Source organism: Magnolia sinica, chromosome 9 (genome assembly GCF_029962835.1).
Source record: "Magnolia sinica isolate HGM2019 chromosome 9, MsV1, whole genome shotgun sequence".
NCBI classification, from domain to species: Eukaryota; Viridiplantae; Streptophyta; class Magnoliopsida; order Magnoliales; family Magnoliaceae; genus Magnolia; species Magnolia sinica.
Genome location: NC_080581.1, coordinates 66,811,678 through 66,883,766, shown reverse-complemented (window position 1 = coordinate 66,883,766; position 72,089 = coordinate 66,811,678). Strand labels below are relative to the sequence as shown.

The following is a 72,089-nucleotide window of genomic DNA, read 5'->3' as shown; positions in this document are numbered from 1 at the left end:
TACCAGTCATTTCCCTCTTTCACCTCCTATGCGGATAGTATCCTGAAAGGATCCATCTATAGAGGAAATGGTATCGGAGAAGTAGCAAAAGCTATTACTTGCTCGGGTTCGGGAACCGCCCTAGGGGTTGTATCGAATGCAGACAGGGACAAGTACAGAGAAATCTTGTAATATGATGGCTTCGGTATCCTTTTGGTTCTCTTTTCATAAACGAGATGAGAAGTGGATGCATTCAATATTTTACCTTTGGCATTACTATACGATTACACATCCAGATCCCTATGTCCAGGTTCTTTATGTGGGCTATCATTTACTTCCCCTCTTTTCCTCAACTCCTCACCCTCCTCCTCCATCACAAAACATCCCCTCTGTGTACGACTACCTTCCTTCTCCTTATTAAACTCCTCCCTCTCATTCGCTAACTTTTCCTTGTCCTCAAAAAATAAATCCTTCTCCCTCCTCAATTGTTCTTTCTCTTTCAGTAACGTCTCTCTCTCATCAAACATTGCTTCTTTCCTTCTCATCTTTTCCCTCTCTTTTCTCAATTCGTCCCTCTCCTTCTTCAACTCTTCCATCTCAATCCGAAATTCCTCCATAAAAATAACATTCTTCATAACACCCCCCCTTGGTATACCCCCCCTCGTTCTCTCTCCCTCCACGCCTTTCTCATCGTTATCATCTGACTTGTCATCCTCCTCATGATCAATCTCATTACCCTCCTCATCATCTTCCTGAGTTTTAGTGAGCTACAAAATGTATAGATGGATATGTAAGAGTAAGGATAACTTTACAATGGCATAAAAAATATAGTTCATTTTTCATAACATCTCACCTGGAAACTGTCACGCACCGAGCGAACGACATCCGTTTCCCATTCTAATAGCGTTGTTTCTAATTTCATCACTACTGATGTCTGCAAAAGAATAAAGAGTAATGTTAAATAAAAAATCGATAAGGTTGTCAACTTAAGCAAAGTAAATGCTGGAGTTATATATAAACTTACAGCTTTACTCTCGAAAATAGCATGTATTCTGTTGTACCTCTAACACTTCCAGCATCGATAATGAATGAAGCATGGAATTTTATAGGGAACATACGAAACCACACACTCTTGTAAGGCCGATAATATCTCTACTGCCCATACCTATTAGAATGAAATTGCACTAAGTTAAAAATCTGAAATTGACTATAGATGGAAAACATATAGAAAAAAAAAAGGTGTTCTTACTTGTGGAGGAAAGTCGCAACCATATACAGTGTACCGAGGAAAACTTGATGCGGCAACGGCAGATTCGATTCCTTGCGACATTGTATAGTATCCCAAACTACCCCAAGGATACATATAGAAATCATCTAACGAGTTATAACACCCCGTACTTTCCAGTACTCAAGTGTTACAATGTAGATAAATTTAATATAAATACAAATAAATATATATAAATAGTGCAACGTAAATATATACACTGAGATGAATAAACTTTATGAAGATTTAAAATTTCATGCTAAAATGATATATATGTATTTAATGTATATATGACATTACGAAAATAATATTATATTAAATAACATAAAGAAAAATAATTTCACAACATAAAATCAAATTTTAAATAATAAGATAACATTGAATCTTATACACACACACACACACACACACACACACACGTATGTATACAAAAGTCATTAGATAATTTAATAGAATTGTATATTATTTAACAATATTATCAAATACAAATATAATTTTAATTAAATATACTATTGTATAAACTTCAATTCATTTCTATATATAATATGATATTGTATATTATGAATTATGTATATTAATGAATGTGTGTACAATAGTATGTAATTAGTAATATGTTAATGTTAAAATTTTAATTATATATATATATATGAATGAGATTTTAAATATTACAATTATAAGTAATATACAAAAATAATAAAAATTGTATTAATATTAGTCTTTGGGTAATCACTCATTACAAAAGACATACGAACAGCCAATACGACCCTTTTAACCGTTGACGTTCGATCTCGGGAAGATCCGGCCATCGGATCGTCACTAGAGACACTTATAAATCCTTGTTCAATTAATACGACCCACCTAAGCATTGGACCTATCTCATATCCAGTCTAAATGGCCCAATTAAGCCATAACACATAATAGGCGGAGTGGATCTATCTCATACATCATGGTGGACCCTACACTCGGTGCGAGTGCACCTAGTGCACCCGAACCCGCCGTGCACTAGGCGTGCCAGCTCGGTCAGTAGCCGCTGACCCGAAATTTTCATAAAAGAGAGACCTCTCCCTCTCTCTCTCACTCCTTTTGATTTCAACAGTGGACGGACGTACGTCCGTTCTTTGATCAGCGGCCCACCTACACTGTCCATATGGAAGATCCAAACTGTCCAACGTGTGCGTCCCTCCTCCCTGACAAAAATCCTAAAACCTCCACCTGCTAGGTGCACCTACATGCACTCGTGAGCTGGCGCAACATGGACCTGGAAACACGACGTTTCCAAAAATGGAAACTGTTTACACTCCACGTCACCGATCCATGTGAAGGGTCTCTAGCAGATCTCAGTCATCCGTTTAAGAGGGTCTTAGCCGTCCGATGTTTGTGGTTCAGGTCTTCCAAGCAAAACCACAACGGATTTCATCCTACCCACAGGATTTGAAAGCAGTTTCAGTTAGAACAAATCCAAAGCATCTATTTCCCATCCAACGGATTGGAAATGTTAGGGCAGACCACAAAACGGTATTTTTGAGCTAAGGGCTCTCCACTACTAGCAACAGTTCGAGATGAAAGAAATGACCGTTTTCTTCATTCCTCTGAAACCACCATGAAAACCTCCCTGGAGCTTCACTCCAACCATTCTCCAAGCTCCTGTGAGCTCATACACACCACCTACAACAATCACTTCGAAGAAATAAACCCCTGTTTGCAAGTTGCCATTATCAGAGCTCTTCTTCCTCGCTGAAATACACCAGTCGTTGAGCCCAATCTGATCATCAGTCGCACATCCATTTTCGTAGCTCATTCAATGATATTCGATCCCTGTTAATTCCATCATGATCAGGTCAGCCTGTTGGAGACAACGACTTCCTCAAAAATACTCCGAAACAGATCAAGTCAGGTCTCGTCCAAGTTCAAGTAGGACAATAACCTCTCTATGCTCGAGGACAGGGATTTTCTCCTGTAGGCGTTGGATGAGGTGGTTAGATTCATGCAATAGGTGAGATTTTTGTTCGGTGGTCCCTGAAGTGTGGGGTGGGCCTGATGACCGGCTCAGATTAACCGGTTTGACCGTCCCTGTCAAACATAGCTACCTTTGGGACCAACATCTTGGAAGGAAACGCATTTAGGTCCAGATGTTGTGGACTGTGTGGCAGCAAGATAGAAAGAAGAGGAGGAAAGGAAAGAGAGAAGGGAAACTAGAGAAGGAGAGGGACGTTGTCCTCTCCATGGAGCTCCTGTCGAGTCAACCCGCTGACTCAGTTGAGTCCATTGAGTTGGGCCATCCCTGATTCGAGTTCAGCCACCTCTGGACTTCCCAAAAATAGAAAAGAAAAAGGAAGAAGGGGAAGATAGGATGGAGAGAAGAAGGAAAACAAGAGAGAAAGAGAAGAAGATGGGTTTGGTGGCTGCTAAGTGAATAAGGTGAGAATTTTCGTTCCTCTTCATCAATTAGATTCGTTATTAGTTGTTTTTATTATCAATAATACTGTTATTATTTTCTATCTATTATAATAATTAACATTATTTTAAGGCTATTAACTAGAAATTATAATTAACATTTTAATGTGACGGTTGGTGTGTTGCCAGTTAGCCATTACTAGGTTATCATTATTTGTAACATCAGTAAATATTGTTGTTTAACTATTGTTAGGAATTATCATTAGATACCATTAATTGAACTACTTGATTGTCGGTATTAGATATTAACACCAATGTTATTCTTATTTTGTCATTATAGATTATTAATTATAAGATCGGTATTTTTAAAGAATAACTAACGATTATTACTTGTTATTACGTCACATCTAATATTATTTTAAATTAATTTGATTTCAAACTCTATAACAAGCCAAGGACTAAATTAGTGGATAAAACCCTAATTCTACACTAAAACCCTAAAGATAAATAACTTAAACCCTAGGTAGTGTGTAGAACTTGAATCTAATTGTACAAGTTCCTGGTTTATGATAGGGATTGGTTCTAATGAAACATGCATTCTCTGGTGACACTGGTAGGCAATTCAAAGTATAAGGCGATGATTCTTCCCCTTGACCTTTTTATTTTCCCCATTAGCTGAAGTTATAATTTTTATTTAAATTCATAATTGATGCCTCCATTTTATAACCATATATGTTAACTGTTGGGATCGAATTGCTATATTACATGCTTAATGTTTATCCTGCATATTTATTTCATGCCTGTGGACTATTTGTGGATTGCTTATGGAACTTAAACTGGTACATTAGTGAAAAATTCTCACATATAAATGTACACCCATACTTGGGATGTAACTGGATTGGTTGTGACCGTAATGGACCTTCGACTTGGTGGTTATTGAGTGGTGGTTTAAATTAATCATTGATGTGGGCCTACCATCAAGGGTTGTTGTGTCCAATGGTTTTCAAGGATAGTCTTTTATCGCATGGTTTTGATACTCGCCCTACATGATTTTGTTTTGATATTTTTCTTATATGGGTTCGATGTTTTATACTGTGCAACCATGTGATGGTAAGCCCCATATATTATAATATGATTGGTCACTAGTCAATGAGTTTCCATTAAACATCCTAAGGTGGTAGTCTCATAGGCCGGAGATGGTAGTAATGGGACACTATGCCCGAGCTGTCGGCCTACACTGGGTCATGTGCTCCCTGTAGTGACCGTGAGCTTATTTAAATTGACTAGTTGTAATTGGATTAATAATGGATTGGCTAATCATGCATATATAGCATAGACCAGCATTTATTGTTATCGTACGTGATGTACGTATTGTTTCAACTGGATGATGTTTCCCAGGTTCGATGATTCCGACTGGATGATGTTTTTCAAGTTCGATGATTGCATGAGTGACGGCCCACTGTCTGCATGGATGAGTATCCCGGGGCGATGATTGCATTCACGCATCCATGTATCTAATAAGACCTGCATCATGTATTGTTTTGTATGCTTTGTTTTATAACTATGCTTACCTAATGCGGCGATGTGTAATCTTGAGGGGAGTTCACACTGAATTAGCCACTCATCCATCAAATAAATATAACCGTACAAGTAGCACAGGTAGCTTAAGTGATTTTCAGGTTCGGGCTAATGAGGACCCGGGTTCAAGTGCTAGAGTTGCATGACTGTATCGACCTTGAGAAGCTGAGGGGTCTTTCAGCTCAAATTTTCTACTATTTCTCATATATTGTATCATGTAATTCTTAAATTTGTTAATTTTAGAGACATTGGTTTGTATAAGTCATTATGGGCAACCACTTGTATATTGTAAATGAAATTTAAAATTTTCCTTTATGCTTACTTGTCCATTCTACGCTCATCTACTTACTCTGACTCTGATAAAAGAAAAATATATACTCGACTTTGACCATCTTTTAAGGTTAACACTCGGGTCCTGAAGATTCAGGGTGTTATAGTTAGTATCAGAGCATAGTTTGGATAAACTTGGCCTTGGAAAATGATCTTATACAAACCTCAAATGTCTCAAGTTAAGGTGTTTAGAATTAGGAATTTGAACTTAGGTGAATTTCCCTTATACTTAGAAGAATGATTGAGAATGTAAGAACGCAAACTTAGGTTCCCTTATGAATTACTAAGATAGTCATTTGCATTGATGTGGAATCCCTTATAAGTAAGGGACATTGAGAACATAGGTACTTCAACTTTAGGTTCCCTTGAAAGTTTTAAGATAAACTCTTGGACCTTAGACTCATATGAAATTCCCTTAGAATTAGGAAAATTTTGGGAACATGGATATCCAAAACCTTAACCCTTTGAAAATTTTTGGATGAGTCATTTGAACTCAAGGATAAGGACCTTGATTTCCATGAAAATTGTCAAAAAACTGTTGAACTAAAAAACAATAACTCTAGTTCCCTTGTAAACTGCAACATGGTTGTTTGAACTTAGAAATTAATTATGTGAATATCTGCTATGATGTACGTAAGGCTAAACAAGGACATTCCTTGTACTTAAACTTCCAAATGAAAATTTTCTAGAAATTCAGGACATGAATTTTCCTAAGGTTTCATGGTTAGGGATATCGCTATCGTAATAATCAATCGAATGGATCAAACTTAGACTTCGTAGGATCCACCACGTTGTACTTTAGGTTGAACATAAGCACTTCCTAAATCTAAGGGAATCTTTCAATACATCTTTCACTTGAAAATAACATTTTATTCAAATTTCAACACTTAAGAATTAATTAGAGGAGAAGTTATATGATCTTAGGTAAAAATTTCAACCCTAGGCTAAGCATATTAAAATTAGATTGGAAATCTTAAATGGTCATGAAACTTTTAGGTAGTGCACTAGGTGACCAAAGTGCGCACTGGAAGCGTGATGGTCGTTCGCGTCTATTCACATAAATTTATTTGTTATGAAAATAGAAGAATTCATGATATCCTCTAGGAGTCTAGAATAATCGAGGTCACGAGTCGATGGAACCACACTTAAACAGAGTTTACATGGTTTGGCTCAAAGTTTAAGTCCTAGCAAATCTCAATGATCTCAATGCCCTGATCAAGCAAAGGATCGAGATCTGACAGGATTATGAATTGATACCGGGAAATCCTCTGCTATACGTAGGTAGACGATCGAAGTATCGGGCTCAAACCCACTACGACCATTGATCCGTGACAGCTCGAACACTGGAAAATCGTGTTGTACTTTAGGTAGTGGGGAACTATTAATAGAGGTAAATGAGAATAAAAGGAAAGATAAGATATGGATATTGGCCAGCAAAATGAATTTATAATCTTAGTAAGCGCTATTAGGAATCTCATTGTTGACGAGAATTAGAATAATTCCCTAGCTCTAGTTAATACGTAAATGATTTACGACCTTTAGTAGAACCTAAACACACAGTTGATCTACTAGATTATAGGCATAAGGGTCGTGAAAACTTTTGACGTAGCTTGTTGAGAATATATGTAACATGATTTCACACTTATACATATGCGAGATAGGATACACCATTAGGATAGCCCTTCTACTTATACCGTTAACGATTAGGGCAAGTATTATCAAATCTCGCGGGTAAAACCTTCTTTAAGGGGGGTAGATGGAACGATTCATGTTCTAGTGGTAAGTCATAGGCGCTTGCGCACACAAATAAACCTAGTGGGCAAACTATTAGACACCGTAAAATAAATTACCGCTAACAATCATAGTTGAAGTAATGAATTTCGGGACGAAATTCTCTTTAAGGGGGGTAGATTGTAACACCCCATACTTTCCAGTACTTGAGTGTTACCATGTAAGTAAATTTAATTTAAATACAAATAAATATATATAAATAGTGTAACCTAAATATATACACTATGAGATGAATATACTTTGTGAAGATTTAAAATTTCATGCTAAAATGATACATATGTATTTAATGTATATAAGACATTATGAAAATAATATTATATTAAATAAACATAATGAAAAATAATTTCACAACATAAAAATCAAATTTTAAATAATAAGGTAGCATTGAATATTTTTTTAATATACGTATGTATACAAAAGTCATTAGATAATTTAATGGAATTGTATATTATTTAACAATATTATCAAATACAAATATAATTTTAATTAAATATAATATTGTATAATCTTCAATTCATTTCTACATATAATATGATGTTGTATATAATGAATTATGTATATTAATGAATGTGTGCACAATAGTATGTAATTAGTAATATGTTAATGTTAAAATTTCAATTATATATATATATATATATATATATATATATATATATATATATATGAATGAGATTTTAAATATTGTAATTATAAGTAATATAACAAAATAATAAAAATTGTATTAATATTAGTCTCTGGGTAGTCACTCATTATAAAAGACATAAGAACAGCCAATAGGACCCTTTTAACCGTTGACGTTCGATCTCGGGAAGATCCGGCCATCGAATTGTCAATAGAGACACTAATAAATCCTTGTTCAATTAATACGGCCCACCTAAGCATTGGACCTATCTCATCTCCGGTCTAAATGGCCCAATTAATTCATAAAACATAATGGGCAGAGTGGATCTATCTCATACCTCACGGTGGACCCTACACTCGTTGCGAGTGCACCTAGTGCACCCAAACTCATCGTGCACTAGGCATGCCAGCTCGGTCAACAGCCGTTGACCTGAAATTTCCATAAAAGAGAGACCTCTCTCTCTCTCTCTCACTTTGATTTCAACAGCGGACGGACGTACGTCCGTTCTTTGATCAGCGGCCCACCTACACTGTCCATATGGACGATCCGAACCGTCCATCGTGTGCGTCACTCAACCCTGACCAAAACCCTAAAACCTCCACCTGCTGGGTGCACCTACATGCACTCGTGAGCTGGTGCAACATGGACCCGGAAACACAACATTTCCAAAAATGGAAACTGTTTCCACTCCACGTCGGCGATCCATGTGAAGGGTCTCTAGCAGATCTCAGTCGTCCGTTTAAGAGGCTCTTAGCCGTCCGATGTTTGTGGTTCAGGTCTTCCAAGCAAAACCACAACGGATTTCATCCTACCCACAGGATTTGAAAGCAGTTTTAGTTAGAACAAATCCAAACCATCTATTTCCCATCCAACGAACTGGAAATGTTAGGGCAGACCACAAAACGGTATTTTCGAGCTAAGGGCTCTCCACTACTAGCAACAGTTCGAGATGAGAGAAATGACCGTTTTCTTCATTCCTTTAAAACCACCATGAAAACCTCCCTGGAGCTTCACTCCAACCATTGTCCAAGCTCCTGTGAGCTCATACACACAACCTACAACAATCACTTCGAAGAAATAAACCCCCGTTTGCAAGCTGTCATTATCAGAGCTCTTCTTCCTCGCTGAAATACACCAGTCGTTGAGCCCAATCCGATCACCAGTCGCACATCCAAGACGTCCATTTCGTAGCTCATTCGATGGTATTCGATCCCTCTTAATTCCATCATGATCAGGTCAGCCTGTTGGAGACAATGACTTCCTCAAAAATACTCCGAAACAGATCGAGTCGGGTCTCGTCCTAGTTCGAGTCAGACAACAACCTCTCTATGCTCGAGGACAGGGATTTTCTCCTGTAGGCGTTGGATGAGGTGGTTAGAATCTTGCAATAGGTGAGATTTTTGTTCGGTGGTCCCTGAAGTGTGGGGTGGGCCTGATGAACGGCTCAGATTAACCGGTTTGACCATCCCTGTCAAACATAGCTACCTTTGGGACCAACATCTTGGAAGGAAACGCATTTGGGTCCAGATGTTGTGGACTGTGTGGCAACAAGATAGAAAGAAGAGGAGGAAAGGAAAGAGAGAAGGGAAACTAGAGAAGGAGAGGGACGTTGTCCTCTCCATGGAGCTCCTGTCGAGTCAACCCGCTGACTCAGTTGAGTCCACTGAGTTGGGCCATCCCTGATTCGAGTCTAACCACCTCTGGACTTCCCAAAAACAGAAAAGAAAAAGGAAGAAGGGGAAGATAGGATGGAGAGAAGAAGGAAAACAAGAGAGAAAGAGAAGAAGATGGGTTTGGTGGCTGCCGAGTCAACTCGGTTCGAACCGAGTTAATAAGGTGAGAATTTTCATTCCTCTTCATCGATCAAATTCGTCATTAGTTGTTTTTGTTATCAATAATACTGTTATTATTTTCTATCTGTTATAGCAATTAACATTATTTTAAGGCTATTAACTAGAAATTATAATTAACATTTTAATGTGACGGTTGGTGTGTTGTCAGTTAGCCATTACTAGGTTATCATTATTTCTAACATCAGTAAATATTGTTGTTTAACTATTGTTAGGAATTATCATTAGATACCATTAATTGAACTACTTGATTGTCGGTATTAGATATTAACACCTATCGTTATCAATGTTATTCTTATTTTGTCATTATAGATTATTAATTATAAGATCGGTATTTTTAAAGAATAACTTACAGTTATTACTTGTTATTACGTCACATCTAATATTATTATAAATTAATTTGATTTCAAACTCTATAACAAGACAAGGACTAAATTAGTGAATAAAACCCTAATTCTACACTAAAACCCTAAAGATAAATAACTTAAACACTAGGTAGTGTGTAGAACTTGGATGTAATTGTACAAGTTCTTGGTTTATGATAGGGATTAGTTTTATGGAAACACGCATTCTCTAGTTTCACTGGTAGGCAATTCAAAGTATAAGGTGATGATTCTTCCCCTTGACCTTTCCATTTTCCCCATTAGTTTAAGTTATAGTTTTTATTTAAATTCATAATTGATGTTTCCATTTTATAACCACATATATTAAATGTTGGAATCGAATTGTCATATTACATGCTTAATGTTTATCCTGCATATTTATTTCATGCCTGTGGACTATTTGTGGATTGCTTATAGAACTTAAACTGATACATTAGTAGAAAATGCCACATATAAATGTACACCCATACTTGGGATGTAACTGGACTGGTTGTGACCGTAATAGACCTTCGACTTGGTGGTTATTGAGTGGTGGTTTAAATTAATCATTGATGTGGGCCTACCGTCAATGGTTGTTGTGTCCAATGGTTTTCAAGGATGGTCTTTTATCGCATGGTTTTGATACTCACCTTACGTGGTTTTGTTTTGATATTTTTCTTATATGGGTTCGATGTTTTATATTATACAACCATGCGATGGTAAGCCCCATATATTGTAATATAATTGGTCACTAGTCGATGGGTTTTCATTAAACATCCTAAGATGGTTGTCTCATGGGCCGGGGATAGTGGTAATGGGACACTATGCCTGAGCCGTCGGCCTACGCTGGGCCATGTGCTCCCCGTAGTGACCGTGAGCTTATTTAAATTGGTTGGTTGTAATTGGATTAATAATGGATTGGCTAATCATGCATACATGGTACAGACAAGCATCTATTGCTATTGTACTTGATGTACGTATTGTTCCGACTAAATGATGTTTTCTAGGTTCGATGATTCCGACTGGATGATGTTTCCTAGGTTTAATGATTGCATGGGTGATGGCCCACTGTCTGTACGGATGAGCATCCCCAGAGCGATGATTGCATTCACGCATCCATGCATCTAATAAGACCTACATCATGTATTGTTTTGTATGTTTTATTTTATAACTATGGGTACCTAATGTGGCGGTGTGTAATCTTCAGAGGAGTTCACACTGAATTGGCCACTCATCCATCAAATAAATATAACCGTACAGGTAGCACAGTTGGCTTAAGTAATTTTTAGGTTCAGGTTGATGAGGAGCTAGGTTCAAGTGCCAGAGTTGTATGATTGTATATACCTTGAGAAGCTGAGGGGTCTTGCGGCTCAAATTTACTTGCATTCTACTATTTCTCATGTATTGTATCATGTAATTCTTGTATTTGTTAATTTTGGAGACATTGGTTCGTATAAGTCATTATGGGCAACCACTTGTATATTGTAAATGAAATTTGAAGTTTCCCTTTATGCCTACTTGTCCATTCTACGCTCATCTGCTTACTCTGACTCTGATAAAAGAAAAATATATACTCGACTTTGACCATCCTTTAAGGTTAACACTCGGATTTTTGGGAAATGAGTCGTGTACTCAGGTCTTGAAGATTCGAGGCGTTACACGAGTCATTATGGACAAGTAAGTATAAAGTTTCCCTTTATGCTTACTTGTCCATTTTACGCTCATCTGCTTACTCTGACTCTGATAAAAGAAAAATATATACTCGACTTTGACCATTCTTTAGGGTTAACACTCGGATTTTTGGGAAACGAGTCGTGTATTCGGGTCCTGAAGATTCGAGGTGTTACATGAGTCCACCAGGTGAATATAATCCATTTTGCACATGGTTTTCGATTCGGTTCCCCTAAGAAAGCACTCCACAACTAGAAGTAGGGCAACTTTCACGACGTCCTCATGCTTATTGGTGTCAACTACTCTCTCAAACATGTCCATTAGGTGTTTCTTTAATATTGGATATTCTTTGAAGTATTTGTCTCTTAGTGTACTCGAAGTGCAACGATTCTTCGGTACAGTAAGATCTCCAGTCTTAAGACCGGTAATGAGGGCGAAGTCCATCTCGAAAAACTGCAATCGCCTCCCCCTGATCTCAAATATTGAATTAGCTTTGTATCTTACTAAAAGAAGGTGAAATAGAGCCCCTATAAATCTATAAGATGTAACATGTAATAGAAACGCGAAAGGGGATTGCCTAAACAGATTTAGCCGACTATCATGCTTCTCCACTCCACCCTTCACCTTGTCAAACCACCATGTCAGTGTACACCTAGATGTTGGTTTGGAGATTACGGCAGAATATTCGTTGCCTGCAGAGATGAATTGAAAAACATATTAAACATAAAATTCACAAGATAAACATAGTCTACAAAATCAGACATAATTGAAAATAATGTAGTATTTCATTAATTTGAACAAGCTTCATATGAAATAGAAATTGAGCGGAGAAATACCGAAAATTGTGCAAGACAAACTATCAACATAAGCGAGACAAACTACCATTGCCTATTATCACTAAGAATCTGAAACAAACCTCAGAATCGGAAGAAAGGTAGGAAAGTACGGAAGAAACAGACGTAAAAATAGAAACGACTTCCGAAATGATAGGGCCTAAACAAGAACAAGAGGCATCCACAAAAGAGGTTTCTATCCTTTGTTCAAAAGAAAATAAGGATCCAGACAAACTAAATTCCATCAAGGGTTTCAAGAAAATTGGAAGTTGGAAATACTTAATAAGGATAGAGATGGATTGGAAAACCTCTTCTGACTCTTCTTTTCAACTATAAATGATGGAATTCTCCATTGCGATATATATAAAAAATAATCGCTTTGAGAAAACATTGAGCAGGGCAAACTAGAAAATTGATCGAAGAAAATATGAAATTTAGCAGGGAAAACATAAAATTTAGCAGGGAAAATATGAAATTCAGTTGGAAAACATGAAATTGAGCAGGGCAAACTTGACTTCCAGGGGGGAAACATGAAATTGAGCCGGGCAAACTACAAATTCAGCGGGGCAAACTAGAATATCAACGGGGCAAACTAGAAAGTCAGCGGAGCAAACTAGAAAATCAACGGGGCAAGCATGAAATTGAGTCGGGTAAACTAGATAATCGGCAGGGCAAACTAGAAATTCAGCGGGGCAAACTGAAAAATCAGCTGGGCACACATGAAATTAAGCGAGGGAAACTAGAAAATCAGTGGGAAAAACTACAAATTCAGCGGGGCAAACTAGAAAGTCAGCGAGGCAAACTAGAAAATCAGCGGGGCAAGCATGAAATTGAGCTGGGCAAACTGGCTAATCAACGGGGCAAACTAGAAATTTAGCAGGGCAAACTGAAAAATCAGCAGGGGAAACTAGAAAATCAGCGGGGCAAACTAGAAAATCAGCGGGGCAAACTAGTAAATCAGCGGGGCAAACTAGTAAATTGAGTGGGGCAAACATGAAATTCAGCGAGGCAACTAGACAATTAGTGGAGCAAACTTAACAGATAATTTTGTGACTTGAGTCGATAAATCTAAACATATCCAATGTTCAAATGGACCACACCAAATGAAATTTTGAATTGAACTTCTAATGTTGATCATTTCTTAGGAGCCACAGGAGTTTTAGATCAAGCTTATAATTGTTTTTTCTATTAATCCATGTCTATATGATCTTATGAATAGGTTTGATAACAAACAAACATCACTGTTGGGCCCACTATGGTTTCAACGGTGGAAATCATTATGCCAACTATTTCCCGTGGTATGATCCGCTTGATCTTTTGATATGCTTCAATTTGGGGCTAAACCGCTAAAATTAGATGGAAAAACGGATGGACGGCATGGATATACTACATACATTCAATGTGGGCCCAACTGAGTTTACTTAATACAATGGGAGCATACTGACTAACTCAGTACACAATCCGATTATGCTTGCTACGCTCTACAATGATGTTTGATTTGTAATACATCATGTTCAATACCCCTTCGTTTTCATCGGAATATGTATACACCAAAACCCCATATGTGCGAGGGAACCTAGACATTGAAGGAGGGAACCTAGACATTGATTGGGACAAACATGAAATTGAACGGGGCAAACATGAAATTCAGTGGGGGAAATATTAAATTCAGCGGGGGAAACATGAAATTCAGTGGGGAAAATAAGAAATTGATCGGGGCAAACTTGATTTTCAATGGGGGAAACATGAAATTCAACAGGAAAAATCATGAAATTCAACGGGGAAAAAATGGAATTGAGCGAGGCAAACTGAAAATTGAGCGGGGCAAATATGAAATTCAACGGGGGAAACATGAAATTCAGCGGGGCAAACTAGACAATCAGCGGGGCAAACATGAAATTGAGTGGGGCAAGCTAGAAAATCAGCGGAGCAAACATGAATTTGAGCGGGAGAAACATGAAATCAGTGGGGCAAACTGGAAAATCATTATGCCCACTGTTTCCCGTGGTATGATCCACTTGATCTTTTGATATGCTTCAATTTGGGGCTCAACCCCTTATATATATATATATATATATATATATATATATATATATATATATATATATATATATATATATATATATACACACACGCACGGGCACGCATGCACATGTGTCGTGTGTATATATACGTGTCTGTGGGAAAAGGTTTTATATGGTCGAGCTCATGTGAACTACCCATAAGGTCGAGTTGTGTGGGTGCTATCATGAACTATGTCAAACATCTACCCCATTAGTCAGATGCACCATTCCATGGTGGGCCTAGAGCTTAAAAATCAAGTTAATCTGTGACTTTTGTAGGCCACACCATGTACAAAACTTGAGAGGGGTTACCTTCCAATAAAACATTTATAATTATTTTTTTGGCCCAACGAGATGTGTTTCACAAATCCAGCCCATCCATAATGTGTGTCCCACTTGGATGAGGGGTCAGACAAAGTTTCAGACACATACAACTTTCAGGTGGGCCCCAACAAGTAATTTTATATGTTTTAAGCATGTCTTCACATGATTTTAGATGGTATGGCCCACCTAAGTTCCATATACGGCTGATTTTTCTATTATCCCATAATTTAAAGGGGACCCATCAAATTCACGGTGTTGATGTTCGACATATATCATGGTGGGGCCGACACAGCTCGACCTCATAGGGAGTTCCCATGAGCTCGACCGTATAGAACATTTTCCTCTACTACGCTTGGCCAGTACAAAATAAAAATGGAACTACATACATTCATTGTGGGCCCAACTGAGTTTAAAATATACCTGTGTTGCGTGCTTTCTTCCCTGGACCGACCATTTTCAGAAGAAGATAGAATGCTGATAAGGGGGCCCACAAAAAGGGTTTTTTTGGTCGTTCCACCGGAAACGTAGTGAGGAAAGGGGGTGAAAGCAACGACAATGAAAGCAACAGTGGAAAGGGAGAGGAAAAGCAAACAGTGAAAATAGTAGAGGAAAAGCCACGGCTGTGAAAATTCCGTCTTCGTACCAGGAGGTCTAAGTGCGTATTGTAAGTTTGAAATTCCGTCTTCGTACGTACGAGGAGGTCTAAGTGCGTATTGTAAGTTTGTATTGCTTCCAAAAAACCGCTGGATAAAAGGTGGAGTCCACAGTCATAAATTTCTTAATGCCCTATGGAGCAATGGATTGAGACGGACGCAACTTGCATGTGCCCCCTCCCATGACAAGTCACTGTAATCGAAAGCTACGTGGGCCCACAGATAGGCCGGCGACAAATCCTCTCCTATCAGTTTGGCTTGCAAGAAAACAATAATACAGGAATAAAATACAAATCAGGAAGATCCAAAACTTAGATAGGCTACACCGCACAATACGACGGGCATTGAATGCCTATCCTAAACTTTAGGAAGCGGATTGGCTGGTGTACCACACACCACCGATCTGGCTGCTGCGTTGACGTCACCAACTTGTGTAGGCCTATCATGAGGTATGTGTTATATCCCAACCGTACTTTCATTCGGAGAGCTTGTCATGAGGCTTGAGCCAAAATATAAGAGATATCCAAGGATCAATTGGGCCACACTGAAAAAAACAGTAGGGGATTGAACTTCTACCATTGAAATTTTATCCGGGTCACGGAAGTTTTGGATCAATATGATAAGTTTTTTTTCCTCTTCATGTATGTATGACCTTATGAATTCATTGGATGTAAAATAAACATTTTGTTGAGCTCTATGAATGTTTGAATGGTGAGAATCATTGTCCCACTGGTATTTGTGGTGTGGTCCACTTAATATTTGGATATGAATTATTTTTTGGTTCATTCTTTAAAATGCTCTTTAAAAATGGATGAACGGTTTGGATATAATAAATACATCATTGTGAGGGCCATGTAACTTTGATCTCCTTTGAACCGTTTGTACAGCTCGATCTCGAGGAGCAGCAGCTCTGTTCTTTGCACTATACGTACTCACACCAATCAGATCGGTGATGCGTACACCAGCCAATCCCCGGTATTAACCATATGAACGGTTTGGATGGTATATAAACATCACGGCTGATTTCAGTGAGGTTTCAGCAGTAAATTTCTGTTCTAACTGTTTGGGATGGTGTGGCTCACCTGAGTTTTAAATCTGCCTTATTTTTAGATTACGATCAGTTTACTGATGAACATAATAGATTTATCACATAAATCCATGGACCCCGTATATAGCTTCCAAAAACAAGAACTTATGTGGCCGGGGAGGGACGCCGATTTCCTGTGAAAGCCCTTTCCAATGAAGTTCCTGTGCTGAAAACATAGGTGAGGCTCACCGTGAAGTTTTTGAGAAATCTAATCCGTCCATCCGTTTTTTGAGCTCATGTTAGTAATTAAGACCAAAATTGAGCAGTATCTAAGACTCAAATGGGCCTCACTAAAGGAAAATGTGGTTAGGGAAATTCCTATAGTTGAAACCTCTCTAGGGTCAACAGTTATGTTTAAATGCAATTCATACCGTTCATAACGTCATTACTACGGGGATGAACTGAAAAAACAAATATCACCTGATTCAAAACTTCTGTGGCCCCAAGAATACTTCAACTGTGGAAGTTCAATCCTCACTTTTTCGGCTCACTTGGGCATTGGATCCTACTCATTTTTAATCCGTTGTAATAAAATGAGCTCACAAAAATGGATGGACGGGATGGATATCTGACAGACTTCGTGGTAGGCACCTAGGTTTCCAGCGCAGGAACTTCCTGCGAACGCTTTTGCAGGAAATCCGCGTCCGGCGGCAAGCATGTGGCCTGTGGCCTACCCTTGCCCGTCTGTAGCCACTGACGGGCAGGTCTGCGGACGGGCCGGGATGTATCTGTTTATCCAAGCCGTCCATCACTTCTCCAATATAATTTTATGTGTAGGCCCACCCACAGAACTGACCGTTCGCTCGCGGCCAGAGAGGGGCGGGGTGAGACCGGATTTGCTACTCACCCTGCCCGCATCTCCTGTCTGATGGTTGGTGATATGTGCGATTCACCACGATGTATGTGTTTCATCTATCTTTATAGATCATTTCTTTTTTAAGGCTTGATCTAAAAAATGAGAGTGATATAAATCTCAGGTAGACCACACCACAAGGAAAACAATAGTGATTGGATATCTACCATTAAAATCATCCTAAGGTTCACTGTACTGTTTATTTGACTTAAAATCTGTTGATTACTCCATATCGACCCGGATGAATGGAGAAATATCAGCTTGATTCAAAACTTTTATGGCTCCCAAAATTTTTTTAACGGTCAACATGCCTTCAACACCGTTTCCTTTAATGTGGTCCAGATAAGATTGAGATATACTTCATTTTTATTTTTTATCTCATGTCATAAAATGATTGAGAAAAATAGATGGACTGCATACGTTATGGTAGGGCCCACAGAGCACCAACCAACAGCCATTGGCCGGTGGCAGCGGAGTATCCCATCTGTTTCCCTCGACCTTCCGTTTCCCTCGACTTACTGGATTCTTGATTGTGGTGCGCGGGAGTGGATTAGCTGTTACCGGGTTACACCTTACCATTAGCCCACCTTGATAATGTTTTGTATATCTACACTGTCCATCCGTTTCTCCAGCCTATTTTAAGATGGCCTCAAAACTTATGCTGATCCAATTCTCAATCACCACTGTCTGTATGCCTTACGAGTCAGTGGTGATTGAGTGCTTCACCATTAACAGATCCAAAGGGCCTATCCATCATAAGGTTTTCATAATGTTTATTTCCAATCCAATCCGTTGATGTGAAGAAGATCTTGATGAAGAGAAAATATAAAAATAAACTTAATTGGAAACTTTCGTGATCCATAAAAAAACGTTTAATAACCATTCATGACTTCTTTTAATGATATGGTCCTCATAAGATTTAGATATGGGAAAATTACCATTGTAGAACTCACATTTTATCCAGCGTCTTTTATGTGAAATCCAAAAGTTATCTTCCCAACTTAGACCTTGTATGTACGGACAGAGCATTTGATGACGAAAATACCCCAACTTTTCAACGCGATTTCTTGTTTCCGTAGACGTATGGCTACGGATTATAACTTGATGACGTCACTTTAGCGAGTCTCGCGCTCCACCTGTCGGTAGCTAATCCGCGTCCTATCGAGCGACGCAACGTCATCCACTTAAGAAATGTGCGTGTCCACGTTGCCATCCACCGCACTTAAGTAATGTGCGTGTCCGAATGGGGACCATCCATCGTCGTGGATTATATTGTTGATGGAAAATGGTTCCTATAATCAGACCAATTGAATGATCCTATTCATCCGATTTATCCCCTCCAAACGCAGATCCCTTTGGGGCCACGGTGATGTATGCGCCTTACATCCATGCTGTCCATATATAAGGTCGACCACACCACATGAATCAGTGTTAATTGACCATTAAAAACTTCTTTGTGGACCACCTGAGATTAAACCTGCTTCATTTTTTGGATCATGCCCTAAAGTCAGTTGTAAAATGGATGGACGACGTGGATGCAAGTCACATAAATCAAGGTGGGCCCCACAGTCAGGAATCCACTGACCTCAGTGGATGCGGGATCTATCCAAGCCGCGTACTCCAAACGCACGACATTAAAAAAATAATAAAATAATAAGAGAGAAAATAAAGAAAAAGCAACCTTGCAGGGGCTTTGTGAGGCCCACCGTGATATATTGACTTTATCTGTGCCACTCATCCATTTTTTCAGATCATTTTATTGGACAACACAAAAAATGAAGTAGATTTAATACTCAGGTGGACCACACCACATGGTGAAAACTTTTAAGGCCTACCGTCATGTTTCTTTTAACCTGTCCATAAGGTCATATAGTTCTGGAAGGGAAAACACAAATGTCAACCTGAGCCAAACCTTCTGTCCCTCTTGAGAAGATTTCAATGGTAGGCGTTTAGTTGCTACTGTTTCTTGTTTATAGTTCACTTGTGTCACAAGTTTACCTCATTTTTTAGCTCATTCCCTGAAATCTTATGGAAAAATGGATGGACAACGTAGATATAACACACATCATGGTGGGCCCTGCAATCCGAGTAGGCAAAAGAGGTAATGCTTAGGGACCTTTTAGGGGTGTGGATTTGGAACTCCCTGTATCTAATCATCTGGATTTGAAATCGTCTTAGGGCCCGTTTGGCCACCTGCATTAGGTGGGATTAAGCTGATGGAATTAAAAAAAGTAGCATTAAATGCATGTGTAAGGTATTATCTCTGGATTGGGTATATCCCATGCTTTTTAATGGTATGTTTGGAAGATATGGGAGTAACTTCTATCCAACAGGATTGGAGCTAAATCCCGTTTGGGAAAGAGAAATCATGGGATTGCAAATGTATAAATCATTTCTATATATTTTTTTTGTCACCATCGAGGTGGGTTCCATTTGGACAATCCGACCCGTTCACCAAGTAGGTTAACTCGAGCGGGTCTTATGAATCCTAACTTTGACTGGTTTGGATAATCAGGGACCCCACAGAGAGCCTTGAAAGTTTTTAACAGCAGGAGTTCATTTCCCTTTGTGTGGCCACTTGAAATTCGAATTTGCCTCATTTTTTTGCCCATGGCCTAAAATGATATAGAGAAACCGGTGTACAGTGTGGATATATCATATACATCATGGCAGGGTTACGAGTGGGACACCCCACCCCACCTCCGCGAACAGTGACATGAGTGGGTCTTACCAACCCACCGTCACCTATAGTGTGGTCCACTGATGGTTGGATCAGCTTGATTTTTTGTTCCAGTGGTCAAAATAACATAATTAAAGAGGTGGATGGTGTGGATTTAACAGCTACCTCATTATGAGTCCCATAAGTAGAAACCCATTATAAAATTTTGTGCATATGAGTGTGAGGTAGGAGTTTTTCGGTCTCTGTGGCCCACCTAGGATGAGGATAGACTTCATTTTTGGGTTTTAAGGATAAAACAAAATGAAAATTTAGATGGACAGCTTGGATGAAACATACACATCAAGTTCGGACCCATGAGTGGAGGCCCCTTCCCTTAAAACTCATGGAGGTTGTCACGCCCCGAACTCGGAAATAGGGATTACAAAATTTCCGATCGCCGAATCCGGCGCTGACAACTTCCGTAGAACCCCATTCTTGGCTCCCGGCACCCATTTACCAGGTTCCGATCCTGGGATACTACAAGGAGGATTTATAATCATCGATTTGATTCATAATGAGCATAACCAAAAGCATAACCCACGAACAATAACCACAAGAACACCATCACAAAATCCACTATGATCAAAAACTTTTGAGTACAATGCATCTGAAGGAAATACAAGATAATATAAAAGATAGAAACTCTAAAGCTCGTCTGCACGCTCCTGCTACTATGCTACGGATGCGTCCTGGCGTCACCTGCACGCATCAATCGTGCATAAGCTTATAAAAAGCTTAGAGGGCGGTGTAAGTATGTGCGCAATATAAGCGTGCTCAGAATGCAATGTCAGAGTAATGCAGAATCATGGTGATCAGTATATAAATGCAATCAGTCGTACCAAGGCTATGCGGTGTAAGATATGAATGCTATTGGCCATAACACGGCCATACGATGCGAGATGCAACTCAAGCATGCCAATCCTCATCATATATCAGTACAGTTTTCATTCTGGATAACCACCGGGGTTTAGTATACTCCAAGTGGCACTGTCGCTCTCCTAGCCGCACAGTCCAAGTGAGCGTAAAAAACCTCAATATCCGCCTCGCTAATAGTCTACCAATGCCTATCCGGCATGTCGATAGCGGACCCATTCACGAGCTGGTCAAACTCAGCCTAGTATTGCCTCCTACCATCGGGCGAGTAAGGCCACACCCCTTTCCAACCGACCATGACATAGTGGGAGACACGGCCTCCTGGTATTCGGCCCTCGTGCGCTCATATATCCACTCGGTCTCGACGTTGGAGTCATCCTCTAGTACCATCGGGTTTAGAGATTTTCACCCAGGGACATCTATGGCGCCCCGATGCTCAGTAACAATATTTTCGGTATCTAATCCAGTCACCCACGATGTGTCTGTGGAGGCTATGGCCCTGATGTCGCTAGGGTATACAATAATCACAATTACACAAATGCAAGTGCATGAATCATACTATCAGACATGCAACAATCCTGCGCGTACCGAGCACTCATGTGGGGCGACTCCACCTATCAGGAAGCCCATAAACGATCTGCCAGAAGGCATATGCTATGATCAGTCACTTCTCATATCAGGCATACATATGATGCGTATGATTATGAATCATGGATCTATGTTATACATGTTATGTGGTGATGGGCTCTGATCAAAATGAAGATGGGCCTAGACGGCCTACACTGCAAGTATGAGCCTATCAATGGGCCCTAGGGAGAGAGTGACAATGCGGACATTTAACCAACATCATCCTTATAATGTGGACATCAAAACATCATTACTCCTAAGGTGTAGCCCACTATCAACACATATACCATAGTGGAATCATATTACAATGGGCTTTATGTACGTCCTATAGGGCCTTGAGCCATAGGCCTCCGGTACATCAAATGAGCCTCATACATGGGTCTCGTTTATACATATCAAGGTGGGCCTCAACGACGGGCCACAAATGCATCAAGATGGGCCTAGTCACATGGGCCTTGCATACATTACAATGGACTCATACAATTTAAGGTGGGCCTCGACAATGGGCCTTAAAATAATTTTCAAAATGATTGGATGATTTGGATGAAACACACGCATCATGGTGGGGCCCACACTAATGGAGGGTGTGGAATACAATACATACATAAGTGGGTCCCATATGGGGCCTACCATAATGTTTATTTTCCATCCAACCTGCTGATGAGGTCACAAGGACTTAGGGCCCGTTAAAATGTTTATTTTCTATCCAACCTGGGCTCACCATAATGTTTATTTACATCCAATCTGTCACACGGTTAGGGAGCTCACCGTGATGATTTTTATTTTTTTATTATTATTATATATATATATATATTATAATATATATATATATATATATATATATATATATATATATATATATATATATATATATATATATATATATCACGTGGACAGGGAGCCCACTGTGATGTGGTCTACAAATCCAGCCCGCTCATTATGTGTGTCCCACTTGGCTGAGGGTACAAACCAAGTTTCAGCCGCATCCAAATTTCAGGTAGGCCCCACCAAGTGTTTTTATATGTTTAGACATGTCTTCACATGATTTTAGATGGTGTGGCCCACTAAGTTCCGTATAAGGCTGATTTTTGGAGTGGACACCTGGTCCGTGGGGACCCATCAAATTCATGGTGTGGATGTTCGAAACGCATCACAGTGGGGACCACAACTGGGGCCATGAGGGCCTGCCAGGCCGCTCGTCCGTCAGGCGCAGGCACTGCTTGCGTCTGTAGCAGAGCAGCGTCAGCGCTGCTGCTTAACTAATTTTTTTTTTTGAAAATATTATTTTCCTGTAGTTTTTTACAGGCGGGGCCCGTATCAGCAAGATCCACACCAGCCATTGGTCCCTGTGGCTCGATACAAACCTATCGAGACCAATATTGAATGGTTTTTTAATGTACAGCAACATCAGGGTATATTTCAATGGTAGGAAACTTATTTGCTATGCTATGGCCCACCATAAATTTGGATTGAGATCATTTTTTAGCTTAACGCCTAAAATGATCTGGGAAATAGGATGGTTGGCTTGGATTATATAAAAACATCGAGGTGGGGCCTGCATGAGTGGCCACCTCTCCCTTCTCTTTTGGCTAGCTCATTAGTACACTCCCATGTCAGTTTACACTCTACTGTTTTGCTAACAGCACGTCCAGCGTCCAGGGACGCTGGACAGCATACGTAAACACATCATTGTGGTGGGTCCCACGTGGACGTGGCCCACCAACATATATACATATACTATATATCTTATATTATATATATACAATACATATTATATTATATATATATTATATAAAATATAACATATAGAAAGAAGGATGTTTTGGGTCCATCCAAACAGTAGATGGTGTGGATCATCACCTGCAATAGGGAGGGCCACACCGTCTGATGTAGATGGACGGGGTAAATATAACACATTAGTGGGATCCACACCATCACAAAGAAAGAGAGAGAGAAATATACGGTGAGGTAGAGGGACCCCGCCACTATGGGCCCCTCTTGCTTAAATCACATACATCAAAATGGGTCCCACCAAAAAGTGGGCCCTAAAATCAAAAATAGCAGTAAATCACCCACTTATTGGCCTTCTCCTTGCTCCCTTGGACTCCTTAGCTCCTTACCTTCACTTTTAATGGAGGTTGATGAAAGATGAATGGTTGAGATGAGAGCTGAGAGGGTAGGGAAAGTGGGCCACACTTGGCTTTTGGGAAGAGTTAGAGAGGCTTGGACATGTGAGGCTTTGAGTTGCTTGGGAGATTTGAGAAATGAGAGAGAGAGTGAGATGATGGGAGTGATAAGGATGGGTGAGGTGTGATGGGTGATGGGTTGGGTTGAAAATTTGTAAAAGAGGTATGGTTGTGGTTGAAATTAGAAAAAGAGGAATGGTGAGGTGGAGAGAAAGTGGACTTTTGAAAAAAGTAGGGATGGGTTGTTGTACTTTGGGTAAAGCTTGTACTTGACATTGATTGATGGGACATATCGTAGAGATTTTCTCGATATTCGCAACGCGCGGCATTTCTTCGGAACGAACGTAGGCCCACATCTCCTGGCCTAGGTATCGGTTCGGTGCGCAAGTCGCGGGTTGGAACCGCGGTGACGGCACGGTCGCTATGATGCAAGTTTTGGTTTAAGCCGACTTCGGTATGCGGGACCTATCTTAGGATTGCGTGCAAATGTTGGATATGGTGCGAAGGTTGCCGGAATTCGACCGGAAGGATGGCGGAAGCTAACGGAACGGTACAGACTAGGATACGGGTCTTACAGAGGTGGGATTTGGAGAATCAACGAGGGATGGCAAAATCCCACCTATAACGACGGTGTTTGTGCACCAATCTCAAAATGATCTTCATCCTCCATTCCAAACATGTCAACCAGTTGTATTAGATGAGATTATGAATACCATCCCATCTAATACCACCTAATGCACCTGGCCAAACAGGCCCTTATTGTGTTTGGCATCCTGAACTGGGAATCAACTTTAATCCAAAAGTTATGTATGGTATGTTTAGTGGGATTTGAATTTAATTATTAAATTAATTTTAATATTTTTAATCTGTGAACGTATGTAATGTTTGACACAATTGTTGTAATAAGCCTGCTAAAATATAGGTTTTTCCTAGAAATGATGAAATTTCAAGTCTCGAATGGGCCACAAGCACGAGAATATGTTCAAGTGGCTAACTAACTATTTTTAACCATTAATTTACATAAAAAATGTTTGGACGGTGCCGATCATCATATTAAAGTAATTATAACGATGCAATTGATAAACTAATTCTTTTGAAATATCATTAGTGGGCCCCATGCTCAATAGAGCATTAGCCTACTGACACATACATGCAACTTTTGAAAGGATATTTGATGTAATCCAAGCTTTGAACGTAGATTTTAAAGGGGATTTGAATACCTACGTTACTTGACAAACAACTAATGAATTTGAAATCCCTCCACTAGTGCAAAATAGGATGGATACGCCTATACGTTGTGCTTTGATTGATCACATCATCACAACATGTACCGTGAAAAGATGGCTCAGCCAAAGTTCCATGATCCTTCTCCACATAATTGTCCATATGTCCTTTATGAGCAGCCATAGAAACCAGGTTAAATGCCTCCTCGAGCAATGGAATGCAGCCGGCATGTACCCTTAATTATTGTAGAATTATTGGTCACATCATCACGACATTGTACAGTGAAAAGATGGCTCAACTAAAGTTAAATGTACCTTCCTTATCTTATCGTCTGCCTGTCTTTTATGAGCAGCTACGAACGTTAGGTTAAATACCTTATCGGGCAATGGATGGTGACGGATACAACTTGCATGTGCCCCATTGTTCCTACTTTGATTGGTCACATCATTACAACATGTACGGTGGAAAGAAGGTGCAATTGGCGTTTTAGTGTACCTTCTCCACCTCATCGTCTACATGTCCTTTATGAGCAGCTATGAATGCCAGGCTAAATACTTTATAGAGGAATAGATGCGCCGGACACAACTTGCATGTGCCCCCTTATTCTTATCTTGACTGGTCACATCATCATAACATGTACGGTGGAAAGATGACTCAACCAAAGTTTGGTGTTCCTTCTCCACCTTATCATCCACTTGTCCATTATGAGCGGTATGGTTGCTTGGTTAGATGACCCATGGAGCAATGGATTTAGACGGATGCAACATGCATATGCCCCTCCCATGAGAAGTTACTGTAATCGAAAGCTACATGGGCCCACAGGTAGGCCAGCGACAGATCCACTCCTATCAGTTTGGCATGCAAGAAAACAATAATCCAAGAATTAAAAAATAAGGAAGATCCAAGACTTAGGTAGGCTACACCGCACGAAACAAAACAGCGGACATTGATTGCCTACCATTGAAAACTTTATGAAGCGGATTGGCTGGCCTACCACACACCACTGATCTGGCTGGTGTGTTGACTTCACCAACTTATGTAGGCCCATCATGAGGTATGTGTTATATCCCAACTAGTACTTTTATTAAGAGAGCTTGTCATAAGGCTTGAGCCGACAAATAAGACGTATCCAAGGATCAAGTGAGCCACACTGCAAAAAAAAATAAAATAGGGAATTGAACTTCTACCATTGAAATTCTATTGGGGTCACGGAAGTTTTGGATCAATATGGTAATATTTCCGTTTTTCTTTTCCCTCTTCATGTATATGTGACCTTATGAATAGATTGGATGGAAAATAAACATTTTGTTGAGCTCTACGAAATGTTTTAATGATGAGAATCATTGTCCCATTGCTATTTGTGGTGTGGCCCACTTAATATTTGGATATGAATTATTTTTGATTCATGCTCTAAAATGATCTTTAAAAATGGATGACCAGTTGGATATGATAAATACATCATTGTGAGGGTCATGTAACTTTGATCTCCTTTGAACCGTTCCAACAGCCTGATCTCAAGGAGCAGCAGCTCTATTCTTTGCACGACATGTACTCACACCAATTAGATCGGTGGTGGGTACACCAGCCAATCCCCGGTATTAACCATATGAACAGTTTAGATGGTATATAAACATCATGGCTGATTTCATTAAGGTTTCAACAGTAAATTTTCGTTCCAACTGTTTGGTAGGGTGTGGCCCACTTGAGTTTTAAATCTGCCTTATTTTTAGATTCCTATCAGTTTACTGATGAACATAATAGATCTATCACATAAATCTATGGACCTCATACATGTAGCTTCCAAAAACAAGAACTGGCCGGGAAGGGACGCCGATTTCCCGCAAAAGCCCTTTCTGTGCTGGAAACTTAGGTGGAGTCCATCGTGAAGTTTGTGAGAAATCTAATCCGTCCATCCATTTTTTGAACTCATTTTAGGACTTGAGACCAAAATTGGACAGTATCCAAGATTCAAATGGGCCTCACTAAAGGAAAATGTGGTTAGGGAAATTCCTACATGTGAAACTTCTCTGGGTCAACAGTTATGTTTAAATGCAATCCATACCGTTCATAACGTCATTATTATGGGGATGAACTGAAAAAATAAATATTATCCTGATTCAAAACTCCTGTGGCCCCACGAATATTTCAATTGTGGAAGTTCAATTCTCACTTTTTCAGCCCACATGGGTATTGGATGCTGCTCATTTTTGATCTGTTGTAATAAAATGAGCTCACAAAAATGGATGGACGGGATGGATTTCTTACAGACTTCATGGTGGGCCCCACCTAAGTTTCAGCACAGGAACTTCCTTCAAAGGCTTTTGCAGGGGGCGCGGATTAGGTACTACCCCCGCCCGTTCCGAGCTCGAACGTGCAGAGGCCCCACGGGCCGCTGAGGGGCCACCATGATGTATTATTTTTATCCACACCGTCCATTCATTTTTCTATATCATTTTAAAATACTGGCTAAAAAATACGGCAGATAAAATGCTTAAATGGACCACACAATAGGTATTAATTTACCACCGTTGAAAAATTCTCAAGGGCCATAGAAGTTATGGATCAGGATGATATTTATTTTTTCACTTCATTCAGGTATATATGACCATATCAATAGGTTGGATGGAAAATAAATTGCATGGTGGACCCCATGAAGGTTTCAATGGTGGGCGTCCTTAGCACTGCTACTTCTTTGTGGTGTGGTCCACTTGAACATTTGCTCTATCTTATTTTTTATCCGGTATTTTAATATGATATGGAAAAATAGATATACGGTGTGGATAAAAATAATACATCACGGTGGCCCCTCAGCGGCCGGCGGGGCCTCTGCCCATGGCGAGCTCGGAACGGGCGGGGCTAGTACCTAATCCGCGCCCTTTTGCAGGAAATCCTCGTCCGCCGGCAAGCATGTGGCCTGGGCCTACCCTTGCCCGTCTGTAGCCACGAACGGGCAGGCCTGTGGACGGGCCCACCGTGATGTATCTGTTTATCCACGCCGTCCATCCCTTCTCCAATTTCATTTTATGTGTAGGCCCACCCACACAACTGACCGTTCGTGGCCAGAGAGGGGCGGGGTGAGACCGGATTTGCTACTCGCCCTGCCACCAGCACCGTGTCTGATGGTATTCACCATGATGTATGTGTTTCATCTACTTTTGCGGATCATTTTAGGACTTGATCCCCAAAAATGAGAGGGATATAAATCTCAGGTGGACCACACCACAAGAAAACAATAGTGATTGGATATCCACCATTAAAATCATCCTAAGGTCCACTGTACTGTTTATTTGACATACAATCTGTTGGTTAGGTCATGAAGACCCAGATGAATGGAAAATAGAAATATCAGCTTGATCCAAAACTTCTATGGCTCCCAAAATTTTTTTAACGGTCGACGTGCATTCAACACTGTTTCCTGTAATGTGGTCTAGTCAAGATTGTGATATATTTCATTTTTGATCTTATATCATAAAATGATCTAGAAAAATAAATGGACTGCATGGATGAAATACATACATTATGGTGGGGCCCACAGAGCACCGACCAACAGCCATTGGCCGGTGGCAGCGGAGGAGCCCATCCGTTTCCATCATCGACTTACTGGATTCTTGATTGTGGTGCGCGGGAGTAGATTAGCTGTTACCTGGTTACACCTTACCATTAGGCCCACCTTGATGATGTTTTGTATATCTACACCGTCCATCCGTTTCTCCAGCCCATTTTACGATGCTCCAAAACTTATGCTGATCCAATTCTCAGGTGAACCATACCATATGAGACAGTGGTGATTGAGTGCTTCAACATTAACAATTCCAAAGGGCCCATCCATCATAAGGTTTTCATAGTGTTTATTTCCAATCCAATCCGTTGATGTGAAGAAGATCTTTATGAAGAGAAAATATAAAAATCAACTTACTTCACAACTTTCGTGATCCATAAAAAAACGTTTAATAACCATTCATGACTTCTTTTAATGATACGGTTCTCCTGAGATTTAGATATGAGAAAATTTCCGCTGGACCCAACCTTTTATCCAACATCTTGTACGAAGATCCAAAACTTATCTTCCCAACCTAAACCTTGCATGTACGGGCAGAACATTTGAGGATGAAAATACTAGGGGTGCACAGGGGTCAGTTCGGTCCGGTTTTGGGGTGAAACTGGAACCGAACCATTCCTAACTGTTCTAAAAATATTGGAATTGGAATCGGACTGTTAGCATCCTAGAACCAAACCGGAACCGGACCGTGAAGAACGGTTCAGTCCCAGATCGGATCCACAGTTATGGGCTTTTAAAAATCCAACTCAGAAGCAATGATTTGAAAAAAAAAAAAAAGATGAAATAGAAGAAAAAGAATAATCTACCCCAATAGCAAAAAAAAGGCTAGGATCTTCCACCTGAAAGATGGGTTAGAAAACTTCAACCAAGCTTTTCAGAGTTGTACATTTGTTTCCTGTGGAAGCTCTGCTGCTTCTCCATCATTATGACCAACAAAAAAGGACTACCCAAGAATGGGATTCCGTTGGAGGTGGTAGTGAAAACTCAAATTTTTTTGAAGAAATGAATCCAGAGCATGGTAATTAATGCTTATGATGAACATAGCAAAATTGAACAGGTATGGGCTCAAAACTGATGGTTTTCAAGAACACACAGATCTAAATTCACTAACTACAGGTCAGAAATGATAAAAATTAAAAGAAAACAAAAATACATTCTTTCTCCATTCAAAGAGAGAACCCTATTCCAATATCAAAACATCATGTTTCTCTATTCATTCTCAGAACCCATAAATTACCGTGTTATCGCACAAAAGGCCCAAAATCAACTACTTTCACAATCTCAGCCCTGTTCAAAATATTGAAGAAGAGGAATTAAAATCTATATATAGAAATGCCCAATTGCCTCGAAATCCTAATTTCCAGATTCGTAGCTCAGAACCCATGTTTCAATGGAATTCTAAATATAGAAATTGCAACAGGCAACAATGATTTTAAAGCAGAATTGAGAAAACAGAAAACCCATGCTTTTTCTTTTTTGTTTTTTTTTTTAAATTTTTTTTATTTATGAATTTCCAAAACTAGAAACTAATATAATTGAAGCTAACCCTTGGTACTTCAGAGGAAAATATAATACTGCAACATTTATGGCCAAATTATAGTTCAAAGAAGAAAGTAAAGACTACGGTTCTACGGTTTGGATCAACGGTTCGGTTTGGTTTTACAGGACCCTAAACCGAAACCGATCCATAATCAACGGTTTTTAAAATTTGGGAACCAAAACCGGACCGTTAGCACCCTGGAACCGGACTAAACCGTACCGATCCAACGGTTCCGGTTCGGTTACCCAGTTCCAACGGTTAAATGTGTACCCCTAGAAAAAACCCTTGCTTTTCAAAGTGTTTTTTTGTTTACATAGATTTATGGCTACGAATTATAACCATAGCCACAAGTAGAATAAGCAGAAATATTTCCTTCTTCAAATGCTCTGTCTACACGTACAAGCCCCAGGTTGGGAAGGTAAGTTTTAGATTCTTTATAAAAGACGCTGGATAAGAGGTGGGGTCTTTAGCGGTAACCATGGCTTCAGATATTCTTAAAGTTTGAAATTACGTGTGAAATAGGATGAAAAAACAACCAATATACAATAAATACATCAAAGTGTGCCCTGCACGGTAAGGGTAACACCCTCTAAGGTGTCACCCAGGTAACAATAAATATATCAAAGTGGCCCCACACGGTTAGGGTAACACCCGCTACGATGTCACGCAGGAAACAAGTAATCCACCATGGTGATAGACTTAGCTGAGTTTCAACACCCGGTCCAAGGGTTCGAGTACCCGTAGGTGGTGAAATCCCACCATGGTGTGAGAGTCCGGGGTGTGTGTAAAATAAATAAATAACTTAATTAATTATATAAAAAAAGGAAAATAAAAATAAAAATAAGAGAGAGTAACAGGTAATCCACTTCTATATTCTGGAACTGGAAACGGATTGGCTACTTCCCCTGCCATGGGCCAATGGCTGATGGTCAGTGCTTTATTGGCCCCATCATAATGTATGTGTTTCATCCATGCCATCCATCTATTTGGCTTCATCATTTTAGAGCATGAAACCAAAAATCAGATATATCTCAATCTCAAGTGGACCACATTATAGGAAATAGTATTGAATGAGAGTCCACCATTGACATTTTAGGGTCCATACAAGTTTTAGATCAAACTGATATTTGTTTTTTCCCTTCATCTATGAACTAATAAACAGATTGGATGTCAACTAAATAGTAAAGTGGGCCTTAACAGATTGGATGTCAACTAAATAGTAAGGTGGGCCTTAGGAGGATTTTAATGTGATGGATATCCAATCACTATTGTTTTCCTAAAGTGTTGCCCTTCTTAGATTTATATCCCTTTCATTTTTGGGTCAAACCATACAATGACATGTAAAAATGGATGAACGGCATAGATGAAACACATACATCATGGTAAGTCCGACGGAAAACCGACCATCAGCCACCGGGCTAGTGCCACGGAAGTAGCCAATCCGTTTCCGACGGAAGCGGACTGTGCGGCGTGCCGCAGGCCACCGACTTCATGGTGTGTGACGTCATCATGGTGTGTGACGTCATTAAGTTTTCCAAGCCTGAGCACTACGTATGATTGAACACCTAAAAAGCTTCAAGAAGGCCACGGATGTTTTTGCATTAGTTGATACTTGTGTTTTCTCTTGGATGCAAAATAAGGCCCTAAGAGGTTTCAACAGTAAGCATGATTTTCCCACTATTTTATAAGGTGTGGTTTACATAAGCTTTGGATCTGCTTCAATTTTTTATTTTCATGCTTTAAAAAGATCTGGCAAAATATATAGATGGTGTGGATACAATATAGATATCATGGTGGGACACACGAAACTGAAGTTCGGTGGTGTTACAACACCGGTTGGGCACCACTTGAGGTGATACTAATCTAACAGGGTGTCACCCACTTCAGTACGGCCATTCTAATATTTCCAGAGAAACACTAAAGTGCACTCGTGTTGTACAACAAGATGGGGGAGCAGGGTCAGTGGATTGCGCACCGAGTAATTCATTATGCTTTCGTACCCTGAAATGAACCGATAACACTGATAGGGGGTGATACGTAGGCCCCAACATTATCATGTATATGTTTTGTCTATGCTATCATTTATTTTGCTTGTTTATTTTAGGATGAGTCTAAAAAAAAGTAGAGTTGTACATGAGTATGACCTTAGCTTGAACTCAGCTTGGCTCAATCCTTAAGCTTGGCTGGCTAGCTTGGCTTGGCTTGGTTTGATCAGCTGCTCAAGTTAGTTTGAGCTGAGTTCGAGCTAAGTTTGCTTGCGCCAGCATTTTGACAAACATATAAACTACACTTTCAAATGCTCATGGTATGTAAAACAATAGAAATAGTTTTACAAGTATTTCTTCAAACACTTTGTAGGAATCATCAAAATCAAGAAAAAAAAAGTATTTTTTTCATATATATACTTTCTTTGCCACCAGCCGGCACTTCGTTGAGTTATTTAATCAAACACTTGGTGAGCAACATCAATATCAAAGTAATCGAGTCACCGAATTAGTTCGATTCAAGCTAGGGTTCGATTCAAGTCGAGTTGAGCTCGAACTCGGTTTGAAATTTTTTCGACTTAAAAAAACAGCTCGACTCGGCTCAAACACAATTTTAAACTGAGTCAAATCGAGCTTTTTCGAGTTGAGTTGAGTGACCTAATTGAGCTAACTCGGTTCATGTACGACCTTAAAAATAAGGTAGTTTGAATGCTCATGTGGACCACATGGCAGAAAACAATGGAGATTTAATCACCCTCATAGAAATTTTATTAGTGCCATAAAACATTAGACTGGCCTGATATTTATATTTTCCCTTGAGTGGCTCCAATCAAGAGGTTGGATGGCATGAAAATGTTGCAACGAGCCTTAAGAAGTTTTTAACTATAATCCTTTTTACCTGATCAAGAGGTATTATTGAGTTAAAATTTATTATAAATAGTAAAAATGAAATTAAAATGAAATTTCGACCATTGACTTGATAGAATTTTGCAAATTTAGCATGGCAACTTGGTGTAACGGGGTTGGGTAGCTAAAGTAGCTTCTCACGACCCAAAATCATACATGGTACGTGAATTAACTCATTTCAAGTTGCAAGATATGCCTACTTTAGGATATAATAGTCCTCATCACTTTCACCTTGGGATCTGGCCTTCACTGTCTATCATGGTCATGGAAGTATCCACGATCCGCTCTAAATTGTGTGGTCCACCTAAGAGCTGGATATGCTTCATTTTTAGCTCATGCTCCGAAAATTAGCTGAAAAAATGAATGGCCATGTGTATAAAACACATCCATCATGGTAAGCCCCACGGATCACGTCGAGTACCACGTGGTAGCCACGTGCTACTGGCAGGATCAGTGTTCAACGCGCGCCGCAAACTTTGAAATTTACCTAAACCTGGGGCCCCATTTTTATGAACTTTGTCCCCCACTTGTGTACAAAAGTAGTCGATGACATTAATATGTCGACCATGATACATGACTATGAGGAACGGATATCCAATCTCTATAGTCTTCCTGTGGTGTGGTCCACCTGAGATTTATATCCCTCTACTTTTGGTCTCATACCATAAAATTATCTATAAAAATAGACGAAACACATAAATCATGGTGGGGCCCACAAAGCACCTACCACCAGCGCTGGTGGCAGGGGAGTAGCCAATCCGTTTCCACGACTATGGCCTCACTCTCCAAATGAAAGGTCTGGAATGGCAAGTGTACCTTGCGTGTATGCTTGGGACAGTTTCTCCCATGTGAGTTGAAGTGTGGATTTGCTCACACGTGCTTACGTGTGTGATCCAGGCAGCTCATCAGGTGGGGCCACTAGAAACATATTTGGGCCTTACAATCAGGCCAATCCACTCCCATCCATAGCTTCCCAACAATCCATTTTTCTCGCACAATTGTGGCCCACTTGATTATTGGCCCTGATCTAGGGCATTATGCCCACGCTCGATCTAACTCGATCACTGCGGTATATCACCATTACGAGAGAAGTCCAACCTCATTCATTGCTTTTGGGATTTTTGCTTCCTCGTGCCTGCCTAGATTTGGTAACAGATTCAAAGCAACTTTCATTTTTACTAAATCCAGCTAGGGTTAAAAGTGGGTCCCGCATGACCACATCTAGCTCCCTTTCCGCGGAAGGTCCACAGTGACATATGTGTCTTATCCATGCCATCCATCCGTTTTAACAGCTCATTTTAAGGCACGAGACCAAAATTAAAGCATATCCAAAACTCAAGTGGACAACACTATAGGAAATAGTGTGAATTGAACCTTTCAATTATTGAAAACTTCAGGTGCCACAGAAGTTTTGGATGAAGCTGGTATTTGTGTTTTCCCTCCATTTATGATTATGTGACCTTCTGTTTGGATGGCAAATAAACATCACTTTGGGCGTTAGGAAGGTTTCAACGGTGGATGTCATCATCCCCACTATTTTTTGTGTGTTGTAGTACACTTGAGTTTTTGGATATGTTTCAATTTTGGTTTCATGTTCTCAAAATGATACGAAAAAAACATATAGATGGCATGGATATGACATACATCCACGGTAGGCCAACAACGTGTATTAGTTTCGGTTGGATTTGGCTCCTCATAAAGGGACACCGGCTAGGCGGGAGTGGATTAGGCGAGACCCCAGACTCGCCCAAGGCAGTGCGGCCGTTACTATGAGACCCACCTTGATGTATGTATTTTGTATCTAGACTCTCAGTTTTTTTTAGACCATTTTATGCACTATACAAAAAATGAAGTAGGTCCAATTTGTTGGCCCTTCAGTTTGTTATTTTTCATGTGTGGCATGCACGGGTGTAATGCCTTGACTTTTCAGAATCCAAATATATGACTCATTTCTTAAAAACTCGAGTGTTAACCTTAAAGGATGGTCAAATTCAAGTATATATATTTTTTTTCAGCTATCAGAGTAAGCAGGTGAGCGTAGAATGGACAAGTAAGCATAAATGAAAATTTGCAATTACATTTAGAATATACTAGAGTTGTTCATAATGACTTATATAAACCAATGTCTCGACATAACAAATACAAGAATTCACATAATTTACACTACCAAAAAACAGGGCAACGCTGACGGCTGAAAGCCGTCAGCAATGACCTTCCCCGACGGCTTTTAGCCGTCGCATGGTCCGTCGGTAAAGGGTGCGTCGGCAATGCTCGCTGACGGATAAAACCATCGGAGTTTTCTGCGGCTAAAATCCGTCGGCGTTATCGGCGGCTAGAATCCGTCGGCGTTATCGACGGCGAACATCCATTAGTGTTATCGGCGGCTATAATCCGTCGGCGTTATCGGCGGCTAACATCCGTCAGTGTTTGCGGCGGCTAGAATCCGTCGGCGTTGTCGGCGGCTAACATCCATCGGTGTTGTCGGCGGCTAGCATCCGTCAGTGTTGTCGGCGGCTAAAATCCGTCGGTGATTCTCATAAATTTAAAAAAAATAAAAATTTTGGATGATATATATGATTTTGATTTCTTCTTTTGTGTAGACTTTTCCTACTCAAATGAGTTAGTTCATTGCTTTGGAGAAATTGACATATCTAGTTATGGATGTGAATTAATCAACACACATCCAAAACTAAATATACCCATTTCTCCAAAGCTCTGAACGAACCAACCTATTGGAGAAGGCAAGTCTACACAATAATAGAAAAGGAAGAAATCAAAATCAAATATATCATCCAAATTCCAAATATTTGGATTGGATATATGCTTTAAAAAAAAGAAACCACATATCATTTAAGTCTTTGTTTTTTTTGTTACCAGACCTGTGGGGGTTTTCTTGAAGTCTTTGGCTTTAAATCTAGAAATGCAGTCCACATTCAACTGATGGGCCCTAACATGGATGCCACAAAAAACTCACATACGCTTCAATTCTGATACAAAGAGTACAGGTGGGGGGCCCATAATTTTAGGGACGTGCGGTTGATCTAATGGACCCACCATGCATACTGCAAGAACCTTCCAGGCACTTCAACTCTAATGATCTATGCAAGTGGGACAGATGGTTAAGTGATCTGGAGCATTGATATGATGACCACATGGACATCACAAAAACCTCAGGGACAATTAGGCTGTGATGTGTTACAACACATGCATTTTCATTTCTTAAATATTTCTACTAAACTTCGACAACCTCATGGACACTTTGATTCTGATAACCCACATATCTGTTTCTTTTCATATTTCTCATATTTCTATATTTCCACAAAATGTCTCCAGAATAATGCGTTTATATTATAAAGCGTCAAAAGCTTATGGACACTTCATCCATTGAGATTTTTTATACCTGTGTCAATATGCATACTTTCTATTTTATCATTCCACTCATCGTGCAAATGACGTGTATGTTGTATCCATGTGGGATGTACCATGTTCTAAATTTGAGGGCAATTTCCTCGCTGTGAGTACTAAATGAAATATTCACAATTCAATTTGCACGTGCATCGAAATGCAGGGTAAGCTAATAAATATAATGAGTATTGAAAGCTCGAGTAGGAATTAGTATCAACAAAAATTACCGTCATGTCCATTTGTGCTGACTGCTTCTGGAATTCTTGCATCACTTTAGCCTGCTTTGCTGGTGCCATTCGCTGAAAACACCAATGTATTTGGAAGGTCATAAGAGAATGTACAAGAAACATTTTACTACCCTAGGGGCCTGTTTGGCCGGCTGGATTACACGGGCTTAGGTGGGATGGAATTGCATCTGGTCACGTGCCAATTCCACTCTATGTTTGGGAAGAGTAGAATAGCTTGGAAGTATGTTAGATGGAATCATATTGGGTCCCGTGCCAATTTCACTCAATGTTAGCAAGTTGTGTAGGTCCCATCATGATGTGTGGGCTATCCACACCATCCACCCATTTTTCGAGATCATTTTAGAGCATGGGCCAAAAAATCAGGTAGATCTAAAGCTCAAGTGGACCCCACTATAGAAAGCAACGGGGATTGAATACTTACCATTGAAAACTTCTTTGGGGCCACATAAGTTTTGGATCTGCCTCATTTTTAAGCCCATGCCATATAATGAGGTTACAAAATAAATGAACGGTTTAGATATAACGCATGTGTGTTCTTCTCAATAGTTTCAAATGATGGTGGGTATATCCTTTCAATGTACCACCCTATTACAAACAAAGCAGGCAATTAGGCTTATCCAAAACTTGTGGCCCACAAGAATGTTTCAACGGTAGGAATTCGATCCCCACTGTTTCTGGGGTGTGGTCTGCTTGAGCTTTGGATCTGCCTCGTTTTTCGATGCATGCCGTAAAATGAGCTGGCAAAACGAATAATGGCATGGATAAAACACAGACATCAGTGGGTCCCACAGAGTCAGGTTGGGTCACTCAGCAATCCCGTCCCTACGAGAGGTGGGACCTGCTTCAATCGGTTCTTCCAACCCACGCAGGAGAAGATTGTGGGACCTGGTTCAAGAGAACCTACACACAATCAGCTTCCGTACACGATCCAAAGGTGGTGTTATTTGATATAATCACTGGCAGAATGCACTCCCAGCCGTTGTGCATTTACAAGTAATAAATCCAAACCGTTCAGTTGGTGGGACCCAGTATATGCAATTTTGTTCAGATCCTGAGCCCTGGTTGGTTGATGCTGTTTGTACCATCTGACTGTTGACAGTTTTTCATTTCAACCATCATTACAGCATCCGTGGGGTCCATGACCACTATCAGAAAATTATCTAAAATGCTCCTCAGTCCCTTGAAAAGACAACTTAGAATATTTAAAGAACATGATAAGACATTTTAAAGGAAGTTGAGGTTTGCTCCTGTTGTTTAGATTTCACCTGTAAAAACCCTACAACGGCTTTAGATTTTCCTGCATCTTTTCCTCCTTTGATGTGAGTAGACAAGCCATGATCTTTGCTGCACTAAACCAAAATATAAGCACTTCTCTAATCAATGCTAAAGATCTACATTTTTCAGTAACTGAGTTACTATACATATAAAAAAATAGTCTAGAGATGGCCAATATGAAAAAAAAAAAAAACAAAACAAAACAAAAGATATTAAGAATTTTGAAATTGATTCCATGCGTGCTCACATTTATGCTCCAGATAACCAAACTGCATCAAAATGTGATTAACCATTGCCTTGATAACCAAGTTGCATCAAAATGTGATCAACCAAAAAAGGAAGCTAATAATTAGAAAAGCTTGATTTTTTTAACTCAAAGTATCAAGATTCAACAATCACATTTCATTGGTCATGGCTTTTAAAGGTATTGAATACAGTTTTTTTTTTTTTCTTTTGAGGAGGGCTTTCATACATTTTCTTTTCTCATGAAAGGGATGGCAATTCACAAAATGCAATATAAATGTCTTATCTGAATAGGCAAGGATTCTGCTCAAAGCCGACACTGATTTTGCCATTCCTTCATCCTATAGCCACTTATACATTAAATACCTATGTAACTCAATTGTCTTCGGTAAAATCAAATCACTGTCTTAAAAGAAATGCATATTTACATGAGTGATGACTCTTGTTTCAAACATGACTGCTTATCTTGGTTTCTACTTTTTAAGCTGAAGTGATTAAGTAATCTTAAACCAAACTCCCGAGAGACTACCTCGAGCAAGAGTAAGGATTCGTCGACAGTGATGTTTAAATGCCATACGTACAGTTCATAACCTCAATTCCATTGAGATGAAATGAGAACATAAATACTACCCTAATTCAAAACTTCTGCAGCCTCATGAATATTTCATCAGCAGACGTTCAATCCTCACATTTTTCAGCCCACTTGAATATTAGATTCTGCTCATTTTTTATCCCATGTCCTAAAATAAGCTAACAAAACAGATGGGCGCATCTCCAACTAGAATAGTAAGCAGCTTTGAGTGGCCACCATGATATATGTGTCCTATCCACACCGTCCATCCATTGTTTAGCATCATTTTAGGATATAAAAACAAAAATCAGCCAAATACAAGGATAAAGCAGACTACACAATGGGGACTAAACTCTCGCCGTTGAAAACTCTCAAGCAAACTACACTGGTCTTGTTTGAAGGAAAACATTCTGCTAACATCAATCTTACGATTAAAAAATTGTAGATTTTTGAGAAACTGGGTTGATTACCTTGAAATCTTCATATCCTACCTCCATTGCATCTTCAAGTGCAGAAAGACCAGGTTGCACCTGCAAAAAGGGAACCCAAATAGCTTGACAAGGATTTCAATACTCAAAAAAGGGTAGAATTACTCTAGTGATGAAGAGAGACGGCAAAAAATAGATAGCTCAATGCAGGTTAATAACTAGTATTTCTGCTAACAAGGTGTTTCAAATCCCAAATGTGTGTACAACCCAAGCTCCTTCATGCAACCACATATGGCAAATTGACATGAGTTCAAGATACAGAGAACTGGATGGGCAGAAAAAAAAAAAAAAAACAGGTTGCTAAATTTCCCTATTTCAAATGTTATGGTCAACAAGAATAGAGCAGCATGAATGTTAGGATAGGACATTTGCAAGCTGGTACTCAATTGGTGGACAACTTGGATCTTGCACTTGTGTTCCACATACCAACCTTGTCTGAACTCTGAAGCAAATCTCAGGAAGGGGAGATCAACCAGCTCCCTCCTAGTGATAAGCTTAGGAAACTGCTCCATGCTACAGAAAATTCATGATGTGCCACTCCCCTCATCTGAGAATTGGATGGCATAGATAGACATTACCTGCCTTGGACAAAAGGTCACCATAGTTCTAGGAACCTCATGCAACACATTTTGTAATAGCCCACTACCATTTGAATTGCACATGGTATAGATTACAATCATCAAATGAGAGAGAGGCCTACAACAGTAGATCTGTGCTAAAAACAATAAGAAAGTAATCTGCTGGACACAAACACAAACACAAACACAATCTAAAAGTAATCTGCTGGACACAAACACATCTCATGGACACGCACGCCACGCATGTGAAACATCATTTTCAAAGCAAACTGCACTCGCTATTTTCAAATCTCACGCGGCCACTTCAATCCATCTTCCATTTTCTTCTTAACAAGAAAAATCCATATTTACTAATTTTCCCATTTTTCTATTCTTCAAAAGAATGAGTTCGGACTCCGAAAGCGTCGGCTCCAACACTTGTACTTTCAGCCCAAACCCTAACCAAGAAGGACTCCAAAATTACCAAGTACTCATAAACATTCTTTGCAAGCATTTTCTGTCTATGTGCATGACAACCATACTGTTAAGATCAATCCTCTTATTTGTGCTCCCCTAGGTGTGGATTTTGATAAGGATTGCGTTCATATCTTACTTCATAGATCATATTTCGAGATAAAAGGTGTCAATTATATAAAAAATTATAATTCAAAAACAGACAATAAAGAGCACAAATTCTGAATATAAAGGTGATATTTAGAGTTAAGTTTACCTTCATTGTCATGTTGAAACCGTTCCTTGAATACAGGGACATCCCTTATTGATCTAAAACATTTAAAGAGAATTACAATTAAAAGAAAGAAAGAAAGAAGAAAAGAAAAAAGGCAAGCAGGTAATTAGACACTCAAATGCAACCAAAAAGAAAAATATAAACTTATCTGGTTAACTCCCCCTGAAGTGACACCTACACCAACCTGCAACAACGGAAACTAGATCAATCCCTAATGTGTACTTAGCAATCGAGGCATCAAAAAAATGTAATAATACCTTTGGGGTGAGAACCAGCCAGTGCAACTTTAGCAGATGATCCTGCAACACTCAAAACCAGATCCTGCAAATAAGAGTACCTCTAGCATTAGCATCTTGCTATTTAAATGATTTTAAGATAGCCAGAGTAAAACCATTTACCCTTGAAGTAACTTACAGCAGATGATACTCTGTTTGAGGTGTAATTTCTGTACACCTGCTGGTGGCGCATTCTCTGCAACAGCTGCCATGGATGATGAAAATTCCCTACACTTCTCTCTCTCTCTCTCTCTCTCTCTCTCTCTCTCTCAAGTGCAAATTACACTTAAAGAAGTGAAAATTATTACAAATCTTTCAATTCCTCAAATGGAGGCTGAAAATTGAAATGCCAACCAAATATATCAATGTATAAATGTGGGTGTTAAATCCATTCCATTCAATATATGTGGGTGTAATCTGAAGTGAGTGTTAAATTCATTCGATTCCATAATATGCATGCATCAGTCTATGTTACTGTATAGTTTAAAAACAAAAGTTAATTGTGTTAGTTATTGTAATGTCTAATATTCATAAACATCACGGATAGATGGTTAGAAATAGCTTGGGCCATACGACAAATCCTCCTACATCGACCTCTCCAAGCGTATCATGATAACCATCTTCCTTCCATAGCTCTGATTGCGGAGCTATAATCTCCATCAGGACAACACTAAAATTTCCATCGCCCATTTCTGCTCCATGGACACTGGTTTTTGGATCCACTGCATGCACCTCACCACGAGCAATTACCCGTTTCTTCCAATCACAGAGATCGCATCTCTTGCCAAGATTTACCAAATCAGGCTACATGTACACATATAACATGTCGTTAGTATTTTTAAATGGAAGGGCATATAATCATAAGCTTAAATTAGTATTAGAGAAACGCATACATACCGATGATGCATGACTAGATTTAAATGGAGGAATTATCGGTGGAGCCACATCCCCTTGTTCCCCTTGCTTATCTACAAAGCATTGAAACTTCTGGTGGAGATCTCCTAGGCTTTTCTGCATTTCATCTAATTTATCTACCAAATTATCTCGTTCTCACGACACCACACCGAGCTTATGTACAATAGGCATTGTCTTCTTCAATGTAATCTTGCCTACATTTCCACCTATCCCCCGCATGCGCCCTCTACTATCACTCTCAATTGACTGTAAACAGAATTGCAATTAGATTTATCAGAGAATGCATAAGTCTAAATAAACTCAAGTATTTGAAGGACATGCATATATGCCTGTGTAAGGGCATCATCTACACTGGTCATCCGAGATGCGGGATTACTACTTTGAATCGATTTTATTTTTTCCTATGACAACATCCAAAAGAAAAATTATAGTGCGGGAAAGAAGCATTTAAAATTCACATGGATAATGAAAGGATGTACGAGGGTTGCACTTACAAAGGTTTCTGGAAACTACACTTTGGTATCCTTTGTTATATGGGCTCGGATGTACACCTCAGCCCTACCAACCTCGGCATCAGTAGTAAGATTCCTCTCAATTGCCTTTTCCCCATAACATCCATGCCAAAACACATAAATAATGGAATTAAACGACTAATAAATTGAAATAATCATCATAAATAAAGTAGAAATTTGTTATTTTAGGACATGTACCATCTCATGACGTGTGGTAGCCATGCTACGCCGACCAAGTGTAGAAGGGCCAACTTGTTTGGCCCGATTGGATGCATTTCTTACACTTGATTCCTTGAATTTATCAGTATTGCAATAATCCACGAAGATCATCCAATCCTCAATAGGGACACCAATAGGGGCAGGATAAGATTTCACAACTGCAGGATCCTTGTCCTTAATATACTTTGCATGCAAAGTGTTCTTGAAATTTCTCCAAGCAGCCTTACAGCGATCACGAATGTATGGTGACCACGCTTCTTGGTTATCTTGAAATTCATAACAACATGCCAGGATATCACTGACCCTCTGAATGTATTGTGGAGGCACCAACCGAAAGTCTGTGTAGGTGATCGGAATGTGTGCACGGGTGAGAACACCAATGCTTGAATTGAATGCGATCTGATTTGCATCCCCTATATTCGGTTGCCCAAATTCATTAATCCCAATGACCCTTTTCACTGAAGTCCTCTCAAGTAATTCTGAACCTCGGGTAGGACCTCTCTTCTTAGACGATGAAGATGACGACCTGCCTGCATAAAAAGAAAAATAGCTACACATGTTTCATCATCGCCAATATAAAAGATATTTAAAATCTAGACAATTAAGGAAAGTTATCTTATTACCTCTAGCATCTTTAGGGTCTGCAACTGCAGGGGCTGCATCCCCTAGCAGCTCTGCGCCGAATGCCTCTGCCTCTGAGTGAAAGATCATTTTAAAAGAAATGTTAAATCTAAACAGCTAATGAGAGCTATGTTATTACCCCTGGCATAAAAAGAAAAATAGCTACACATGTTTCATCATCACCATTATAAAAGATATTTTAAATCTAGACAATTAAGGAAAGCTATCTTATTACCTTTAACATCTTCAGGGTCTACATCTGCAGGGGCTGCATCCCCTAGCGGCTCTGCGCCGAATGACTCTGCCTCTGAGTGAAAGATTATTTTAAAAGAAATGTTAAATCTAAACAGCTAACGAGAGCTATGTTATTACCCCTGGCATAAAAAGAAAAATAGCTACACATGTTTCATCATTGCCAATATAAAAGATATTTTAAATCTAGACAATTAAGGAAAGCTATCTTATTACCTCTAGCATCTTCAGGGTCTGCATCTGCAGGGGCTGCATCCCCTAGCGGCTCTGCGCCGAATGACTCTGCCTCTGAGTGAAAGATCATTTTAAAAGAATTGTTAAATCTAAATAGCTAACGAGAGCTATGTTATTACCCCTGGCATAAAAAGAAAAATAGCTACACACATGTTTCATCATCGCCGATATAGAAGAAATTTTAAATCTAAACAATTACGAAAGGCTATCTTATTACCTCTAGCATTTTCAGGGGCTGCATCCCCTAGCGACTCTGCGCCCAATGACAGTGCCTCTAAGTGAAAGATCATTTTAAAAGAAATGTTAAATCTAAACAGATAACGAGAGCTATGTTATTACCCCTGGCATCTTTATAGGATGCATCCCCGAGCGGCTCTGCCTCTAGATCCATCTTCAAGATCTAATTTGTAACGTAATTACTATAAAATTTTCTATCCAAATAGCAAAGTACCAAGTATAATAAAGAGACGAGTAAATTAATTCATAAATTTTTTCTATCACATTAATATGATAATGGAAAAATCAAAAAGGGCATAAATCAAAATCATTTCGTTACATGCATAATATAACCAACAAATCAGGATTTTTTCCCTGCTCTCTTTCTTTTCATTTTCTTTTCAACAACCACACAAATATCTTCAATGTCATTGAATAACAACTCGCCACCCATGTCTACTTCGGTGAGATCAGGTCCTACTTCAGCCTCAATTACAACCCGTGTTTCTGATAAAATGCTTGTCTCATCTTCAACGAAAATCTTTCTTGGAACCTCCAAGACCACATGCCAATTAGGATTTTTTGGATCTCTAGAATAAAAAACTTGCACGGCATGCTCCGCAAGAATAAATGGCTCATCACCCACTTGGTCTGAACTGAGAAGATTAGACAAATTCACCAATCTCAAATTCCCTACCGCATCTAAAGAAACACCTTGGTGCGTCACCTTCACCCAATCGCACTTTAGTAGAACTGGCTTGTACCCTTCTCGGTACTCCAGTTGGATGATTTTGCGGAGGACTCCGTAATAAGGTACAGATTCATCCACTGGATTCTTATCCTTAGCACTAGATCGGAAGGTGGTCATACTTTCTGTGCTAACACCGCTATTCTGGTTCATTTTATTCTCTTCGTATTCCTTGGTGACGAAGAGGAAACCATTAATACAATATTTATTGTACTGCATCGCAAAAGCCTTTGGTCCCCTAACTATATCTCTGAAGACTTCATTACTTGATTCACTCAAGTCTAGCTGTTTCTTCAACCAAGGTATGAACTCATCATCACTCGCCACCTTAGTCCTAGTCCCAACAACTATATTGCGTTGCTTTAAGAAATTTACATCTCCTACAAGTTAAGAAGGTTGTTACAAAATTGACAATTTTTTTCATAAATGTTGTTACAATGTTGTTGAATCAAATTTGAAATTTAAAAAAAAAAAGAAAAAGAAAAAAAAGACATACATACAAGCTAAGTCCAATTTGTACCCTTGCCATGTCTCATAGTTAGGATGACTCTTCAGTACCCAGGTGCGAGCCTGTTCGTACTCAATACCTTCTAAAACGACACTTTGACCAGGGCCAACTGGGCCAACCACGTCAACATCGAAGTCGTCAACAATATCTTGTAACTTCGGCATGAATGAAATTGATCCGTCTAGCCGCTTTTCCAATTTCTCCAAGAGGCTCGTGTTATTTTTCCCTATATACTGGTTGCAGTATATAAGTGTCTCCTCTTGAATGTATCGTTCTGCTATACAACCTTCAGGTCGTGTCATATTGCGGACGTACGCCTTAAACGTTTTCATGAACATAAAAGAGTTAATAACACATTAGAAAATGTAATTGCAGATGTTGGATCGGTTTATTCATATTAAAATCATATTATACCTTTCGAATGGATACATCCATCGATAGTAGACAGGACCACATACGCGACCCTCGTAAGCCAAGTGGATAGGCAGATGCATCATCACAACAAAAATTGAAGGAGGACATGTAATCTTGAGCTCACATAAAGTCCTAGCCATGCCCTTCTCGAGAGCCATTAACATTTCAATATCTATGATTCGCGAGCATAGGGCATTGAAAAATGTACTGAAGCTTCTAATTATAGTGCGCATAGGCTTATTATCCTTGAATGCATGTTGGATCAAAATTGGAAGCAGATGTTGCATCAATACGTGGTAATCATGAGACTTCATTCCCTTTAAATCAACACTATCTTCCTTTATGATGTTCTTCCAATTCCCACTAAAACCAACCGGAACACGAAGTTCACGTAAAGTCTGGATGAAATGTTTTTTTTTCTTTTCGAAGGAAGAAAGGACCTCATTTTTGAATCACTTTGCCATCAGTATTTTCTAACCATAAACGCTTCTTAATTCCTAGCCGCTTCAAGTCTCTGCGTGCGTTAGCGTCATCCTTGGTTTTGCCCGTTGTGTTCAACATTAGTGCAATAAGGATTTCACATACATTCTTCTCAATGTGCATAACATCAAGGTTATGGCGTACGGGAATATCCTTCCAGTACTCCAGATCGTATAATATGGATCGCTTCAAGAAGCATGTTGATTCTGCATCATCATTTTGTTCCCGTCCTCCTGTACCACTTTGTTTCCTCTTTCCGATCTTGCCCCACTGCACATTTAGTTTCGAAACGATGCTTTCCACCTCAATCCCAGTCAGACGAATCGGTTGTGGTCGCAACTCCCCCTTCTTATTGAAGGTTCCTGCACTTGTATCTTTTCTGGCCTTCTCGTTTAGAGGCAACCACCGTCTGTGACCCATATAAACGTGTTTCTTTCCATGGTGTAATCGTAAGGAATCTGTGTGGGGACCACATGCAGGACAACCATACTTACCCTTAGTCCTACAACCAGAAACATTACCATATGCAGGAAAGTCATGAATTGTCCACACCAGGGATGACACGCATGTTGAACATGTTTCTATGATATGCGTCAAATGGCGTGATCCCTTTCCGCCACAAGTCTTGTAACTCAGCAATCAATGGCTCCAAATAAACATCAATATCCTTCTCGAGCTCTCGTAGTCCCTCAATGAGCAAAGTGAGTATAATAAACTGCGGTTTCATACATAACTTTGGTGGAAGGTTATACGTTATACACATAACAGACCAGGAATTGTAGGACGTGCTAAAAGTGCCAAAGGGGTTAAACCCATCTGTAGCTAGACCCAATCGAACATTGCGAGACTCTGTTGAAAAATCCTTATACTTGTTGTCAAGAAACTTCCATGTGCTAGAGTCCACCGGATGCCCTATCTTTTCACTTTGCATTTTTCCGATTGAGTGCTAGGTCACTTCCTTTGCCACCCATGGCACAATGTACATTCTTTGTAGCCTTGGTGTTAATGGAAATACTTGAACACCTTCACAGGTACTTGAGCTCGTTTCAACTTCGAATCAAGATCTGTCTTGTACCTAGAAGTACCACAGTTTGGACAACTCATCTTCGTCTCATACTCTCTCTAGTATAACATGCAGTCATTTGGACATGCATGAATCTTCTGGTAATCAAGACCCAACTTTGTAATGATCTTCTTCGCTTGGTAGGTATTAGTTGGGGTCTTATTACCGGATGGCAAGACATTCTGGAGTAGTTGAAGAAGAGCCGTAAAGTTTTGTTCACTCCATCCATGGTTCACCTTTAATTTAAAAAGTTGTACAATGAAAGTTAGCACAGTGAAATTGTGACAACCAGGATAGAGCTCAGTCATCGCATCTCGTACATTTGCTTCAAACTCATTGGTTGAAGCATCTCCAACAATGTCTTCAGCTTCGAGGGCTACATTGGGTTCATCTTGAATAACTTGGTCAAGGTTATTACAACCGAGGTCTTCAACAACTGCATTGACAATGTTATTTATGTCTGCCACACTATGATACTGGTGAGAAGTGCGTTCGGTACACTTGGGTGATTCAGGCTCACTGTGCATGTTCCACACCCTATATGTTGGATTAAATCCATATTTAATCAGATCTATCACCACATCATCGATTGTGCAGGGTAAACGTAAACATCTGCATCTGGTACATGGACAATGAATTGTTTCTCTACCAGGAAGATGTTCTTTTACGAACTTCACAAAGCTCATCATACCATCTATAAATTGTGGGTCCGGGTAATGTAGAGTACTCCACTCCCTAGAGTCCATTGGATATCACCTGTAGGTAGGCACACATTTATACACCTAATTCATCATCCAACTAACTATTGACAACATTTATAAAAATAAAAGATATTTAACCAACTTTATGTAACAACTTGCAACTTAACCTACTGGGAACCGTCATGCACCGTAATATCTTACGGCAGAGCGGGTTCTGAGGAGTTACAAGTTGAATTAATACAAAAGAATATAAATGAAGAAATATAAATATAAATTAAGCAAGACAGTAGGTAAGTACACATTTATACACCTAATTCATCATCCAACTAACTATTGACAACATTTATAAAAATAAAAGATATCCAACCAACTTTATGTAACAACTTACAACTTAACCTACTGGGAACCGTCATACACTGTAATATCTTACAGCAGAGCGGGTTCTGAGGAGTTACAAGTTGAATTAATACAAATTATACCTGATGAAGCAAGTTCTTATCTACAGCAAGAGAAGTGAACGTCTAACAAATAAGATTATATTCTTGAAACAAAACAAGCACCATCTTTCAATTCAAGCTATATCAAAACATCACAGATATATGGTTGATTTGATTAAAATGGCATTTAACATTCTATGGAAGCATTTAATGCACCACAGAATCCATTACGTTGTCAAAATGCATCATTAATATTTGAAATAAGTTGACCACTACACTAAAAAGAAAAGAATTAGGGATGATTTCTTTTTTTTAAAGAAGTTAGCACCAAGACTCGAACCTTTGACACACAGGTTAGAAATTGGCGAGATCAACCAACCTGGTAAAGAAGAGAAATGGTAGGGATGGTTTCTTTTTGTAGCTAAAGGAAATACAATCATAGAATAAATACTAGTCATAAGGGCATTGAGTAAAAAAATATATATTTCTGTTATCTTCTCAAGTTAGAAAAGAAGTTTGCACTCTCCCTATCTTTTTGTGAATATCAATAAATTGCTTATCATACTCGCTTCTACCTATACGAGCTAATTGTCTCTATTTACAGGTGCTAATTGTCTCTATCCCATTTGGTAACATACCATGTACTATCCTCATACAGTTTACATGCGAGTCTAAATTTCGGCAACACCTCCCCATATTCTCCAGATATATGTAAAATTCAATACTAACTAGTTGCCACCTGTAATCCATTACACATGGATAGAGAAAACTGATTAGTAAAGAACCACATATCCGGAGAAAATATAGGAAGACACTACCAAATTTCCAACTACATGTAAACTGAAAATGATGACAACCTAAGTACATGGTATGGTACCGAACTGTCCAAAATGGGACAATTGAGGAATCCATAAAAAAAACAAGCATTTTCAGTTAAATGAATATACTGGTTCAATACAAATTCCTAAACGAGGGGGATACATTGTATACCACTAGGTGGCATAAATACTAATTGTAATTGTATCATAATGGAACATCTAAGAAGAAATGGGTTATAATGAAACACAATCAATTATTTCAACAGTTTTTGAAGCATAACTATAAATAAGTACAGAAAACATATTTATCTTAAAAACACCATACACAATCTAACATATTTGTACTTCATGTGTAAGAGCTTCACCTAAATGACCCAAGTCGTGCTATTGTGTATGTAGCTTGCCTAAGCAATCCAGCCGACAACCCCTGTAAAAAATAAAAAATAAAAAAGAAAACCACTACATCTTAGACACCTTAAAACAAAAGGCCTCAAACAAAAATAGGATGTAATACTCTTGGAGGAAGGGTTCTTTCCCTTAGCATGAATTTCTTGAATGAACTTGTTTTTCGGCAATATAAATGTACATGTCATGATTGAAATAAGATTTGATGTCAAAAAGTCCCTCTATGATTTAAGAACCATGCATTTAAATGAGGTCCATTGATATTTTTCCCTTTTACCATCCTACCCAATGAGAAAGTTTGGATGAATCCCTCTAGTAAAGCATTTCCCTTTTAGTTTCAACCAATGCACATGGACTTTAATGAAGGAAAATGGAAAGGGCAAACTAGCCTTTTCTAAGATCACATGTTGTTGGTACAATGATTTGAAAACCTCTACTGTGGAAAAGACCCCAGGGGACCCAAGTCAGCCTTCCAAAAGGAAGTAAAATTTTAAATACCAACTGGGGAAAACTGGTTTATCCAAACCTGTTTGGGTAGAGAGAATTCAAAATATGGATGTTGAAAACCCTTATGAAATCTTCAAGAAATAGAAAATTGCAAAATCTATCAATAATTTCATTGTTTGGTTGTTTTCTATGAAAGTGTCAAAAGGTCAACTCAAATTATATAACAAGTGAAAATTTACATTTAACAGTTTCCAATACTAATTCCATTGTTTGGTTGTTTTGTATGGAAATGTTAAAAGATGAACTCAAATTGTCCACTTAACAAATCATCCAAGTCTTATTATTGACGAATGTTAAATGGAAATAATCAAATACATGTGTACCATATACCAAAAAAAAGGAGAGCTGTCTGTGTTAACATGTGAACAGATATTAGGAAAACCTTGTTACAATTTCCAAGTATCAAACAAAACCATGATGTCGAAGAATAATTATAACCCCTAAAGGTTTTTGGGTACCATATTTGCATTTTCCTTTCTTGATTTACCTTTTTTCCTTTTTGTAACTCAATGTGGGTTCTTATTTGAACCCAAAGAAAAAAAAGCGGCTTGGTCGTCCAAGTTGCCCTCTCTTTAACACTGGAAAGTTATATTTCTAGAAGTTTTGTTAGCAGAAATTTTTTTTGCCAAGAAAAGAGTCAAACTCTACTAATATGTTGAACAGAAAGGATAATTCGTTAAACACATCAGGAGAATGATTGAGAACCATCAACTGATTGTAGAAGGTGATTCAAGGAGTGCAATTTCCTTGGCATGAAAGAAAAAAGAAGAACAGCCAAAGCAGATTAGAGAATTGTTAGCTTAGGTAAGCACCAAATTTAACCTCATTCCCTGGGAGGCTAATGATCAGGCAAATAGGGTAGCAAAATAAGGTGCATCTCAACTATGTTCATCTAGGCATTCTTCTCCATTTACTTGATGGATGTTGTATGATATTTTTCTTCTTTTTCTTTAAATAAAATTCATGCTAACCATAGAAAAGAATGGATCATGCATGTGTATAGATGTGTGTATGTGTGTATGCATGGATGAATGGATCATGCATGTGTATATATATGTATGTGTCATTGTATGTATGCATGCATGCATGAATGATTGTATGGATGGATGGATTGATCATGAATGTGTGTTTGTATCTATGCATGTGCATGCATCGTTGGATGTATGGATGGATCCACCAATTTTCCCATGTTTCCCCAATGTTTCCTCGAATCAAAGACGCATGCTTTTACTCCCCCCATTAAAGGGAAATTTATCATTTGATCCCTAAATATACAAATTTACTTATTTTTTGCTATTATTCGACTCTTAAATATGCAAATGTGTATGTTAGCATCTCCTAAACTATCATTGAAAAATTCCACCATTTTTTCTATGTTTCCTTGATGTTTCTCTAAGTCAATATGACATTTGAAAATCTACATTTAATGGTTTCTTTTTTTCTTTTTTCGCTTGTGTGTGGAAATGATTTTACTCATTTTTTTTTAGAAAATCTAGGAAACAAAATTGATTACCCCCTTTTTTTTGGTTTCCCAAATGGGGAAACTGTCATATCAAGGGAAATCATTTTCTTTTCCATGGTTGTCCACCTTCCTACACAAATGCCATGCTCTAGCTAATGGCTATGTTGTTGCCTACTCAAAAAAATAAAAATAAAAATAAATTTACACATATTCTAAAAAAGATGAACAGTCAAGATTCAGAATCTTTTATATGCCTACCATGTGTGTGGTGATTAAAGGTTGAATAACTAATTCCGTATTCGGCATTTAACATCTAATAAATCCTCATACTGTAGCAATCTAATCCCAAAGGAAAAGACACATGGTTGAAACAACATTAAGATTACAACATTTTTGAAGTGGCAGGCCGAGTGTTGCAAAACTGTTTCAAGTTTTCAGATTGTAGGAGTGCTAAAATGTGGTCCCTAGTTCATTGATCCCAATAGTCGAAATCAGGGGCTGCACTATGGATGCCCCATTCAGCAAATCTCCCAGATTGGAGAAATCCCAACCCTTGGGGTAGGTGCCAATAAATAGGCAGTCAAGAAAGAATTACTACTATCCTTCACATTCAACCACAAAAAGGGCCAAATAACATAGTTCTAGGATCTCCCAATCTGTACGGATTTTTATCCCATGGGCCATCCATGGTGAGGCCTGCATATTTTCCTCATTCAACAAACCTCACAGCTATATTTAGCTAATGATAGCAAACTTGGCTGCATACTAGTGAATTACAGCATCGGCGCCGGAATCTATTCACAGAATGCAAATATACCAAATGCTGGACACAGCAATAAGTGATGACAGAACGTAACCAGCTCAATGAAATGTCACGATCTTAAGCTCCTATGCTTGCCTGCTACTGAATTGATTCTCTGTGCAAATTCTTTGAGGGATCCAATGCCAACAAAATACTGACTTCACTAGTTGCAACCACATCTACAGAGAGACCCAATTTTCCAAAGATGGAAAAGCCCATGTTCCATCAAATCAAAAGTAAAGTAAACAATGGTGCAAAAAGGTGAGGTCACAGAGTTTTGGTTATTCACATAGAAGCTCTGGCCTCTGGGTAAACAAGTTGAGAGAGATTCTGAAGGTTTTAGCAATTTAAATTGCTTTGTACATGGCACCAAAAGGCTAGCAACACTATTTAGGAGCACAAGTGAAGTCACTTACTCTTTCAGATCCAAATCAAGCAACTCAGCAACTGGTTCTGACCGCGCCACAAGTTCAGGGTTCACCAGTTTAGCAGAAGGCAAGATTCACCTGCAAACCAAAATAAAATAACACCAACACATTAATCAGGTTTCTCAAGTCAGGTCATTGAGGATAAATATTCCTAGCCGCAGATTGGCATATGCACAACTATCCCACCCATGCCTACAACAACACCTACATGTAGTTCCACGCTATTCATCATGCCGGCCCCATGATGAATGTTTAGTAGCTCATATTTTTGCCTGCTGATCATCAAGCAGCATGTGTACAAGACAGTGGACGGTTAAAAGGGGCCAACCAACAGCCTGCTTTCGATGTATATGTGCATCACCCAATTTCAAGTTGACCATCAGGTGGATCCCACAAGATATGATGCCCTCACCCAAATTCAAGGCTACTAGATTGATCATGTGGGCCACAGTTTATGAAACAAATGGAAAGTCACAGGGAAAAAAAAACTTGGCAAGTTTTTCTACGCTGTCTGCTACTTTCTAACATTCTGGCCCACATGACAGTTTTTTTTTTTTTTTTGAAAGGTGACGATTTTATTAGACAACAGCCAAAAGGCAACAAAAAACAAAAAACAAAAGCAACTGAAAAGAGAAAAGACTACACTAAACTAGAAATACAGCCAACAAGCTCAAACACAAGCCCTCCATGTCAGGAAGCCCACTTCCTGATGAAATTAGAAACCTATCAAAGAAGTCCATGGGTGAAAAGCAAAAACCTACACGGGAATCGCATCAGTTCGTGAATCTCCCGGCAACTCCCGCACGAATCCCAGTTTAGATCTTCAATCTTTGATCTAACGCTTCCATTGTTGAGATTCGGATCACATTTGGAAGATAGAAACGCAAGCAGCTCTAAGAGGGACCCACTCGATGAAAATGGCAAAAAGAGAGCTCTGAGAGGGACCCGCTCAATGAAAATGGCAAAAAGAGAGCTCTGAGAGGGACCCGCTCGATGAAAGCTCGATGAAAATGGCAAAAAGAGAGCTCTGAGAGGGACCCGCTCGATGAAAATGGCAAAAAGAGCAGATGAGCGCTCGATATTTCGGAATTCCTCTTCTAAATCGGATAAACAGTTCAAATTTGATATTCTGTGCGTCTACCATTGTTTATAACAAAACGCCTGTTAATAGACGTACATGCAAGAGGGACCATTTTCTGGATGCCTAAAATTGTATTATATAACAACATTATAAATATTAATCACTTACAACCAAACGGATTATTTGAATAGTCTGGATAACTCTATATAATTACCATTATTTTTATAAAGGAATCACCACTATTTTAAATTCTACTTAAAACTCACAGTTTTTACAGAAAGCAAAAAACGGTAAACATACCTTTGGAAAGGGGAGGGATCTATGCGCCCCACCATGATGGATATACTTCATCCACGCCGTCCATACATTTCTCAACATCATTTTTGGCTAGATCACCAAAAATGAGAATTAAATAAGTCTCGGGGCGACCACAAAATGGGAAAACGGTAGACGGTTGGTCGTCCACCATCCAAAACTGGGGTTTCCCCAAAGGATTATCGATTTTCTCCGACGGCTAAAAGCCGTCGGTGATACCGACGGATATTAGCCATAGCCAAAACCCCCCAAAGTCCTTCGGCTTTGCCCCTTTTTTTGGTAGTGTTAATACATGAAAAGTAACAAAAGAATGTAAACATAAGCCGTAAGACCGCGCAGCTCCTCTTAGCAATACGGCCGTGCATCCCTGTCATTTGTACTCGGCTCCTTATCAGTTTGAAAATGAAAATCACTTAAGCCACCTGTGCTACCTGTACGGTTATATATTTGATGGATGAGTGACCAACTCAGTGTGAATTCCCCTCAAGATTACATACCGCCGCATTAGGTAAGTATAGTTATGAAGTAAAACATACAAAACAATACATGATGCAGGTCTTATTAGATGCATGGATGCGTGAAGTATGCAATCATCGCCCTGGGGATGCTCATCCGTATGGACAGTGGGCTCGTCACCCATTGAATCATCGGCCTGGGAAAATCATATAGTCGGACAAATACGTACATCACATACGATAGCAATAGATGCTGGTCTGTGCCATGTATGCATGATTATCCAACCCGTTATTAGTCCAATTACAACTAACTAATTTAAATAAGCTTAAAGGTCACTACAGAGGCTTGTCACCAGCGTAGGCTGACAGCTCGGGCATAGGTCCCATACCACCATCCCCGGCTCATGAGACTACCATCTTAGGATGTTTAATGGAAACTTGTCGACTAGTGGCCAATCATATTACAGTATATAGGGCTTACCATCGCATGGTTGCATGGTATAAAACATTGAACCCATATGGGGAAAATATCAAAACAAACCTAAATAGGGCGATATCAAAACAAGCCACATAGGGCAATTATCAAAATATGTCACATAGGGCAAGTATAAAAAACATGCGACAAAAGACCATCCTTAAAAACTATTGGATACAACGACCCTGGATGGTAGGCCCATATCAATGGTCAATTTAAACCACCATTCAATAACTACTAAGTCGAAGGTTTATTACTATCACAACCAGTTGGATTACATCCTAAGTATGGGTGTACACATATAGGTGGGGGTTTCCCACTGATGTACTAGTTTAGTTTCCATAAGCAATCCACATAATCCACAAGCATGAATAAAAATGCAGGATAAACATTAAGCATGTAATGTAGCAATTCAATTCGAACAATTAACACATGTAACTATGAAATGGAGATATCAATTATAAGTTAAAATAAAAACTATAACTTAGGCTAATGGAAAAATAGAAAGCTTAAGGGGAAGAATCATCACCTTATGTTTGAGTCGCCTGCACCATCGCTACGAGATGCATGTTCCCTTGGAATCAATACCTACCATAAATCGTAAGGTTGTACAATTAAATCCAAGCTTACTCACCATTTAGGGTTAGGGACTTAACCTAGGGTTTGGATTTTATAGGTTTTGGGGTTTCATCCTAAGGTTTAGTTAAATGCTTGGATTCTAGGATTTGAATCCTAAATTAATAATAATAATAATATTATTATTATTATTATTATTATTGTACAATGGCCAAATAATATTCATAATAAGAGTATTAATCCATCCATATTAATAATAACGATGCATAAGTTCATATTTAAACGTACTGACATCATCTAACATTTTTATAATTACTGATAATCCCTTAAATAATTCAAGTAATAATAATAAAATATTTACTAATGATATTATGATAATGCCTAATAATGATATTCATATTAACAATACTCACACTCATCCCATAACAAAAGTGACAGTATTTTCGAGTGATGATAATAATAGCTATTAATACTGAACTTATTTATGATAATACTTAAGGATAGTAAATAAAATATAATTGTCTAATAATCGTAGGTTTGTTTATAACATCTAATATTAGTATGAAGAATCAGCCAGTGGTCTATCATACTTGATAATCGCAATGATCATAGTTATGGTCTTAACTTATGTTTAGGGTTTTGATGTGGGCTTAAGGTTTTATCCACTAACTTAGTTCTTGGCTTGTTACAGGGTTTGAAATCTAATTAATTTACAAAAATATTCGAAATGAAGTATTAACAAGTAATAACCGTCAGTTATTCTTAAAAATACTAATCTTATAATCAATAATTTATTAATGACGAACTAAGAGTAACGTTGATAATGATAGTTTTTAATATCTAATACCGACAATCAAGAAGTTCAATTAATAGTATCTAATAATAATTCCTAACAATAGTAAAATAACGATATTTAATGATGTTACAAATACAAATAATAATAATCTAGTAGTGGCTAACTAGCAACAACACCAATTGTTACAATAGATTGTTAATTATAATTTCTAATCAATAGCCTTAGAATAACGTTAATTGCTATAACAGATAGAGAATAATAACAGTATTATTGATAACAAAAGCAATTGATGATGAATCTGATCAATGAAAAGGAGTGAAAATTCCCACATTATTGACTCGGTTTGACACCTCCTCCCATCAACATTCTTCTCTGTCCATATATATATATATATATATATATATATATTCTTTCTTTTCTTACCCACTGGGATGTCCAGCAATGAGTTTGGACAGATCCATCCCAACTCGACTTGGCTGGACTCGGTTCCAACCGAGTCAACTCAGCAACAACTCTCTCTCTCTCTCTCTCTCTCTCTCTCTCTCTCTCTCTCTCTCTCTCTCTCTCTCTCTCTCTCTCTCTCTGTTGAGTCCTTCTTTTCCCTCTTCTTTGTTAGAATCCTAGCAAGGACTGAGCCAAACTCACCCTGACCCTGCACTGACTCGGCAGTGAGTCTATGGATCGCCCGACTCGGCAGCAAGTCGCTCCTATCCCCTCTCTTGCTCTCTTTCTATTTCTTCTTCTATTCCTTCCTCCCTCTTTTCTCCTTTCAGCTACAGTCATCGATGGCAACTCCCACACGTCCAAACCTTGCTCTAACCTGAGACGACTGGTGTGGTTTGGACGAGGAAGAAGGTGGTCGTTAATGGCGGATTCACGTACAGGAGTTATTTCTTCAAGGGAAAGACGTGGGCTGACTCAGATGGGTATGAGAGAACTTGTGGAAGGAGGATTTTGAATCTTGGGAGAGATCAGCCGGTGGGTTCAAGTGGAGGAGATGGCGAATCGATTTTAACCACCGAAACCGAGAAGAGCTGTGCAGCTACTGTTTCTCTCCCTATGGCCAGACTTTAGGGTTTTTCTTGGCTTATACTTGAGTTGTTAGGGTCAGCTGGATGGCCTGGATTGATTGAAGAGCCATGAATGGCTATGATGCATCTGGAGGCTGAAAATATCTTTCGCCTAAAGGGAATGTTCTCAGTTTTGTTTGTTGGGAAAGCCTTAAATTGTAGGGCTAGGATTTTAGGGAATGGAGGGCTAAGAATTAGGGAGCTGGGATCACACAGATTGCCAGCTTGGCAAGCGGAAGTCGATTTCCATTTTTGGAAAAACGTCCATGCGCAGCTCTGCTTGTGCAGGGATTTGTGTGCACATGAATGAGCTCTAACATGTGAAATTTCTTTGGGTTTGGACGAACTTAAGGGCTGCAAATGGTGGATAGTTCGGATCAAGCTACCGGGTCGTGATGGCGGACCACATCTCAACCAAACAGGGAGAGAAAAACACAACTGATCCGTGTTTTGAACGGCAGCAGGCGGGAGCTTTTCCATTCTCGGGTGCACAGCGAGTGCATGTGAAATGTGCACATGTGCAGCTCCAAAGTGGGCCCCACACGACTACCTTAGGAGATCCACTCCGTCCATTCTCTTTGTAGGTCCTACTAAGGGTCTCTGATCAAAGATCAGTCAGACCCAAAGCTCAGGTGGGCTATATGAACTGATTAAGGCCTTTATTATTGATTGTGTTGATCCAATGGTCGGATTAGTTCTGATTCGATCATCGACGGTCAAAATGTCCTAAGGGATCCTTTGTATGCTGAAGCACACCATCCTATGTTTCTATTCATATAATATTTTAATTTTTAATTTTAATTCCTATTATTATTATATGTATATATACATATATATAAGTATATATATGTATGTTTATCATGTTGTTGGTTAGGTTATTAGGACCATCCATATCATGCTTTTATATCATCAGATATCTAACTATTATTATTATCATTACTATTACCATTATTATTTTTATTATTGTTACCTACACGTTATTATTTATTTGTTTACCCTTTTTATCATAGCTATATGTAAGACGTGAGACTACTCATTATGCGTCCCTTAGCTATGTGTCCAAATATTAGGGTCACTTTACATTATAGTGGGTCGCTTCAAGCGGACGTCAAATCCCCAATTTTTGACATCCGATTGATTTGTTTGATTCGACGGTAGGACCACTTGGTTTGAGGGTGGAGATTCCTACCAATGGCGCTAAGGGTCCTAGGATTTGTCTAGATGAAGATCCATGGTTGAATTGGTGGTCTGATGGTTTGATTGTGATGGCCAGGTGGCAGTTCTATAAGTTGGACGTTATGGATCCAACGAACGGTGGATAATCCAATGAGACGTAACTTGATGACTGGTGGATTACGTGACCTTAATCCCTCATTTACTTTACGAGATTTAGTTGTACCAAATAGGTGTATTTTGACATATCATCATGATCCAAATTTTAATGGTAGGATTATTTATTTATCTATTTATTTAAACACAAGGTCTATTAATCTAGGTCTTAAATTAGATGATGTACAGTTAGGTTTGTCTATTAGAGAATTCGGAACCGTAAAAATAAGTATTTCTGGTGGTATGGTGATCCATCTTGGAGATCAGCAGATGGATAGCTTGATGTATGGATGGGGATTGTTTTCAAGGGTTGGATTTAGGCTAGAATGAACGTGAATGTTTACCTAAGCCAAGCTCGTATTTATACTAAGTTAGGTTACATGGTAACACTCGAGTATTGGAAGGTACGGGGTGTTACAAACTACTCATCTTAAAGAGAATTTTGTCCTTGAAATTCAGCACTTCTTCTACGAATGTGAACAACAATCTATCTTATGATGTCCGTATGCATCTACTAGTTTTTCCGCGCTAAGGTTATTTGTATATGCAAGTACTCATGACTTACTACTCGGACACGAGTCATTACAATGGGTGTGTCATAATCGATAAAGTGGCTTGATCCAAACCGATCAACTTTGACTCCAAGCATCAAAATAAGCAGATACGTCCAATATGAACATATGTGACTAGATTTTAAAAAGATTGGTCTCGTACTCAGCCACTTGCAAAATTTTTATAATGATCAAGTGAAAATTGAAGAGTGAGGTTCTTCCGAAGATGAGTTGCTTTATGCCTTACATGAGAAAAAACTTTCAGAATACCAGTACAATCAAACAAAAAGAAAAACTTACAATCAGTTGCTAGGAGCAACTGCAAGAATATGTCTCTTGAAAGAACTTCGTAATATTGGATAAAGGACAAATCCAACATATGAGCTTAGATTTGTATTATAGCTAAAGATTATAGCTAAGAATTACAACTACTATGATAAGCTGAGATAAAAGATAAATTGATAGTTGGATTGTGTTGTTTTTTTAGATTTTTGAGATATCTTGTTCTGTTAAATTCTTTTGTTATTTATAAAGTTCTGTTATAACATATTCTTCTAGATCATTCTTCCATTACTGCAACGGTTATAGAGGAGCTGAAAGCCTTTCTATAAATCCTTAATTTTGTTACATTTCTCTTTTGCGATTGTTCCTCTCCTCTCGGTCAAGCTTTGTTTCATTTCACGACTGTCTTTTGTATCTCAAACTGCTCGACCATGTTTCTTTATTCACTTATTAAACTTTAGATAACTCGACCACACCATTTAGTCAGCCATCCAGTAATATGTACAATTAGATAAATGCTAGCTATGATTTTGCGAAAACTTGTTTAAGTATCTAGAAGATCTTTTCATCTACTTCCTATTTCTAATGTAATACCACATGTCACGCTCCTATTAGCTTTTTCTAGAATGGTCATAAATAGGGTACAACATTGTCTTCTCATGTCGCTTCGCTTTTGGAAAAAAAGGTGAAAGCAATGTTGTTCCGTTACCCAACATAATAAATGCAATCGGTTGTTGTTCCACGCGTTGTCTCCCCATTAATTCTCTTGATCGATGTTGTACCGAAAGATATTATTTACCTCACCCTTTTAAGTTGTTCTTGTGACACGTCTCATAGAATCATATCATACAAGAAGTCATGGTTATCTTTTCATTAATGCGCACGTATTGCGACTGATACATAAACAATACTCTAAGTCGCTGCTTCTCTCTTGCATTGAAACTCATTTTTTAGCTTTCTCCTCTTAATGGTTGCGTCTTCTTCTTCTTCCGCTCCAACTTTCCATCTAGAATTGTTTATCAAAGATTTAGATGTTTTGTCATTAGGAGTAGTCAATGACCTCCTATTCAATACTCCGATCGAACTAGACAAGGCATTGTTGACCCTCGATCTAGCCTTTCACCCTATATTCACTCACATACAGATTCATGAGATCGAACCAAGTTTCCTGAAATGTCCTAATGAAGTCCTTTTGGTTCAATCTGATAACTTCCCAAATCCTTCTAGTGTGTATAAATCTATGAGAGCATGGCCAAAATTGATGAACGGTTGGGCCGTTTAGTTCACACACATTGAAGCACAATATGGTGATACATGAAGGCATGCAAGAATTTATAAATGCACCTATAACGTCTCAGAAAAATCTATACAAGGACCCGAGTACCACCTCAGGCAGAAATCACCCGGGACCAAATCTTTTAGAAATTAGGTTAGTATTAGCAAGTGCTAAACTAGAGTACTTGTGAAATTAGCACTAATCACTTTAAATATGATTTGCAAGACCCAAACTGTGTGGTATCATTAACGCTACATTGCCCTGAAATCTAGAATCCATCTCAAAACCTAGTTGCTCTCGGGAGCACACCGAAACTTCGTATCAGACCTGGACCACACGTCGAAAGTCCGATAACTACAAAACTATACAGTTATAACTGCATTACTGGACTTGACAATCTCCTCAAAAATTAAGTCTTAATTGTGTTTAGAAATGCACAACTTGAGCCCGGAGCAAAGTGTATGAGAAACGTGAACATCCGTAGAAATAAAATTCAAATTTATGTAATCTGAGTCGTGTCACTTGCGCACCAAATATAAGGATTCAGACCATCAGAATCTGACCCAAATACACCCATGAATCAGGGGAAATGTCCCATACATGGCCATGTACTTGTGGCCCTGATCGAGTGACCGTAACCGTTGAACTGAAACTGGTTCGCCATGGTCGATCTGCAAACCCGATCGGAACGAAAACTCAGCCTGACCTAGATCCAATGTCAGGGAGCTTAAGTCTGACTGCATGTGAAAAAGGAGCCACCAAAAGTGCTCCGTTGGGTTGAAACAGATGCCCTTTGGATATAACCTAAGTATACCTTGGCCTTGGGGTCATTTCCATCAGTCCTGGGCCTATATAAGGACCTTAAACACTCTCTCTCATATTTCATATGAATTCTAAAAATCCTAAGAAAGAGAATAGAGAAAAGAGAAGGGGAAAAGAAAGAAAGTGAGAGAGTGAGTTGGAGATACTTCCTGGGATTCGATCCCGCTACTCCACGCACTCAACCGTCATTCCTGTATCCCTATATAGGCGATTCCGACTCCGTACTTTGGTAAGAAAACCTAACCCTAACTTGTCTTAGGGTTTCTAACTATCGTAATAGATGAAATAGCTGACCAATTCCTTGTTATAGGCTATTGTGGTGCTGTAGACAAGACTTAGCTTGTAAAACTGAGTTCCCTAGTCTACCGGCGAAAGGTGCGGACTATAAACATATAAGTTATGGTTTTCAAAGCTTTCAATGTCAGTTAATGATTTATGACTGACTTGAATTGCTATCACATGCTTAGACACGATGTTTCTCACACTTTACACATATATATGAACTATGTTGAATATAGTACATTCTGGTGTTTGTTGATATGATTGAATGAATATGGAATTTGGATATGGGTTTGCCATGATTAATTGTTGTAGACATATGGTTGAGGTATACGTGACAACTCCTTAGTGAAAGGATTTGCCCTAATACGTGCTATCACCAACATACGTCATGTATGTTGGAATATGTAGTCTAAGTGTTTGTAGAAATGTCTGAATGAACAGGCATGTAGTAAATTGTATTTTACATGGGTGTTGAGATGAGATTCTTAACTATCTTAACGATGTGTATGATTTCCTCCATGTAACTTATATTCTTTGTCTGTTTTACTTAGGGACTGCATATGTGTGAATTTATGTTTAAGTTGAAATCCATCAAATGCTCACATGCTTGTATGATTGGAATTAGGCATTCATTACTGCTCTGATTATCTTATAAGGTTATCTGTTATAATTGAATGTGCTTGGGACTACGGTATAGTCCAGGCAATCGGTAACAGGCACTGAATAGGTGGCTGAGGTTGTTTCGCCATAGAGGACATGTTCGATGAATTCGAATCGTACTTGAGATGTCGACAATGGTTAGGCCACACAGAATGCTTACGCACTTTATGTCGATCAACTCAACGTGCGCTCGTACTAGTCGAGCTCGTCAAGTAACTCGATTGACCTGATGAATGTTCACCATGTATGGACACTACTGCTTGAATCTAAGATACCAAACTCACTAGTGAAAATCCCTTTAACCTTGGTACCTCGATCTGCTAAGACTCATGAGCCGGGCATGGTGGTATGGGACACCATGGTCAAGCTGTCGACCTACACTGGGGTGACGAGCCTCCCCGTAGTGTCTAGTGAGCAATACAGCCTCGTGAGCTGAATACGGTAGTATAAGATACTGTATTCGAGCTGTCGGCTTACACTGATAAGGTGACGAGCCCTTTGTAGTGACCTCGAGCGTACGCTAAAACTATGTAGAGGCGACGAGTCTTTCCGTAGTAACAAGAGTACAAACTAGGCTTGCACTGATAAGATGACGAGCCCTTTGTAATGACCTAGAACTGTAACATCGTATGAGATTTACTAGGACTGACGACCCTAGAATGGATCACTGTTTAGGAATTGATACAAGGGAGGTACCTTAGCTTCCCAATCCTGCTGTATGAAAAGGACTAATAGGAACTTGGTAATCATACTCATGCATCGCATTGCATGTGCCGTTTGGCGATGTGTAGAGAGCACGAGGAAGTGACCGACATGCATGACCGTTAGATGAAGATCGCTGAGGGAGTGCAGGCGAGGGCATGCATCATTTATACATACCATTCCTGCATTAATCAGAGTACTTAGTGATGTTTGATTGTATTGCTTTATCATTACCGCTTGACTGAATTGAGAACATGTTAATCTTTGCTTTATTGTTCCACTGAGTTGATCACTCACTCCCACGTTATGAGACAGTATTTTAAACACCAACCAGACTCTGTCTTAGTTGCATATGGAGATCCGACTGGCGAGGCAGAGCTAGATTTCGAAGACGAGGAAGATGCTTTCTCGTATATGCAGTATTCGGTCGGGTTCATATAGACCGTTCTGATCGACGGGGCTTTAGGGTTACATTTGTAGAGGACTCACATTTTTGACATTTTGTAATTTAAAACAGTATTTGTAATAGTTCACCTGGGAGGTGTTTATACTCTGGAGATGTACCATGACTAATATGTTTTTATATCCATCTATTACAGTCTTCCGCTTGCATAATTTAACTATCTCTGGAGTATGATATACTGTTTTAGTATGATCCTACTCATGTTAAATGCACTAATATGGACAACATTAATCATCATTTTCTATCTTGTATAAGTGATGCGTTGGAACTCGGGAGTTGGACTTCTACTCAGCTCCCGATTTTCATGGCGTTACAAGTTGGTATCTGAGCATGATTTGGATTAAATTGGACCTAGGTTATGGTCACACGACGTATACTGATGCATTTAAACCTAGGTGGGTGTGAAAAAAATGTAGAGACAAGCTTAGGATTTCCAGTTTCGCCAATTGGCGAAATTTATCGAAAACGATCGCTGAGATCGGGTTTGTACACATCCGCGATCGCTTGAGACGACCTCGGATCATCCCTAGACCGTCAATCAACGGGTTTATACCATGGTTTACCTAATCCCAGCCTTCAACAATCGAGAAAATATGAAGTTATATCAGAAAGCACTCGAAATGACCCGGAACGACTCAAAACGGAGTTGGGGGCCAAATGGAACATTTCCAGGGGGACCCTGAATGGGTCCCACATGTTTTTAGGGTTCAGGGGGCAGGAGGACCTTGCCCCACTAGTGAGGCATCGCCAGAATGTCCAGAGACCGACGAGGACCTCGCCGGTTCCGTGAGGCCTCGCCGGCTGGCGGGCCTGACCGGGCGGGCCGGTTCTGGCCGATGCTCCTAGGGCGTTGTAGGGCCCATTGACGTGTGTTGGGTTGATTTTAAACCCTCCAAACACACCTCCACTTCATAACCTACCCCTCTAAGCTCCCCCTTTTCCTCAAAAACCTTTGTTTCTCTTTCAAATCTTCCCTCCATCCACCCATTTCATCATTTTCCTTCAATACATACACCCTTCCACCATTTCCCATCAAAACCCTCTCTTATCGCTCTATTTTCCTTCGATTTGAGTGCATAAATCCCTCATTTGTGTCCCACATACCTTCAAGTTCAACAACCCCTCCTTTTTCCACCTATCATTCCACTCCAATGGCCCTATTCGAGCTTATGATGGCCATTTTCTCAATTTCCATGCTTCTTTCTCTCATGGGGAAGAAGAGGACTCTTATGGATGAGGCCGGGCCTAGTCGCCCTACTCGTTCAAGGAGGCCTAGAGGCACCGCCACTAGTTCAAGTGTCGATCAGGAGATAAGGACCAAGCGGGAGCTTGATCCCCAGGCTCCCCTCGAAAGGATCTTCCTGACGGATATGTCTCATAGGAGATTTTAGGGTCGCAGGGTCCTCTTTGAAGCTCATGTAGATGAGAGGCTCTTTGGGCAGTATCTAGTCATGGGCCGCCTGGTCGAGGCCGGGTGGGGTCCTGTGTTCGAGGGTGAGTATCGCACAAATGTGGGCACAATCTGAGCCTTCTACACCCACATTCGAGAGCCTATGTTGGAGCCCTTGCAGTCTTCAAGATCCCAGTGGGTAGAGATCTGGAGGCCACAATTGATGCTGGGTTGATAGCTCGGCTTATGAAGATGTTGCTTGGCGAAGTACATGCAAACAAGAAAAATTTGAAGAGTGCACATAAAAGGGATCGCTGCACGCAATTCCTTTGTGGGCAATTGGCCCACTGGAATCCGAATAACAGCCTCCTAGTGACCAATATGACTGATGACTTGCACCTGCTCCACCACATCTTCACGTACAACATGTACCCTAGGTAGAGCAACCGCAGCGAGTGCACTCGTCTAATGGTAGATTTCCTGTACCAAGTGGGGTAGGGAGAAAAGTTGTGCATGCCTACGCATGTTCTGTGACAAATAGTTCTTACCGCACGCTCCATTAGAGCGTCTGATTCGCTCCCATTCAGCCCACTCAGATGCAAGATTGCACGTGAGTTTGGCTATAGACTTGGGGTGGAAGTGCCAGTGCCGACCCATTACATCAATGAAACTGCTCTCAACCAGATGAAAATTAGGCCACGACAACGGCAAGCCCGCCTCGATGAGAGTGAGGACGAGACGGCTAGTGAAGAGTATGAAAGTAAGGAGGAAAGCAGAGAGGAGATAGAAGAAGAACAGGAGGAAGAAGTGGAGGCTCAGGACACGGATGAGAGCTCCCCTCCGACGGCAGCGGGGCGTGACCCTGATCGGGCTGCTAGGGAAGCCCGCTTAGCTCGACTTGAGGAGGGCTAGGCTACCTTGCGACAAGAGATTATCGATATCCGGGCCCTTGTGAAGCACAAGTTTAAGAAGGTGACCCGCACCTTAAAAACTATTCTGTGTTGCCTGTCGAATAAGGGCGCCCTTCCTCCGTCGCCAGACTCAGATGTCTAGTCATCCATGCCGTTGTCTAATAGCTTGTTTGTTACTATCTTAAAATCTGTGTGTTTTGATGTTGGCAAGTTTAGGAGTATTGTAGGTGGAAAGTATGTTGTGCATGTTGGCTTGTTTTAACGTTCGTAGCCTTGCTTGTAATAGCTCATATGCGTTTCCTGTCATGATTCATGTAATGTCGTATCTCATGTAATTGTGACAATTTTGGTAAATGAAATGCATGAAGTTTTCTTAAACTGTGTGTAAATGTTGTGTGGTTGAGGTTGTGGGCATGCTGAATCTGACCTGGGTTGCACCTTATGTTGTATATAGGGAATGCGACCTAAGGCCACATGGAGTACGGCACGGCTCACTCTTGGCTATTCGTCTGACGGGGCACCTCCCCTAAGTGATAGCCATACGGACCCCTGTTCAGGCCCGTTTCCCTCTCACACCATGCCGAACTCTCAGCTAGCCACTGGCCCCACCAATGGGCCTACACCTGTTATACCACCAGTTCCAGAGCAGAACCGTGTGTCTTCCTCGACGCCATCTGTACCTCAGTTAGCTCCCCCTATTGATAGATTGGAGTAGATGATGTTATTGATGCAGCAACAACAGGTGCATCATCAGCAGCAGCAGGCACAGCAGCAGCAGTAGCAGGTACAGTAGCAACAACAGTTTTTGGCTACCATGGCGGGGATTTTTGCCCAGAGCATGGGTGTGGCTTCGCCTGCTCCATTTACGCCTTGCTGGGAATGTAGGTGCCAGCGACCACTTTGATCGATTCCAGCGCTTACGGCCCCCTACCTTTGCGGGTACTCAAAGACCCGAGGAGGCCAAGTATTAGCTTGACAGCATCTCTAAGATGTTAAAGCCGCTGCACTGCACCGAGCCCGAGTTGGTGGAGTTGGTCACTTTCATGTTCGAGAAGGAGGCTAACTTATGGTGGGATAATGTCCTCCGTACTGTTGCAGTCGGACACGTATGGACGTGGACAGATTTTGAGACCTGCTTCCACAAGAAATACTATCCCGTCACCTATTGCCACGAGACGGAGAGTGAGTTCCTTCGCCTCTGACAGGGAGGGATGACAGTGGCAGAATATGAGAACAAGTTTACAGAGTTAGGCAGGTACGCCCCGTTAATTCTGGTAGATGAGCCGATGCGTATGCGGTATTTTTTGAGGGCTTGCGATCAGATATTCGCTCGAAGATGTGCTACGCTAGCATACCTAGCTATGCTGAGCTAGTGAGCATGTCCATGAGAGCTGAGCAGGATAGGGACAGGCAGTCCTGTATGCGAGCACCGATGGTTCCTAGGCCGCGACCAGAGATTCCTTGTAGACCATTCCTAGGGAAGAGGCCACAAGCAGATTCACCGCCAAGGCTGATGGCTTCACCTGCCCCTGTGAGGCAACCTGATATGTGGTATGCCTACTACAAGAGGCCAGGCCACATCGAGGTGAATTACTTCACTAGGATGAGGGATAGCGGCTTCTCACCACCCTAGAGGATCAACCGCCAGCTTTTTCAGGTTATATCGGCACCACCTCTACGCTCGGCACCAGTTCATCCATCATTTTGGTCACTCATACCTCGATCTAGGCCGCCTCAATGACTTATGGTACCTCAGCTTAACCGTTTGCAGCAGACTCGAGTGCACTCACTTACAATTGAAGCATCAGAGGCAGCACTTTCGCCACCTATGACTTTTGATGTTACGGTACATATCCAAGGTACTCTAGTCTTTTTATTAGTGGACACTGGGTCCACTGTCTCTATCATATCGTGCGCAGCAGTCAAGCGGCTGGGGTTAGAAACTAGTCCTATGGTTGGGGTGAGAATCCTTACCGCTATAGGGACTTTCTCGGATGTTACCAAGATCTGTAAGGGGTGTTCGATATTTGTAGGGAGCGGGACAGCGCTCGACTTAATTGTCACCCCATTACATCATTATGATGTCATTCTCGGTATGGATTGGCTCACAGAGATGAAAGCAGAGATCGACTGCGATTGTAGAGTGGTGATAGCCTATGGACCAGAGGGCACGACCTTTATTTTCCTGCAGGTCAGTTGGTCCTATCGCATTGATTGTTATGCTTCCATGCTGAAGGACATTCATGGTCCAGCGCTTGAGGACACTCCTATGGTCCAAGAGTTCTCAGACGTGTTCAGGAAGATACCTGGACTACCCCTTCAGCGCGAAATCAATTTTACGATCGATCTAGTACCTGGTATGACACCTGTGTTTCTTTCGACCTATCGCATGGCTCTGTATGAGATGGAGGAGCTAAGGAAACAGATCGAAGATCTATTGGATGTAGGATTTATACGACCCAGCATGTCCCCATGGGGAGTACCCGTGTTGTTCGTAAAGAAGAAGGATGGATCTCTGTGATTATGTATTGATTATCAAAAATTGAACCAAGTGATGGTAAAGAACAGTATCCTTTGCCCAGGATAGATGACCTATTTGATTAGTTGAAGGGGGCAAGATATTTCTCGAAGATTGACTTGCTGTTGGAGTATCACTAGTTGCTCGTCAGAGATGAGGACGTGCAGAAGACGACCTTCAGGAACAATTTTGGACACTATGAGTTTCTTATAATATCGTTCCGCCTTACGAAAGTATCGGCCGTGTTCATGGACCTGATGAACAGGGTATTTCGGCCATTTCTATTTCGATTCGTCATCGTGTTTATTGATGATATCCTGATATACTCTAAGAGTCGGGAAGAGCACGAGGAACACCTGCGAGCAGTCTTGGATACTCTGAGGAAGAACCAGTTGTTCGCCCAGTACAAGAAGTGTGACTTCTGGAAAGAGGAAGTCAAGTTTCTGGGACACGTGGTGTCTGGGGAAGGGATAGCTATGGAACTTGCTAAGGTAGCCGCAGTTCAGGACTGGAAGCAGCCCGGTTTGGTTATTGAGGTGACGAGTTTTCTTGGCCTGACAGGTTACTATCGACAATTCATTCGGGATTTCTCGAAGATAGCCAGATGTTTGTCTTATTTGACACGGAAAGATCTGAAGTTCGCCTGGAATGAAAAGGCAGAAGCAGCTTTTCAGGAGTTGAAGGATAAGTTGACGTCCGCCCCGGTGCTCGCATTTTCAGAGCAAGGGGTCAAGTATACGATATACACGGATGCATCTCGCATCGGTTTAGGCGGTGTTTTAATGCAGAAAGACAAGGTTATTTCCTACCTATCGCGACAGTTGAGGAAACACGAGGAAAACTACCCTACGCATGACCTGGAGTTAGCTGCTGTCATCTTTGCTTTGAAGATATGGAGACATTACCTCTATGGAGTGGAGTTCAAGCTCTTTTGCGACCATAAGAGCCTCAGATACATATTCACTCAGCGGGACCTGAATATGAGGCAGCGGCGATGGATGGAACCTTGAAGGACTTTAAGTTTGAGGTTTCTTACCATCCTGGCAAGGCCAACCTTATGGCAGACTCATTGAGCCGCAAGAAGGCACTGGCGTTTGTGGCTCTGTTGATGGTGGCAGAGTGGGATATGATAGAGTTCGTGTGAGACTTTGAGTAGAAACTCACGGTGGAGGAGCGGTATGAGGGCATCGCACATATTCGAGTACAGCCCCTCATTGATGACAGGATTATCGTAGCTTAGGCAGACGATGAGCTATTGGCGAAGATGAGAGGGCAGGTTAGTGCAGATGAGGACTTAGAGTCGAGAGTTGGCACGGATGGGGGCTTACGTTACTGTGGCTACCTATGCGTCCCGAACCTCCCTGGCTTGAGAAAGGAAGTTGTTGAGGCTGCTCACGATTCAAGGATGGCTATGCATACAGGCAGTACGAAGATGTATCACGACGTAAAAAGGTCGTACTACTGGGACAACATGAAGGCCTACATAGTAAATTATGTATCACGTTGCCTCACATGCTAGCAGGTCAAGGCAGAACATCGCCGACCTTCTGGTTTGCTTCAGCCCATGCCCATAGCTGAATGGAAGTGGGACTTCATCTTTATGAATTTCATCTCAGGGTTGCCGAAGACGAGGAAGGGTTATAACTCCATTTGGGTGATTATGGACCGGTTGACGAAATCGACTCATTTCCTCCCTATTAGAGTTTCGAACTCTGCAGACGAGTTGACTAGGTTGTACATCAAGGAGATTGTACGTCTGCATGGAGTTCCCGTGGAGATCGTGTCGGACTGAGACACGTGATTTACATCCATTTTCTATACTCGCATCCAGGAAGTGATGGGTGTAAAGTTCAAGTTTAGTACCGCGTTCCACCTACAGACTGACGGGCAGACGGAAAGGGTGAATCAGATTTTGAAAGATATGTTGCGGGCTTGTGTGCTGGATTTCAAAGATAGTTGGGATGACTGTCTTCCTTATGCAGAGTTCGCTTATAACAACAGCTTCCAAACGAATATTGGCATGGCTCCTTACAAGGCACTATATGGGCGTCCGTGTAGGGCACCGCATTGCTGGGCAGACGTGGGCGAGAAGAGCTTGATTGGCCTGGAGTTAGTTCAGACAACTTCAAAGAAAGTGGACATTATTAGGCACTGACTTCTGACAGCGCAGAGCAGACAGAAGAGCTACGCCGATACGAGGCGGCGACCACTAGAGTTCGAGGTCAGAGACCATGTGTTCCTTAGGATTTTCCCTATGAAGGGAGTCCTTCGATTTGGCAAGAAGGGAAAGTTTATACTTGATCGAGTGGGGGCGGTAGCGTACCGCCTTGCTTTGCCCACTCCACTTGCGGGTGTACATAACGTGTTTCATGTATCTATGTTAAAGAAATACGTTCTCAATCCTTCCCACATTATCAGATGGGAGCAGGTGCAATTAAGTGAGGACGCTACATATATACTGCAACCAACGCATGTCTTAGACAGGAAGGAACAAGTGCTGCGTAGCAAGGTTATTCCACTCTTGAAAGTGCTGTGGATGCATCACACGGAAGAAGAGGCTACTTGGGAGACAGAAGCCGAGGTTCGAAAGAACTACCCTCAGATTCTCGAGGAGTACGAAAAGGTACTAATTTCGAGGATGAAATTTTTCTTTAAGGGGGGTAGATTGTAATGTCTCGAAAAAATCTGTACAAAGACCCGAGTACCACCTCAGGCAGAAATCACCCAGGACCAAATCCTTTAGAAATTAGGCTAGTATTAGCAAGTGCTAAATTAGAGTACTTGTGAAATTAGCACTAATCACTTTAAATATGATCTGCAAGACTCAAACCGTGCAGTATCATTGACGCCACATTGCCTTGAAATCTAAAATCCATCTCAAAACCCAGTTGCTCTCGGGAGCATCTTGAAACTCCGTATCGGACCTGGACCGCACGTCAAAAGTCCGATAACCGCAAAACTATACAGTTATAACTGCATTACTGGACTTGACAACCTCCTTAGAAATCAAGTCTTAATTGTGTCTAGAAATGCACAACTTGAGCTCGGAGCAAAGTGTGTGAGAAACGTGAACATCCCTAGAAATAAAATTTGAATTTAAGTAATCTGAGTCGTGTCGCTTGCGCGCCAAATATAAGGATTTAGACCATTAGAATCTGACCCAAATACACCCTTGGATCAGGGGAAATGTCCCATACATGGCCATGTACTTGTGACCCTGATCGAGTGACCGTAACCGTTGAACTGAAACTGGTCCGCCACGGTCGATCTGCAAACCCGATCGGAACGAAAACTTAGCCTGACCTAGATC

At 40.0% G+C, this 72,089-nt stretch overlaps 3 protein-coding genes and 1 long non-coding RNA gene across 6 annotated transcripts; all 4 read right to left on the bottom strand.

Moving 5' to 3' along the window:
• Positions 1-40,457: 40,457 nt before the first annotated feature.
• LOC131256406 (uncharacterized) lies at positions 40,458-42,229 on the bottom strand. 2 transcript variants are annotated; one of them, XM_058257319.1, is made up of 5 exons: positions 41,981-42,229; positions 41,678-41,887; positions 41,207-41,261; positions 41,066-41,129; positions 40,458-40,992 (listed from the first exon to the last, which is right to left on the bottom strand). In XM_058257319.1, the coding sequence occupies exons 1-4, from the start codon at positions 42,098-42,100 to the stop codon at positions 41,095-41,097; spliced, it is 420 nt and encodes a 139-aa protein (XP_058113302.1). In that variant the 5' UTR covers positions 42,101-42,229; the 3' UTR covers positions 40,458-40,992; positions 41,066-41,094. The 2 variants fall into 2 exon arrangements, with proteins under 2 accessions (XP_058113302.1, XP_058113301.1); XM_058257318.1 differs by lacking the exons at positions 40,458-40,992; positions 41,066-41,129 and having other exon boundaries at positions 41,154-41,261.
• A 95-nt stretch (positions 42,230-42,324) lies between these two features.
• On the bottom strand, positions 42,325-44,404 carry LOC131255574 (uncharacterized). Of its 2 annotated transcripts, XM_058256324.1 has the most exons (5): positions 44,176-44,404; positions 43,819-43,869; positions 42,709-43,259; positions 42,493-42,597; positions 42,325-42,399 (listed from the first exon to the last, which is right to left on the bottom strand). In XM_058256324.1, exons 1-4 carry the CDS (start codon positions 44,225-44,227, stop codon positions 42,508-42,510), a joined length of 744 nt encoding a protein of 247 aa, XP_058112307.1. In that variant the 5' UTR covers positions 44,228-44,404; the 3' UTR covers positions 42,325-42,399; positions 42,493-42,507. The 2 variants fall into 2 exon arrangements, with proteins under 2 accessions (XP_058112307.1, XP_058112306.1); XM_058256323.1 differs by having other exon boundaries at positions 42,331-42,597.
• Positions 44,405-44,413: 9 nt separating this feature from the next.
• LOC131255060 (uncharacterized) lies at positions 44,414-46,622 on the bottom strand. The gene is made up of 4 exons (XM_058255757.1): positions 46,179-46,622; positions 45,388-45,625; positions 44,534-45,180; positions 44,414-44,449 (listed from the first exon to the last, which is right to left on the bottom strand). Exons 1-4 carry the CDS (start codon positions 46,620-46,622, stop codon positions 44,414-44,416), a joined length of 1,365 nt encoding a protein of 454 aa, XP_058111740.1.
• Positions 46,623-48,599: 1,977 nt separating this feature from the next.
• On the bottom strand, positions 48,600-52,935 carry LOC131255576 (uncharacterized). The gene is made up of 3 exons (XR_009176180.1): positions 52,814-52,935; positions 49,587-49,648; positions 48,600-48,675 (listed from the first exon to the last, which is right to left on the bottom strand). It is a non-coding gene; the product is annotated as an uncharacterized LOC131255576 (long non-coding RNA).
• Positions 52,936-72,089: the final 19,154 nt, after the last annotated feature.

What these genes read in the sequence shown, in the direction of transcription:
- LOC131255574 (XM_058256324.1), bottom strand. Translation starts at nt 44,227, where the DNA reads ATGGATCTAGAGGCAGAGCCGCTCGGGGATGCATCCTATAAAGATGCC. An exon ending in AGACCCTGAAGATGCTAGAG is followed by an intron (nt 43,260 to 43,818) that starts GTAATAAGATAG and finishes CTTTTTATGCAG; the next exon opens with GCAGGTCGTCATCTTCATCG. An exon ending in CTACCACACGTCATGAGATG is followed by an intron (nt 42,598 to 42,708) that starts GTACATGTCCTA and finishes TATGGGGAAAAG; the next exon opens with GCAATTGAGAGGAATCTTAC.
- LOC131255060 (XM_058255757.1), bottom strand. Translation starts at nt 46,622, where the DNA reads ATGGGTCACAGACGGTGGTTGCCTCTAAACGAGAAGGCCAGAAAAGAT. An exon ending in TAGAAAATACTGATGGCAAA is followed by an intron (nt 45,626 to 46,178) that starts GTGATTCAAAAA and finishes AAAACGTTTAAG; the next exon opens with GCGTACGTCCGCAATATGAC. An exon ending in TCAAAGTGTCGTTTTAGAAG is followed by an intron (nt 45,181 to 45,387) that starts GTATTGAGTACG and finishes CTTAACTTGTAG; the next exon opens with GAGATGTAAATTTCTTAAAG.
- LOC131256406 (XM_058257318.1), bottom strand. Translation starts at nt 42,100, where the DNA reads ATGCAGAAAAGCCTAGGAGATCTCCACCAGAAGTTTCAATGCTTTGTA. An exon ending in AATCTAGTCATGCATCATCG is followed by an intron (nt 41,888 to 41,980) that starts GTATGTATGCGT and finishes GTGTACATGTAG; the next exon opens with CCTGATTTGGTAAATCTTGG. An exon ending in ATCATGATACGCTTGGAGAG is followed by an intron (nt 41,262 to 41,677) that starts GTCGATGTAGGA and finishes CGCCACCAGCAG; the next exon opens with GTGTACAGAAATTACACCTC.